Source organism: Plecotus auritus (genome assembly GCF_963455305.1).
Source record: "Plecotus auritus genome assembly, chromosome: 8".
Lineage (NCBI taxonomy): Eukaryota > Metazoa > Chordata > Mammalia > Chiroptera > Vespertilionidae > Plecotus > Plecotus auritus.
In genome coordinates, this window is record NC_137782.1 from 125,490,318 (window position 1) to 125,562,406 (window position 72,089).

Here is a 72,089-nt window from a genome sequence, read left to right on the forward strand (position 1 = left end):
ATTCTTAGACTATAAGGTTATTAAATCAGAAATAAATCCTGGCCAGCATGACTCAGTGTTTGAACATCGACCTCTGAACCAGGAGGTCACGGTTTGATTCCCTGTCAGGGCACATGCCGGGTTGAGGGCTCGGCCCCAAGAAGGGGGAGGTGGTGCAGGAGACAGCTGATCAATGATTCTCTCTCATTATTGATGTTTCTATCTGTCTCTCCCACTTCCTTACTCTCTGAAATCAATAAAAATCCATTTAACAACAACAACAACAAAGAAATAATCATGAAAAAGATATGTAGAAATACCAATATAATTAGAAATAATCAAATCACTTCCAAATAACCTCCGTATCAAAAAGGGATCACAAAATAAATTTTAAATTAAAAACAAATATAAACATAATATCAAAAATGTATAGAATGTAGCTAAAGCAGTGTTTAGAAGTAAATTTATAATGTTAAATGCTTGTGTTAGAAAACAATAAAGGTCTCAAATTAGTAAACTCAGCATCTATTTTAAGAACTTACAAAAATAAAATGAAATAAAATTAAAGAGCAAAATAAATCCAAACAAGCAGAAGGTGGGGAATAGCAATAAATGTAGTTCAGTCAGACCCATTCTGGCCTTCGGATATCCAGAACTGAAATGAAAGAAATGTTTGCCGAAACCGGTTTGGCTCAGTGGATAGAGCGTCGGCTTGCGGACTGAAGGGTCCCGGGTTCGATTCCGGTCAAGGGCATGTACCTTGGTTGCGGGCACATCCCCGGTGGGAGGTGTGCAGGAGGCAGCTGATCGATGTTTCTCTTTCATCGATGTTTCTAGCTCTCTATCCCTCTCCCTTCCTCTCTGTAAAATATCAATAAAATATATTTAAAAAAAAAAAGAAAAAAAAGAAAGAAATGTTTGATGTTTTAAGTCACAAAGTTTGTCAGCCAACTTAGGAAATAGTTGTGGTTAATGGGAGGTGGAGGTCAGAAGCAGCAGAGTGAGATGTTTTAAATTTCGGCTGTCAGCTCCTTATTCTGTTTTTCTTTGAAGAGTATTCCTTTGTATGATTAGTATTAAGCCCCTAATATTAAAAGATTTGTGAATCCATGCCTTTGAATGTCTGAATATGTGATGTGAGCACCAAATCTGAAATGTGGAGAGAGCATGAGTATCAATGATTAAACTCTGAGCTGTAGTCTGAGCTCCGGCATTTACTGTGTTTGTCAACTTTGTAAATCATTTAAGCCTTACACGGTTTACCATTTCCAAAATATTTTTGTTACAAATGATTCAGCTCTTTTAGAGAGCTATGGTATGTGAAAGCACTTTGTAAAATATGCTATTTGATGCAAATGTGTTATTTTTAAAGTAATTAATTCATTTTGCCCAGCTGCCTTTCTGTTTTTTTAAGAACTCTTCTTGGTCTGACTTTATGCCACATGATATAGGGGAGATGATCAGTGACTGTAGTCAGCTTCCATGGCACCATAGGTGGGAATGTTTCCTCCCTGACTTCCAGATTAATGCAATGACTTCCCTGAGAATTTTAAAATTAAAACTAAAGAAAGCAAGTCCTTCTATTGGATGGTGAGGCTGTGAAGATGTGGGCTAGAAGGAACAAATAAAACCAGCATGCAGAGTCAGACTGATATTTAGATAGGGAGAATCCTGGCATTGTTCCCCTTAGTCTCTGTCCTTAGGGTCCAAGTAAACTCTTGCTCTTCAGATGGTTTTACTTCCTGGGCCAAACAATTCTTCTTCTGGCCTAAATTAAATCAGAGTGAGTTTTTGTCACCCACAAGCAAAAATGATCTCACAGAATTATGAGAAGAGACTCAACCATCTTTGACTGGCTGCTGGTGGTTCAGCCCCTGCTGCCAAGAATACTATTGCCTGGAGATGGCAAACTTAAAAAAAAAAATTAAAAAATAAATGTAATAAGTATTAGGCAATAGGATAGAAATATATTGGTTCACACAAACACCTTTTTTCCCCACAATAAAAAGCAGAAGATAATAGAGACAAAGCAGAGCTGTATTTTCAAAGATAGCGTCCTAAAAGGAAATTTGGTTGTGCCAAAATCATGCCCTTTAATTCTCTGTCAGACACTGTATACATCCCTGAGGCCATTAGAGCTAACCCAGTGTAGTATTGAATTTTCATTGGTTTATTTGTTACCAAGCGGGGTGAAAGACCAGAAAAAAATGCTATGATCTTTTGGAGGGTAAGTGGATATAACATATATTTACATAGTTTTTCTTAAGTCTAGTTCATGGGAGATGCTTTATAAATATGTGTACTGTAATGACATTGTGTTTTGTTATGTGTTAGTATCTTTCAACTTATTCATTATTTCTAATTGTTTTTGATGCATTCAAAGTTTAAATTTTGGCTTACTTAGTTTTTGCATTTTTTCCTTTTTAAAAATAGCTTTCTTATGAGTACTTCAATTTTATTAAAAAGTGAAAAAATCACTAAGATGTCTAACACATTTTTAAAGAGTAAATCAATTGGGTGCCCATATTATTAAACTTAATTGCATTATGAATTGCTTTAATAAAAACCTAGAATATTTTAAAGAGAAAGTCTAAAAGAAATTGAATAATACTTAATTTCATTTTAAGTGACAAATAAAACCTTAGCATGGATTTAAGAACATGTTATAATGAATGTAATCATGATAATTTATTTCTGCTAGGTAGACATTTCTGGTATAAATATCAACCATATATCTAATAAATGATGTGAATGTGTTAGAAACACTCTACTTTGGGGAAAGGGGGAAACATCTCACTACAAATCAACATTTAATGAGAAATATGCTTCTAATTTAGAGGATAACTAAAGTTCCAATTGTCTACTTATGAAAATAATCAAACGATGTCCTCTGATCCTTCCAATATGTAATTTAAGAAACGAATCAGGGTGGCAATAAATACATTGTTCACAATGAAAGTAGCAACTGTTTTAAGAATGGAAGTGTTATCATTGTAATTAGCTAGTTATTAATAATAGGAAGAAAGCAAAGGAAAGACCAAACACCCATGGTCATCTAGGCACCTGCACCAGGATGCTGCCACTTAACACTCCCCACAGGGAACCACTGGTCCATTCCCTGCAGATAACTGGGGGAAGGGACTGGACATACACAGTGAGTGGGGGTGGTGTAGGAAGGTGCTTTTCTGTCAGTCTAACCTGGGAACAAAGATAATTTGCCAGAGAGGTGGAGCCAATGCAAGAGGGAGAACATTTGTGAATACATAATCCCCAAAGGAATCTTCTCTCTCTTGATCCTCTTGCTTCTTGCTTCGCTCTTGCTCCTTTCACTCGCCTGTGTTCCCTCCATTGCCATGTGGCCCCCCAAATGTACTGCAGCTGGAAACACAAATTAAGATAACCTGAGGCTGGACTGGACTGTGCAAATATGCAGTGGAAACTCTAGGCATTGGTTTTAACCCTTGCTCTGCTGAAGACATAGCTGGACTTTTCCTTGGTGGGACAGAGGGAAGATGGGACCTTGAAACTCAGTGGTTTACCTAGTAATTCCATGCCAATAAATTTCATTCATTCTCCCATGTGAGTCTCAGAAAATACATATACACAGTTTTTGGTACATTGCTTTTATATTCAACTAGAGGCCCCATGCACAAAATTCATGCAAGGGGCTCAGCCCTTGCCGCCTCGGCTGGCCCTTGCAGCCCCAGCTTCATCTAGGATGTCTGGAAAGTCGTTCAGCTGTTTGGTCTAATTAGCATATTAGCTCTTTATTATATAGGATAGTATAACTTAGAAGTCAACTTATGTGCATATGTAATTTTATTTATTTCTATGTAAAATATTCCACCAAATACATGTATCTTTGTCTATTCAACTAGTCTCCTAAGTACTAGTATTCTTAAATTACAAATATGACAGTAAGTAAAATTTTGCATGTTGTTTTACATATGTGAAATTTAAATTTACAGACTTAAATTTCTGGGACAAAAATAAATGCATGCATAGTTTAGTTAGAAATTGTTCTGCCCTGACCAGTGTCACTCAATGGTTAGAGCATCAGCCCTTGAACAGAAGGGAAGTGAGTTCGATCCATGGTCAAGGGCATGTACATCAATTGCAGGTTGGAATGTGTGTGGGAGGCAACCAATCAATGCATCTCTCTCATATCTCTTTCTTTCTCTCTCTGTCTTCCTCCCTCTCTTCCTCTCTTCCACTCTCTCTAAAAATCAATGGAAAAAATATCCTTGGGTGAGGATTAACAACAAAATGATTGTCTAGTTCCCCTAATGATTGAGAGTGCCTGTTTTCTCACAGCCTTGACATTGAAGTGTGTTGATCTGACAGATAAGAAATACTGTTTAAAAGTTATTGATGTTTTCTAATGAAACCTCACTTGATTTGTTAGTTCTAACAGTTATCTTTAGGGAGTCTCTTGAAATTTACAAGTAAACACCATATGAATTACGCAGGCTATAAGGTTTTACTAAAAGGTATGTATACTTTACCTTGGTTAATACAAGATGATTACAATTATGCACAAAAATGCAAGGAAAAACAAGTATTATTGATTTCTTGTTAGTAAGATTTTGGGAGATAAATTATTTAAGCTGACAGCCAGTTGCTATTTTACTTTGAAATAGTAATTACTTTATGAATTGAAGACAGAAAACCCATGAAATATATTTTTACTAGAAAATTTCTTATTATGACCTATTAATTTCTAAATCATAGGCCATAAAATGTGCAAAATAATTTAATTGTATTTGTAATATGAGAAATAGATGAGTGCCAATCAAGTGGTGGTGCACTAACACAGATTCTGTTACCTTTAGAATGATCAGTTCACTGCTTTTGTCATCCACTAAGAGGTTGTATATGAACTATCAGAGTCTCCAGTTGGATTCACTACACCTTACTAAAGTTGTTAAGCTCAGGGCTAGGATTTAACTTCTACATTTTGGATAAGAGCTTCCTACTATCCTTCTCATAGGTAGACAGAACTAAAAGTTTTGGTTTTTCTATTTCTAGCATAAAGAAAAGAAAAAAAAAAACACTAAAAGGTAAACAAAGATCATAAAAATCAGCTTTGAACTCCTTTGTATGCTCCTGAAATATTTCCAAATGAAATTCACACACTGAAAATTATTCCCAGTTTTATGGTAGAGCATTGGAGATAATTTCCTAATAAAATTATATGTTACACTTTAAGTGATAAAATTAAAGTGAAATTAAACATTAGCATTTCCCTAAACTTAGATTTTACTTTTACATGTTGGAAAACGTTCCATTACCAAGAAATGATGCCAATATTGTCAATAGCTATAAAATGGAAGTGAAGTTTTATGCCTCACAACCAAATTCAAGATTGTAATCTCTGTTCATGAGATATTAAGACGTAGGAGTGAGAATAGCATGATTTATATATATGGAAGAAATGTGCTTGTATTTGCTCTCAAAAACCTGACTGTTGCCCAAAGCTTCATGTTCATATTGATCTTACTAATTTACAAACATCCTTTCCATCTGAAAAATCTTAAATGTGTTCTCCTCTGCTTTTCAGCGCACCAATGTGATGTGTGCTTAAAGCATTAACCTGTTTTCTTTTTTTCCCCAGCTTTTCTTACCCTTTATTCAACCATTAAAAGAGAGTAGTCACCCTTGTTTATCACCTTCAAAAAGGAAAATGACACTGTAGATGGGATATTTACATAGAATAAAAATACATGTTAAAATGGTTTACATTAAGAGGTTGAAATTTGTGACTCCTTTGAAAGAAAAAAACAAACAAACAAAAAACTACTTCCTTGTCTCATGGATGAACTCCCCCATTCTCAGTCACCGAAGTTGCTCCTGGGAAATCCGGAAGTCCAAGGTATCTTAAATGTGCCTAAAATTTAGTCTAAGGATCATTGAAATCCTAGGGTAAATGTAGTTTTCAATATGATAGAGTTTAAAAGTGCTGTGAGATAAAGAATCCCTCATTCAATTTTGAGGTGGATAATGCTTTGTTTTGAAATTATATTTAATGGATAGCCCCTGACTTTTCATTCAATAATGGCTCCATGAGGCTTCAGAGACCCGCCCACCCCGCCCCAGGGCTCCCTACAGCTGCTTTCAACACTTTTGGTAGAGTTCAACTCACTTTCCAATTGAGAAACTGATGTAAGCAAGGACAATCAACAACTCCAAAGTCACCATTTAATCTGGAACAGAACTGTAAGTACAATTTAGCATCTTTTAACGTGGCTTGTTTTTTTTCTCTCTAAAAATGAGACTGGTCTACAAGTATAACATCATTCAGGAGCCAAAAGTCCTGATGTGCTTAGCATTTCTTTTCTGTTTGCCAGTCAGACTTTTATTTTTCCCTATTCTTTTCTGATAAGACATTTTAAAAGGGCAAAAGTGAAAGGGAGAGAAGGGGATAGTAAAAGGGAGGGGTGGAAGATAAAAAGATGAATGGATGATGCGGTGGCCAATGTTACACATTTCAAAATTGTGTTCAGGGTTTGGCCTTGTGTTCAGTGATGCTGTGAAAACAGTCTTTGTCTCTTGCTTCCAGGCTATGCAGGGTGACTTTCCTTGCTTGGTTATTCTCAGAAGATGTGATCTGTCCTGTGATGATACTCCAAATCAATTACTAAGTTAGATAGGCCAACACGAAATATGTGGAAAGCCACAGAGAGCTGAGAGAGACAGAAAACAGGATCAATTGTGTTCACTGACTATGACAGCATTATCCTCTAGGAGACACCATCACTATCAAATCTGTCAGCTACTCAATGACCATACCAAGACAATTAAGGAGAGATTCAGATGAACGTATTTTATTCGTAACATGTAATGTCAATATCTTTATTAAAAGTGATCCCAAAACAAAGGCATCAGGATCACACACAGTTTTTTTTTAACAACACATGTATTTTATCTAATGGCATATGTGTCTACAAATATAGATGTCTACGTATATAGGGTGTCCCAAAAAATGTATACATGCTGTAACAACTGATAGCTCAATTTTGAAAATGAAATGTATGTTAATAAACACTGCCTTTATAATTATTCAAAGTGTGTATGTACATTTTTGGGACACCTTATATATGGATTTATGCTCTGTAGAATAGTGCAGTGTTGTTGAATAGACAGTCTAGATTTGAATACTTCTTATTTCATTACTTTTGTTTTATCATCATGTTATGTGTCTAATCAAAGTCCTAATTTTAGGAACTGCATGCACAGGCAATAGAATTTCAAATAAAATGAATCTTTGTTACCTTAATTGAATGCAAACAAATAATAGCTTGTATTCAAGTTGCATAGCTTCCTAAGTTAGTTCCTGAATAGTTTGAACTTTTGACTCAAAGCAATAATTAACTTTATAAAATTTGCTATCAATTTTTCAACATGTTATATTTAATGTCATTCAGTATTCACAAGAAATATTAGTGTTGCAAATGACCTGGTGTCAGGATCCAAATCCACATTTTTCTTATTTTTACCTCTGTGTTTTTAGCCATTCTAGCTCTTTAACAATGATTACTTACTTGGATGAGCATCAAGTAGCCTCCTGGTCTGAGAACTGTTCTTGGATGATTAACTGTACTATAAAAGTAAGCATTTTATGGTGAGAAAATGACATACAGAAACTGGAAAAAGATATAGAGATTCAATAGTTTGTGTTTTACATTATATAGAACAGCTGATTGTAGAAAAAAAGGATATATCTACTCTGAATAGGAAACAATGGCATAGTGAATGCATATTGATGTAGCCACTGTGGAAAGCAGTATGGAGTTACCTCAAAAAAATTAAAAGTGGAACTGCCTATGACCCAGTGCTTTACTGATGGGAATATATATGAAGAAGCCCCAAACACTAATTCAAAAAAAAAAAATATGCACCCCTATGTTCATTGCAGCGTTATTTACAATAGCCAAAATTTGGAAGCAGCCCAAGTGTCCATTGGTAGATGAGTGGATAAAAATGCAGTGGTACACTTACACAATGGAATACTACTCGGCCATAAAAAGAAATCTTACCTTTTGTGACAGCATGGATGAACCTGGAGAGTATTATGCTAAGTAAAAGAAGCCAGTCAGAAAAAGACAAATACCATATGATTTTACCTATATATGAAATCTAATGAACACAATAAACAAACAAAATAGAAACAAACTCATAAAGAGAGGGAACAGACTGACAGCTCTCAGAGAGGAGGGGGTTGCAGGGCTGGGGGAAAAGCTGGAGGGATTTAGCAAACAAAACAAAACACAAAACTCATGGACATATACAATAGTATGGTAATTACCAGAGGACTAGGGGGTGGTGGATGTAGGAGAGGTAAAGGGGGGATAAATGCTGATGGAAGGAGACTTAACAGGGGTGGTGAATACACAATACAATATACAGATGATGTATTATACAATTGTACACCTGAAACTTATATAATTTTATTAACCAATATCACCCCAATAAATTAAAAAAATAAATAAAAACTAAAAATTCAAATACACATTTTTCCTTTGTAGAAGTCAAGACCACTCCACCTATACCAAAGATATTCCTAAAAAGTAAGGATTGCCTGTACTTTTTGAGCAGTATGTATGTGTTCCTACCTCTTAATTTATTCAAAATGGCTTTATCTTTCAGTGATTTTTACGTTTTTGGACTTTACAAGATAATTTAGCAAACATCATTCAAAGATATTTTATATGCATTAATAATCTCAAAATATTTGGACAAAATTACTAGTATAATAAGCACAATAATGTACATTTATAAACAAAAATCCAAACAGGCATTTTTTGCTCATCTTGGTGTGTGTGTATGTGTGTATATTTGTTGTTTTACGTGTGTGTGTGTGTGCGTGTTTTAACACCTCACTTGAGGATATTTTTTTTTAATTGATTTTCAGAGAGAGTGGAAGAGAGAGGGAAAGGCAGAGGTAAATATTGATGTGAGAGAAACATATCAATTGGTTACCTCCTGCATGGACCCCGACCATGGCCCAGGTGGGGAGGAGCCTGCAACTGAGGTATGTGCCCTCTAACTAGAATCAAACCCAGGACCCTTTGGTCAGCAGTCTGATGCTCTAGCCACTGAGGCAAACCAACTAGGGCTATTATTTCTGAGTCTAAATCTTTGTTAACATACCTTTACATGAGAAAATGTTTTCCTCTGTGTACCAGTTTTATGCAGTATATTTACAATTCTATACGATTCTGTTTCACTTATCACCAGGAACATAGACTGCTCTATCTCTACTTTATTCTTCTTAGCATGTTGTTTTTATTCTTAAATTTTCTTGTGCTTTAATGGCTACTGAACTCAGCCATTACAATTGTACTCATGTAGCAGGAAGAAGGATGTGCCGAAGGTAAATAAATCATATACCTGGTTGAGTTAGTGCCTTCAAAACCGACTTCTCAGGAGTCTCATACAACACATCTATTTACATCTTACTGACCAAAATTCAGTCACAAGTTTCCAATGGAACCTGGGAAATATAATCTTTTAGCTAGGTGCATCACAATTCTCCACAAAATACCAAGCAAGGATACTGCCTGGCAACTGATCTCTCAGCCACAAGATAGAGAAAATGGCCCTGGCTGGTTTGGCTCAGTGGATAGAGCATTGGCCTGTGGACTGAAGGGTCCTGGGTTCGATTCTGCTCATGGGCACATGCCTGGGTTGCAGGCTCAATCCTCATTAGGGGGTGTGCAGGAGGCAGATATTCAATTATTCTCTCTCATCATTGATGTTTCAATCTGAATCTCCCTCTCCCTTCCTCTCTGAAATAAATAAAAATATGTTTAAAAAAAAGAGAGAAAATGAATCAGATAACCAATTAATTTCATTATATTTTTATCCTGTATGCTTTCTCTAAAGAAATAATTAAAGATAAACTGTATTAGTTTCCTAGGGCAGACTAGGTGACTTAGAAGAATTTTATTTTCTCACAGTTCTGAAGTCCAGATGCTCAAGATCAAGGTGTGGGCATATTTGATTTGCTCTGAGGACTCTCTGCTTGTCTGCCTTCTTGCTGTATCCTCACATGCTCTTTTCTGAGTGTGTTGTACCCCTGGTTTCTCTGTGAATGCAATTTTTCTCTTTTTATAAGGGCAACACTCAGATTGGATAGGGGCCTCCCTAAGCACTTGTTTTTAAGTTAATCACCTTGTTAAAGGCCTTATTTCCCAAAACAGTGACATTTTGAGGTACTGAAGGTCAGAGATTTAACATATGAACTTTGGGGAGACACACTTCAACCTATAAAATTATCCCTCTAAGAATGTAATGGAAATGAAAAGATAAATTCAAAATTAAATAAATATTATTATAATGATAGTGCATTCAGAGAAATGGACCTTTGGCTCTTTACTATTTATATTTATTTCATTACTGCTAGCAATTTTTCTCATTTCATGTTTTTTTAAAAGAGTTAAGTATATGCCCCATTTTACTCTTTTTAGTTCAAAAGCTAATAATCTCTCTGCTAACAATAAATATTACATAATTATATACTTCAGTGATTCACCAATGAAGGTTTAGCTGCCTTCCAGGAATATTTATATTTTATCTACAAAATAAATTTTACTTCAGTCATTTAAGTTAATGTCATTTGTACATTTTGAATAATTCACAAGTAGCCAAAGCAAATCCCTAATGTTTGCTTTCTTTCAACATACTTTTAACATTGGTTTGTATTCTTTTATATTCTTTTTTGAAATGAACATAAACACACCTTCACATACTTCTACTTTGCAAAGATTTGATCATGTAATATAAATGATTTTGTTATTTTCCTTATTTTTGTAATATGCATAATAAACAACTTTCCAATCAACATTTACACTTCTTTCTTGCAAGTGGTGCCATAAAATTTCATAATAATTTAAATTTACTTACATAATCTTTCCTTTGGGCAATTCATTTGGGTATTTTTCAATAGAAAATGGCTGTAATATTTACATTTCACAGGGAGAATATTTTGACCAAAACAAATTTTTAAAACCAAGGAATTACCCTATCTTGATGACATTTTGTATTAGGGCAAACAGCTTTGCCCATTTCCCGCATAAATAATTTCAGGAACGTTAAAGTTTAGATAAGTACAAGATAAATATGAGCTAATGGCCTTGTTTAAAAATTAATAACCATGATTATCTTTTGCACGTTTTCTGATAAGAATCCCTGGGAGATGCAATCTGAATGTGAAAACTGAGTATCTCAGGAACTACACTTGTCATAAGGAGTCTGACTTTTCTTAAAAAAAGCTGTCAGTTGGCTATTTGATCAGCTATCCACAGGCAAACTAATGTTTATGCAGTTTTGACAGTGCCACAATTATAGTCCCGAAAGCAGTTAAATCTCAAGAACACTTTTGGAACTTTGCACTTATAGAATTAGTATCAGTTATTATTCAATGTGGAAAAGGGAAAAATACTGATAGACTCAGAATTATAAGGACCTCTAAAAATAGGGCTTTAATTTATGTGGCATATTTTATTTATTTATTTTTTCTAGTTTTTTTTTTTTTTTTATTATTGTCTAAAGTTTTACATATGTCTCCTTTTTCCGCAACTGACCCCCCCCCCCCATGTGGCACATTTTAAGTTATGACTTTCAGACTGCATATTTGCCCTGCCGGTTCGGCTCAGTGGATAGTGTCGGCCCACAGACTGAAGGATTCTGGGTTCCAATCAATGTGTTTCTCTCTCTCTCTGTCTCTCCCGCTCCCTTCCACTCTCCCTAAAAAATCAGGGGGAAATATCCTCTGATTGACAAACAACAACAAAAAAAGACTGCATACTTGTTACTGGCTTCCCACTTTGGTTTTGTAGCTTCATCAAAGAGGAAAAAAAAAATTTTCAATGCCAGTTAGACTGAATGATGTGCTGATATTTTATTTCAGTCTTGTTTGAAATTCACACATCCATGTTCACCCCCAAGACTGCTTTGTTTGTTGTTGGAAAATTGGAAAGGGGTTTTGTTTTTTGTTGTCCAATTTTCACACATATAAACAGTGATTTATTAGCTATTGTAATCTTTATGAAGTTTTGTTTTTTATTTTTCAAATTTGTGCTAATTTCACAACAATAACATACTCTTTTCTTTAGTAAACAATTTTCAGCTGATAGCATATATATAGCATATGAACAAATCATAAGTATTCAACTCAATTAATTTTTACAAGTCGTATGTATTCAACTCAATGAATTTGCAAAGAGCACATGCTCATGTAACCAACACTCGCATCAATAAATGGCACCTGGGCAGCATTCCAGAGTCTCCAAGTAGCAGAGATGCCCTCTGCAACTCTCCCCTTCACAAGTAATTATAATCTTGTGTTTTCTCAAACAGATATATCTTGAACTCAGAAGAATGAGATCATACCATAAGTGCTCTATTCTATCTGAACTCTTTTTCTCACACATTTGAGAGATTCATTTCTGTTTTTACATGTAGCAATGGTTTTCTCATTCTCAGTGTTGGATGTTCTTTTTGATGTGTATATTATTATTTCTTTATTCACTAGAGGCCTGGTGCACAAAATTTGTGCACAGGGGGTGGGGGTGTTCCTCAGCCCAGCCTGCACCCTCTCCAATCTGGGACCCCTCAAGGGATGTTCCACTGCCTGTTTACAGGGATCAGGCCATGGGGGTGTGGCCAGCCTGGGTGAGGGGCTGATGGCTGTTTACAGGCTGGCCACACCCCCTGGTAACCCAAGCTCCCAGACCCTCCTTTTATTTTTCTTTTCTTTTTTTTTTTTTTAGCACCTCCTTGAGCGGAGGCCAGGGCTGGCTAGAAGCAGGTATCTGGGATTGATTTATTTCTATAATTGAAATTTTGTAGCCTTAAGCGGAGGCCAGGGCCGGCCAGGGCAGGCAGGAAGCTTGGCTACCTCCATCACTGGGGGCAACCCAAGCCTCCTGCTCATTCCAGCTCCATGGCCACTGCCATCTTTGTTGGGTTAATGTGCATACTCACTCCTGATTGACTGTAGTGGAGAGATGGTCAATTTGCATGTTTCTCTTTTATTAGTGTAGATTTTTGCAGATAGGCATTTGAGTACTATTTCAGTCTACTGAGAATGAAGCTCCTGTGAAGATAATTCTTTTGTATGTGTTTGATGAACATGTATACATGTTTGTGTTGAGCATATAGCTAGAAGTGGAATTTCAGGGTAACAGGGTACATGTGTTTTTCAGCTTTAGTATATGTGGCCAAGTAATTGTTCCATTTTACAGTCTCAACAACTATACATGAGAGTACACACATATTTTTTATGTAGAATATATATGTTTTTGAAGATGAGAAACAATTTCGGTTGATTTTAAAAGAGATGATAAAATTAGAATTTAGTAATAAATAAGGATTTTCATATACTATACAAAAGAACTTGAACTAAATGACTCTGCATAGATATAAAAAACATTATTTTTACAAAATAGTGTATATTTGAAGATTACAATGTTATATTAGTCACCAGATAATAAATACTAAAATGTTGACTATTTGTATTATCTTTAGTTCTAAATCACCATAAATTATATCTGATGATTTGTATGCTTAAAATTATACCATATTTGCAGAAAAATTTCTTAAAGAGATGAGTATGTTTTTTTTAAATTAAAAATATTGATATTTACAAAGATACCAGTTCTAGCATTCCATAGTGAAATTATTATATTTGGTTGAGATTTGAAATGAAAATTTTATATGTTACAATCTTAAATACACATTTCATTAAGCAGAAAACACATAAAAATGTATTTTTATATGTATTATATTCAGAAAACAAACAGATGTATATCTTGTAAAGCTATAGCTTTAAAAAGTTAACAATGACATGGGGACATGAATATAACCTTTTCGCAGGCATATCTTCAATAGAAAAATCATTTATTTAGTTTCTTAATCAGTAATAATTTATCCTATTTAGCCATAGTCACTCAATGGGGATCTGTTTTCTCCTTAGTGGGATTTCACATTTGCCCCAGAAGAGTGTCACAGACTATAATGTTTGGATAAAGCACTCCCTTACACACAAACCTACTCCCCGCCATGTTCTATTCAACAAATCAAACTAAGACCTATGCTCATTTTGAAAGCATCCAACTTAGTTGGCTAATGTCTTGTCTCTATGATCATTCACATAGACATACCTGAGCTGTCTGGCTCCAGGCCAAAACTCTATGTCTGATTTTTCAGGTCCAAACATAGGCAATTACAGGGCCTTTACCTGACAAGCCTCACAGGGGAGACTGCCCTGCCCACACCAGACTTGATGCATAGCCAGTAACATTGCAGTCTCTTAAAGGAGTTGAGTATAAGGACTCAGGGCCCTTTAAATATATTTGAATCCTTAACCCAGGTTCTCCAGTTAGAGGCCTCTTTATCAGGGGCCAATTGAAGAGATTTGTCAGGAAATGCTGCCCAGATCACCTTATCAGGGATCCTTAAAAACATTTTTCTCCACTATTCCTAGTCCTTCTCATTTGCCTCCTCTCAGCCCCCAAGGTCCAAAGTTGACAGGAGTCTTTTGTTTGAGGGATCCCTGAACAGTAACACAAAAATCAGCACTGATATACTGGCCCATTACCCAATGATATTTCATGGGGGAAAGTGAACCACTGGGTGAGCTGGCACTTTCTCTTGTGTAGCTTCTTACTATACTATCTCAATCAATGATTAAAGGTTTGGCCATTACATTCATTTGGCTTTGCTCTCTTACTCAACTACTTCAACTTCTGATAGCTCATCTCTCTTCAATCAGCTCATCTCTTGACAAGACCCAGAGGAGGTACACAGCTGAAAATGGTGAGGCAGACCTGGGCCCTAGGGTTAATACCTTAGGAAACGCCATGTCCTTTGGGGGCACAGTTCTGTCTTTCAGTTATGCCTTCTTTTGCCTTAACATATGTTGGAACACTCTACTTCTAAAATTTGAATATTAATAACAAAAGTTGTTCTCACAGTTGTCCCCTCAACTCTAGAGAAGCCACAATCCCTAGGGACCAAATGCTTATCTGACTTGGAGGATGAGGATAGCAGATGCTTCTCATTCTTTGGAGTTTAGAATACAATTGCAAAAATAAAACAAAAATTATGATCCATTAAATAATCCTATCAAATATGTGATAGTAAAACCTACTTCCGGTGTATTAATATGCTCATGGGCCTTTAATTTCTCCTACAGCTTAAGCCAATTAATTCTCTCTCTTGAGTCTTACCTGCTACCTGCCTTTGCTTCCTAAATAATTAATGTTTTTTTCCTAAGTAATTAATGTTTATGGCAACAGGTTTTGGCAGCATTCTCCCTTGTAATCTTTTTCTTCCCTTCCCTTCCCTTCCCTTCCCTTCCCTTCCCTTCCCTTCCCTTCCCTTCCCTTCCCTTCCCTTCCCTTCCCTTCCCTTCCCTTCCCTTCCTTTTCCTTCCCTTTCCTTCCCTTTCCTTCTTTTATTCTCTTCTTTTTCATTCCTTTTTCTTTTCTTTCCTTTTTAAACATTAATTTAAGAGGTTTGTGTTTTATGCTCTTTTGCTGGAAAGTGTTTGCTAACTCACAGCCAGACTGCTCTGTTACATAATGTGAAATGGCAATAAGACAGAAATAGAGAACACACACACACACACACACACACACAATCAGAAAAGTGGATCCTTCTCTGGCCTGTTTGACTCAGTGGATAGAGCGTTGGTCTGTAGACTGATGGGTCCCAGGTTCGATTCCGGTCAAGGGCATGTACCTTAGTTGCAGGCACATCCCCAGTAAGGGGGTGTGTAGGAGGCAGCTAATCGATGTTTCTCTCTCATCGATGTTTCTAACTTTCTATCCCTCTCCCTTCCTCTCTGTAAAAAAACAATAAAATATATTTTTAAAAGAAAAGAAAAGTGGATCCTAAGTCACTATTGCTCTCATGTTTTACTCTTCTTGAAACTATCCATTTTGGGTGAATTTGTCATGCAACTGTGTCTCTTAAAGATTGAGTGGCTAGGAAAAGGGGAGAGAAGGAGAAAAAGAGATGACATCAGTTTACACCAGTGGTCGGCAAACTCATTAGTCAACAGAGCTAAATATTAACAGTACAACAATTGAAATTTCTTTGAGAGCCAATTTTTTTAAATTTAAACTTCTTCTAACGCCACTTCTTCAAAATAGACTCGCCCAGGCCGAAAACCGACTTCTGCGCATGGGCCACGAAGTTTCAATCGCACTGTACGTGCGCACCTGGTATTTTGTGGAAGAGCCACACTCAAGGGGCCAAAGAGCAGCATGTGGCTCGCGAGCCGTCGTTTGCTGACCTCTGGTTTATACAAATAGGAAGTTTGTAAAAAAATGTATTTTCCCCCAAGGGAAAAACTGGATTTGAAAGGGATAAAGTCAGAATATTGTATGTAATATGGAAAAATGTGATTGGCTGCTACAGGATTTTAAAACTAGAAAGACAGAGAAGATGATATTATAACAAATGCATTGTTATTTCTCTAAAATTCTGAGTTTCTTAATTTATTCGTTATATTTATAATCCTCAAGTTTGCAATGGAGAATAAAAATAGTCTTTTATAATATTAATTCTCAAATAGTTTTTAGTATTTTAAAAAAGAAAAACATTTTGGTTTGTTCCTCCAATTAAACTTACAATAATTAATATTTTTATTTTTTAAAAATAGCTTCCATAAACACCTGAAATTTTATACACTTCCAGACTTATGTTATTAGGATCTGACAGATAGCATATAATATCAATAAATGGGAAAGTATATCTGCAATTCTATTTGCCTTCCCTTATGAATATGTAAACGAGGTAGTGGCAAATTCCGCTTTTCAATTATTTTAGGCAGATCAGAATTCCACTGTTAGTTGCTCAAATTTTTGACATTTTTTAGGTTGTGATTTTTGACTTGTATTAGCTCACAATTTTAGCTGATTCAAAAAGAGCATCCTTAAAAAATGTGTCTAAATTTTTATTCACTATAACAATTTCAAACCTAATAAATTAAACTGATTTATTTTTCTCAATAAATGGAAGCCCTCCGAGGACTTCTTGTCTCTTGGGGAATTATTGAGGAATAATGCTGATGAAAGCTAAATGCTTGCTGCTTAGAAGAAATCTACGGGAATCAGAATTGTAAGAGAATGACAAAACACATTATACTGCTGCATTATTTAGTAATCTTTTGTTTAAAAGTGATATTGATTCAAACTATATTGTCACAAAAGAGTATTTATTGGTCCACATACTATTAGCCATGCCTATTTCAGATGAGAATGAATAACAGAGTTCAAGTATGTCACTAGCAACCTGGGCCATTTTCCGCATGTCTTGGTTCTGATTTATTTCCTAAACATCTTCTCTTCATTATTATGAATGTGGCCCATAGAGCTCCAGTTGAACAAAGAGCTTGTTTTTCAGGATCTTAAATACAGAGAAACCCTCTTTCCTAGTTTTCCTTTCAATGCCTCTTCTTTTACCCTGACAAAAATATACATCAAATCAAATCAATCAAGCAAGCAAAGAAGCAATCACAGTTCTGACCAGCTAAGCATAAACCATGTGATCAGCCTGAAACCCATTATAATGTCTAAGTGGAGAAAGTATCTTAATTGAAAAGTTGGTCTATGTGTATTGCAGTGACTGTTTTATAACAAATTACCCCAAACTTACATGTGAAAAGTAATCATTCATTTTGCTTATGGATTCTGTAAGTCAATAATTGAGACAAAATATGGTAAGAAAGACTTGTCTGCTTCCCTTGGTGTCTGTTAAGACATCTGAGAAGGAGGTGGAACATCTGAAGTCTCCCTCACTCATATGCCTGAAGGTTGATGCTAGATGAAGTCAAACAGAATAGGTATCTGTCCCTCTTACTCTGTGTGGTATCAGCAACTGAACTCCCAGTATGAAAATTTTAGAGTAGTCAGACTTTTGACTGTCAGCTCACATCTCCAGACTGAGAGAGCCAGGTGGAAATTGTATTGCCTTTTTTTTTTTTTTTTTTTTTTTTTTAACTTAGAGTCAGAAGTTTCTCAATGCCACGTGTATTCATTAGAAGTGAGTTAATAAGTCAGTCCATATTCCAAGGACTCACATATTTTGTGAAAGGAGACAAAGAACACGAGGGCATGTTTAGAAAAAATAAAAGCAAACACACACAAAAAAAAACAAACCCAAATGTGCATAACTGTGAAGGGCAAATGACACAGTTTGATAGAAATATCTACCAGCTAGTAGAAAGATAAGTAACAACAACCAAAAAAAGGTGTGTTTGTGATTATTAAAAGCACATAAGAAAGGAATATATAGCTAGTGATTACAACCTAATTTAGTTTGGGAGGTCCAACATATTATAGGTGTTGTTTTATTATAATTTGATGATACAGTTCTAATGAAATTAATAATTATTTATATCAGCTCTGAATTATCACTAAGGCTTACTATTATATAATTTTTACAAGCAGTTTAAATTATAAACTCTGATAAATTAGTTTTTAGTAAATACTCAAATGAACACATTCTAAAATTTATATACATGAGCATAAATCCAAAATAGTTCAAACATTTTTTTTGTTGTTGTTAATCCTCACACAAGGATATTTTTTTCCCATTTATTTTGAGAGAGAGTGAAACAGAGGAAGGGAGAAAGAGAGAAACATTTATGTGAGAGGGACATATCTATCGGTTGCTTCCTGTGTGTGCCTTGACTGGGGCTGGGAATCAAACCTGCAACCTGGGTACATGCCCTTGACTTGAATAGAACCTGCCACCCTTCAGTGTATGGGCTGATGCTCTACCACTGAGCCACACTGGACAGGGCAGTTCAATCATTTTAAAAATAGAATTTGGAAGACTTTTCTACATGAGAGCATGGCATATATTCCAAAGAAGCAATATTAATTAAATAATGAACAAACAAGTCAGATTGTTCAAAAGATGGAATTCTTAAAAATAGAAATAAATCACATGTGGATGAATCTGTTTAATAATAAAAGTATCACAAAAGTTGGGCAACCTGATGAATTGTTTAGGAGATGGTCTTGGGAAAACTGGCTCATGGAATATAACTTTGGATCTCCACTTACCATTGTATGTAAAGATCTATGTGGGAACAATAAAACTGTAAAATTAATAAAATAAAACTAATGTGAGCATATTTTTATCCCTGGGTTGTATAAGGAATTTTAATAAAACACCTAAAAGCACACATTATAAAAATTACAAAAATAAAAATTCTGGCTCTGTATATCAAAATTAGTATTGTTTAATCAAGGACAACTACAAATAATACTGGAATAATAGGAAAATGGATTACTATTGTGTTGTAGTTGTTCGATACCATTTATGCATCAATACAACACAAATGTACTAGAAAAAATACTACATGTTTAAAATGACATATATATCCTATCTAATAAAAACGTAATATGCAAATTAACCATCATTCCGTCACAAAGATAATGGAACCAATAGCCACAAGGTGGCGGCGCCCAGTCCTCTCAGCCCCACCAGAGTCCCCCAGTCCTGGGGGGGCGGCCGCTGGGAGCAGGCAGCAAGAGTGGCCTGGCAGAATGCTTCCTTTGTTGCCGTGGGGATGAGGCAAGCGTTCCACCCCCGCTGCGTGGGTCTTTGGTCAGTGGGCACGAAGAGGCTGCAGGGGAAGGGCGGGGAACGCTTGCGTTGTCACCCTGGCAATGAGGCAAGCATTCCACACCTGGCTGCAGATGGGCCTCTGGGCCACAAAGAGCCTCTGGGCAGTGGGTGCGGAGCAGCCAGGCCCCACAGAGAGCTACTGGCCCACGCAGGTCAACTGATATATATAAAATAAAGAAGTAATATGCAAATTGACTATCATGCCCTCACAAAATGGCTGCCTACAACCAGGCTGGCAGGGGGGTTAATGAGGGATGACCAAATGACAGAACAGCAGGCTGTGTGGGGCAACCAGGCTGGCAGGGGGGTTAGTGAGGGACGACCAAATGACAGAACAGCAGGCTGTGTGGGGCGATCAGGTCGGCGTGGGGGGGGGCGCTGTGAGTTTGACCAGGCTGGCAGGGGGGGCAGTTGGGGGTGACCAGGCATGCAGAGGGGGGCAGTTGGGGCAATCAGGCCAGTAGGAGGGCAGTAAGGGGTGACCAGACCACCAGGGGGGCAGTTAGGGGCGATCAGGTAGGCAGGCAGGTGAGCCGTTAGGAGTCCACAATCCAGGATTGTGAGAGGGATGTCCGACTGCCAGTTTAGGCCCAATCCCCAGATTGGAGAGGGTGCAGGCTGGGCTGAGGAGACCCTCCCCGATACATGAATTTCGTGCACTGGGACTTTAGTATATATATAATTTATTTTCAATTATTTATTCCTAATACATTACAATGGAGTCGAGAGTAGAATGGGGAAAGATATGTCTGGAACTAATACCAGGGACCCTTAAGAGTGCTGTGCATTCCCTCTGGAGCCTTTTTTTTTCTTCTCATATAAGACGGTCTCAGCATATGTGGCTTCATCTTTGTTTCCTCATGTATTTAAAGATTTTCCTAATGCTTAAATGCCTGCTCATTTATATGATACCAGGTAAGTCTTTATATTTTTATATATATGAACATTAATGAACTGAAAAGATATATTGTATCAATATGAACATTTTGATCTGTTGATTTCTCTTAAATTATATAGAAAAAAATGAACTGTCATTGATCATAGTACTGTAGGATATATAATTATTGCTATTAATACAATTCATTAAGAGGAAAAAATAACAAATTACTTTTAATGAGTCTTCCACACATAAATTTGTTTTAATCTACAAAATCATTTATAACTTTGTAGTGTTTCCAAGTTAAATTAGCATTCTCTGATATTCTCAGAAGAGCTGGTTCTTTGTAAAGTAATAAACACAACACATAGATCAAAACAATTTTTTTAGAGTTGAGTTTTATTGCACTTACAGGACATCATTAATAGTTCCAGGAAACTTTCTAGTTTTACATATTACCATTCTTTTCTGTTCAAAGGGGTAAACTCAGGCATCCCTATATGATGACGAGAAGAGAACTATGAAAACCCACTCATTACAGAATCAATCTGCTATATGTAAAATATTCCAGAATTGTTTTTATACTAGAGGCCGGGTGCACAAAATTCGTGCACAGGGGCGGGGGGGCGTGACCCCTCAGCCCAGCCTGCACCCTCTCCAATCTGAGACATCCCTCTCACAATCCAGGACTGCTGGCTCCCAACTGCTTGCCTGCCTGCCTTCCTGATTGCCCCTAAGTGTTTCTGCCTGCCAGCCTGGTCATCCCCTAACCACTCCCCTGCCAGCCTGATTAATGCCTAACTGCTCCCCTGCCAGCCTGGTCACCCCTAACTGCCCTCCCCTGCAGGCCTGGTCACCCCTAACTGCCCTCCCCTGCAGGCTCGATCGCCCCCAACTGCCCTCCTTTGCAGGCCTAGTCCCTCCCAACTGCCCTTCCCTGCTGGCCATCTTTTGTTGGCCATCTTGTGTCCACATGGGGGCAGGATCTTTGACCACATGGGGGCAGCTATCTTGTGTGTGTGTTGGAGTGATGGTCAATTTGCATATTACTCTTTTATTAGATAGGATAAGATATTGCAATTACGACTACATTGATGTTGATACAATGTTAGAAAATGTGAACTCTAGACTCAAACTGCTTGAATTGGAATTCTGGCTCAAGCAGTTTAGTGATATTAAATAACTTAAAGCTTTTATGTCTCAGTTTCCTCATTTGTAAAAGTAATCATCATCATCATCATCATCATCATCATCATACCTTCCAAATGAGTGATGATAGCAATAAAATATTGTAATATAGGTAAAATACTCATGAAAGTCATACTATTTAAATTATTAAATAAAGACTTGTGCTTATCAACCAGTCACCATTTGCTATTATGTGCACTGACCACCAGGTGGGAGATGCTCAATGCAGGAGCTTCCCCCTGGTGGTCAGTGTGCTTCCACAGCCAAACTCCCACGGCCAGCCAACCTCACCCCATCACTACCCCCAACCGGCAGGCCCTGTCTGGCAGGCCCCTTCTGGCAGGCCCTCTCCAGCAGCCGGCAGGCCCCATCTGGCAGCCGACAGGCCTTGTCTGGTAGCAGGCAGGCCCTGCCCTCCTCCCACCCCCAGCCCTGATCAGGACTGGGCAAAATGGCCCCTATAGGCCCTGATTGCCAGCCAGGCCTAGGGACTCCATCCATGCACGAATTTCTAGTATATTTATATTTATCCAAGATCCTGCCCCCAAGATAGGACAAATATAAATATACTAGAAATTTGTGCACGGATGGAGTCCCTAGGCCTGGCTGGCAATCAGGGCCTATAGGGGCCATTTTGCCCAGTCCTGATCAGGGCTGGGGGTGGGAGGAGGGCAGGGCCTGCCTGCTACCAGACAAGGCCTGTCGGCTGCCAGATGGGGCCTGCCGGCTGCTGGAGAGGGCCTGCCAGAAGGGGCCTGCCAGACAGGGCCTGCCGGTCGGGGGTAGTGATGGGGTGAGGTTGGCTGGCCGTGGGAGTTTGGCTGTGGGAGCACACTGACCACCAGGGGGAAGCTCCTGCATTGAGCATCTCCCACCTGGTGGTCAGTGCACGTAATAGCAACTGGTGACTGGTTGTTCTGGTGGTTCCGGTCGTTCAGTCATAATGCTCACTTAGGCTTTTATATATATAGATTTGCTGTCTGCCCCAATACCTGACACAGAGCTTCTAAGAACATTATAATTTCCTGAGTGAGAGGGTTGCTAGGAGCATCTTTTATTCTAATAGTTGGTCATTAATTCCTGTTCCTGATGCAGAGCTCCTAAATCCCTTGGAATTTCTAGGTGATAGGAATGTCCTTTGTTATAATGAGGCAACTCTTGGTGGGATCCTGGATGGAGTGTGGTCAATGAAAAGGCCAAGCCATGAATACAAGCTTGGAAATTTCATCTTCAACCCCCATCATCCAAGGATGAGAGAGTGGTCAGAAATTGAGTTACTCATCTATCATGCCTATGTAATGAAGCCTCCATCAAAGTCCCTAAACTAGAGTATTCAGCAACTTCTGGGTTGGTGTACCTGGGAGGGTGGTGCACCCCGATTCCGTGGGGACACTTCTAAATCTTGTCCTATGTATCTTTTCATTTGACTCTTCATCTGTATCCTTTATCATGTCTTTTATAATTAACTGGTAAACATAAGTAAATGTTTCCCTGAGTTCTGTGAGTTGTTACAGCAAATATTGAACCTGACAAGAAGGTTGTGAGAATCTCTAATTTATACCTTGTTGTGCAAAAGTACAGATGGCAGACTGGGACTTATTGGTTTCTAAGGTGGGAGGTGGGCAGTGTTGCAGGACTAAATTATTAACCTGTGGGATCCCGGCTAACTGCAGGGAGTTAGCACAATACTTGGATTACAGAACATCAGTTTGTATCTGGAGAATTGGAGTATTGGTTAATGTAGGGAAAAACCAACACAGTTCTTTTCAAAAGCATTCTGAGTTGTAGTGAAACAAGTTTTTCTTTTAACATTTACAGGCCAAGTTTATCCTTCCACAAGATGATAGTTATATTTTGCTGGTCATTTTTATTAGTAGTTTTTATGTTTTTCCTTTAAAATTCATTTGAATTTCTGTATTTTCTCATGCCTACTTGCTTTTTAATCTCTTTTTATTTTTATTTTTCATGTACATTTATTCTTCTTGTATCCTCTTCTTCATCTAGTTTTGTCTTGGTAATTAATGTTCAGTTTATTAGGATTCAATATATTTTTCATAATACCCAAACTAAGAAAGGCATATGTTCTAAAAGGAAAAATATGGGATTAAGTAGAACAGCAAATGCAAAGCATGTGTATAATTTATTTGTGATTGAAAATATGAAGGACTAATTGTATATGGGAGAAGAGCATATTTTACTAATCAAGCCACTATTTTGGAGTGTTGATAACTGTGTAGGTATACTGATAATCTAATCAGATGGTTACATGATTTTGGAATAGTGTGTAATTATAATAACATATTCAATCAGAGATTAAGATGTTGTACACAATTACCATTAAACATTTTGTTTCATAATGTGTGACATCCCTGCTAATTTCATGTTTTTGTTTCTTTGGAGTATTTTATTTTTCTCAAAAAGGGTAAAACAACTTTAAATTTTTCTAATTTTCATCTTTTTTGTTGTTGTAATCCTTGCTGGAGGATTTTTTTCCATTGACTTTTAGAGAGAGTGGAAGGTGGGAGGGATGAGGGAGAAAGAGAGAGAAATGCATTGATGTGAGAGAGACAAATAGATTGGTTGCCTCCTGCAATCATCATGACCAGGGCTGAGGATCGAACCTGAAGCCCTGGTACGTGCCTTTGACTGGGAATCAAACTGGTGACTTTTTGGTGTGTGGCTGATACTCTAACCACTTAGTCACAGCAGCTTTTGGATAAGAACTTATTTTTGAGAATGTTCTGAAGGATCTGACATTTTACTTATGGGCATACTAATGATTTAGGCTGCCACAGTTTCATAGGTACTAGCAGAAGTCATAAGATTCTGGGGTCACTCAGGTAATGTGGTAGAGCCTATATTGGATGCTGAACACTCAGTGCTTTTTGTCACAGCTGAAGAACCTTAAGCTTTTAAAGGGGGTTGGTAGCTAACATGTCCAACTTTAGCCTCATGAGAAGAACACATTATATTTAATGTTATGGACAGCAGTAAGAACAGCAACAGAACTTTCCTCTTCCTTGGAGGGACACAAATGTCTACCTTTAAGGATACTTATTATTAAAAACATTCTTGAAAAGATAGTCAGGAAAAGGCTATCAGTATATTTGCTAGAGGATATATGGTATAGAAATAGGAGAAAAACCACAGAGAATTATGTGCCAATTCTTAAATCTGTTATTATATCAAGGAATGTTAAATGTAGATATTTATAAGTAAATAGTACAATGACAAATAAGCCAATAGAAAATTTGCATGACTCTTGAACTGGCATTTCAAAGAAAAATAAACACAAATGTCTAATTAGCATGTCAAAAATTGCTAAAATTCAATAGTGATCAGGAAGTATACAAAAAAACAAGTGTGTAACAATATTTTAGATATATTTGGTGCAACTAAATGGAAAAAAATACTTTTAAATATATGTAGTCATAGGTCTTATATATATGCTTGTAAAATAGGACTTTTTATAACCAGACTTAAAAACTATTTGCATTACACAAATAAAATTAACATGTAAATCAATAAATTGGTACATAAAACAATGTAGAAATCTTACTCCTGAATACATACTCTAATTCCCAGAAGTGGAATCACTGGGTCATAAGGCAAATAAGCCAATCAGAGAAAGACAAGTACCACATGATTTCAGTTGTGATCTGTGAGGATAATTTTCTTTAGTAAGCCAACTCCATCTTAGATGGCACAGGAAAATAAGTGGTGCATTTGTGAAAATTAGAAAAAAATCCGATGCTGCAAGACAATATACTATCTACAAAGATATAGTTATAATAAATATAACAATATATGGTGAGTGTAGATATGAATGGCAGTCATGAAAGCTGTGAAATACACAGTGTGCATAAGCTCACAAGAAAATGCTTCCTGTTTGCTGATGCTGGTTCTTCTATTTCTATTCTGTACATATCATCTCTATCCTTTTATATTTTTATCCCATTTTTCTTCCTACCTATTTTTTAAAAGATTGTTTATTGATTTTTTAATGAAGGAAGAGGGAGAGAGAGAGAAACATTGATGGGAGAGTGAAACATTGATCAGCTGTCTCCTGCACATCCCTTTTTGGGAATGAAACCTGCAACCTGGGCATGTGCCCTGACTGGGAATCCAACTGGCAACCTTTCAGTGCATGGGATGACACCCAACCAACTGAGCCACCCGGCCAGGGCTAGAAACTTATTTTGGATGTCTCCCTCTGCATTGGAATTGTTCGTATTATTTCAATGCCCTACAATGGATAGTTTTCCAGATTGTTGTACTTTCTTTTTTTTTAATTTTTTTTAAATAAATCTTTATTGTTCAGATTATTATAGGTGTTCCTCTTTTTTTCCCCCCATAGCTCCCCTCCACCTAATTCCCCACCCCACTCCATGCCCCTACCCCCCGCCACTGTCTTCATCCATAGGTGTAAGATTTTTGTCCAGTCTCTTCCCGCACCCCTCACACCCCCTTCCCCCTGAGAATTGTCATTCACCAGTCCATTCTGTACTTCAGATTTTTTATTCACTTGATTTTTAGATTCACTCTTTGGTAGGTATGTATTTGATGTCATTTTGTTGTTCATAATTTTAATCTTTACCTTTTTCTTTTTCCTCTTCTTAAAGAATACCCTTCAGCATTTCATGTAATCCTGGTTTGGTGGTGATGAACTCCTTTAACTTTTTCTTGTCTGTGAAGCTCTTTCTCTGACCTTCAACTCTGAATGATAGCTTTGCTGGGTAGAGTAATCTTGGTTGTAGGTTCTTGCTGTTCATCACTGAATATTTCTTGCCACTCCCTTCTGGCCTGCATAGTTTCTGCCGAGAAATCAGCTGACAGTCGTATGGGTGCTCCCTTGTAGGTAACTAACCGTTTTTCTCTTGCTGCTTTTAATATTCTCTCTTTGTCTTTTGCCCTTGGCATTTTAATTATGATGTGTCTTGGTGTGGTCCTCTTTGGATTCCTCTTGTATGGGGTTCTGTGTGCTTCCTGAACTTATAAGTCTATTTCTTTCACCAGGTAGGAAAAATTTTCTGTCATTATTTCTTCTAATAGGTTTTCAATATTTTGCTCTCTCTCTTCTTCTGGCACCCCAAAAATTTGGATGTTGGTACGCTTAAAGTTGTCCCAGAGGCTCCTTACACTATCTTCATATTTTTGGATTCTTTTTTCTTTTTGTTTTTCTGGTTGGGTGTTTTTTGTTTCCTCATGTTTCAGATCTTTGGTTTGATTCTTGGGGTATGTTGATCTACAGTTGAGTTTCTGTATATTCTTTATTTCAGACAGTGTATGCTTAACTTCTGACTGGTCCCCTTCCATTTTTTTGGCATTCTCATTAAGATCCTTAAAGGTCTCACTAAGTTCCTCAGCGGTTTTTAGAAGATTCTTGAGTAACCTTATAAATGTGGTTCTGAACACTATGTCGTCCAGTAGTTTGCTTTCCTCCATTTCTTTCATTCGTGACATGTTTCTTTGTCTCCGCATTTTGCTGCTTCCCTGTGTTGATGGAGTGGCTTTGTGTGGTAGGTGACCTATAGGGGCCAGTAGCTCAGCCTCCCCAATCACCTGAGGTGGATGCTCTTGGTACACCCCTTTGTGGGCTGAATGCAAAGTCTTGTTGTAGTTAAGCCTTGATTGCTGTTGGTACACTGGGAGGAATTGACCTCCAGGCCAATTGGCTGTGAGGACCCGCTGTGTCTATAATGGAAGAACTGCTGCGCTGGAGACATGCTTATGGTGCAGGACTTGTTTCAGTGGGGCTTTGGTGCTCACTGAGTCTGCCTCTTGAATGTGTCACTTATGGATGTGAGGAGTTGAAATCTGGTGTCGTCTCACACTGACCACTAGGTACACTGGCTTCTGGATCTCCAATGGGGTGCAGGTCAGCTACTGTCTGAGGCCACCCAGCAGGCGCTACAGCGAGAACTACAGTTTTCTCCTCTTTGCTTGGGGTTTGGAGGTTTTGGAACTGTCTGACCCGGGCTGCAAGTTTGCTAGGTTAAGCTGTGATAGGGCAGGTCATTCATATGCTAAAGCCGCACTTGGAGCTTGGGTGGGTTTGTAGGTTGTGTGGGGCGGGGTCTCAGGGCGTGACTAGGCTAGGGCGTGGCAAACAGCGATGGCTGCCAGTAAGCTGGCTCTGCGTCTCTGACCACGTCTCCGCGTCCCGGGCCCCAGCGCAGTAAATAATTATTCCTGTGCGCAGCTCTGCAAGCAAGCCTCCCTCACTTTCCGACCCTATGGCAGACAGTCCAGCTTCTCCCCATAGGAGTTTGGGTCCCCCACGTCTCCCCAGAAACTGGATTCTGGAGTAATCTGGAGCTTGTCTCCCTTCGGGTTGAAAAGAGCAGTGCTCCCAGTTGCCCGTCACCAGCCCGATTCGTGCGCCTCCGTACCTCAGCTTTTCAGCACTTGTGCATGTCTCAATGCTGTTTTCTCTTTCCTTCTAGTTGTAGAACTTTTACTCATGCAGCTTTCCTGTGGTTCTGGGTGATAGACGTTTTGTCTTTTAGTTGTAGTTTTGAAATTGTTGTGCGAGGCAGCAGTTTAGGTGTTTACCTACGCCGCCATCTTGGATCCTCTGATTGTTGTACTTTCTTGTTTTCAGATAATTTTCAGATTGTTTTTATCAGTAAATGTTTTAGAAATCATTCCATCCTGATTATTTAAAGTCTAAAATGTATTACTTTATATGGAAAAGGTATCAAATTATTATTGAAAGTAATTCAAATGAATAAAAAGTTCCTATTCTTCACTATATACATATTTATAAAGGCAGCCTGAGATAGAAAGCTCTAGGAAAGAAAGAAAATGTGAACAAGTGATCTGATGCTTATTTCACAGTATGTATCTTCATTATTATGCAAATGATATATTCCATTAATGAAATGTTCAGAGTACGACAAGTGCAGAATAATAGATAAGCTAGGTAGTTATAATCTTTTATTAAACAATGCTGATTTGAGGGTAACATACTCACAGCATACCTTACATTTCTTTAACATATCTTAATAATATGTTATATTATAATAATGCTATAAATAAGTATATGCTTTCAATAAGGTAGAAGCTATAATAAACTCAAGTATAAGATAGTATTACATATAATATGATCCTAAATGTTTAACGGGATTGGTAAATGCAATTTTCTATTAATTATATACTTTAGTTTAACAATGGATATTCATTTAAAACCTACTCTACATGTGTGCAGAATATATCTATAATAATAAAAGCGTAATATGCTAATTAGACCAGACATCCTTCCAGATGAAGCCAGGCTGCAAGGGAACCCAGGTCCCAGGTGCCTGCCGGCGACCAAAGGGAAGCCTGGGTCCCGGGTGCTGGAGGGAAGCCGGTGCTGGCAGCTGGGGGAAAGAAGGCCTACTCTTACACGCATTTCATGCATCAGGCCTCTGGTGATAAAAATAAAAGGCTCAGTACTTACTAAATACTTAAGAATTTAAAGTGCATTTGAATAGACAATGCATTCTTTCCTGAAAACAACAGAGGAATATACAATGCATGTTATAAGTTGGAGAATAAAAAGTAAGTATAAAAAGTGTTATAATTTAGGTACTGTAACCCAGATAAAAGGTTTTAAATATAAACAAAATATAAATGTCATCAGAAAACTTTAATCTTAAGTCTTTAAGTCATTACAATATACATATTATTAATTGGAAAATTTATTGGTTCCTAAGATTTATGATTATAGTCTGATAAATTACTTCAGTTTGAATATAGTCAAATATTTTTACTAAGTGTAATATAGCTGCAATCACTAGTTACCAATCTCTGATTGCTAACTACATACACACAAACATACACATGCATACACACATATCTGTATCTATCTATATTAGATGTATTATGAATATCAATATACTGATAAATTAAATATTATTTGAAAATGAGTTTTATGGAAATATTCATAACAAAAAAATTCATACGATTTCACAAAGAAATGTTCATGTAGTTGAAACAGAACAGAGTGCCAAATAAAATAGAATCTCAAATTACCAAGCTGTGTAAGAAAATTGCTTGGTCTTATAGGTGCAAGTTCAAGAAAGTCATAACTTAAAATTGGATGGGATTTTCAAAGGACATCAAATGAAGTGGAAAACAGTTCTTAACTGTAAGAAACAAGATGAGTATAACAAGATGAGAAAACATAATCTTTGCTATCCAGGGAGACAAAACTTAGAAATTCAGTGACACAAATAATCAACAATTAACATGACTTTGTTTAATGTCTACTTGTAGTAAAAAAATCAGAAACAAAGTGGACTGTCTTCTCTAATATTTCCCCCACTCTAACATGGATGTAAATATCCAGCTGTCAGTGATATTTTATAATGTTCCTAACTTTTCATTGTAATGTGTAATGGGAAAATGAACATCTCCACTTCCAAGGCTGTTCACTTACATTGGTTTATTACTTTGGGATCACTTCCCAGAAATGGTATCATTTTTTCAAATAATATGAATATGTTTATGGCTGTTGATACTTATTGGTGAATAGTTTTATTAAAGAGATATGCATAAATGTAAAGTTCCTTTAAAATGTAAGAATTGGACTGATTTTATTGCATATGTACTGTAACTGGGATATTAGGCAGAGAGAAAACCCATAGCAAAGTAAAATATAGCACCATGAAAAACAATTTGAAAAACTATAATATAGATGATATCTACAAAAATGTACAATAGCAATATTATCTCAAAAGCAAGAAAAATGTGACCATATTGAAAAACTAAGAAGATATTGGATTTTCTATCAAGATTAAGCCCAGCATATTTTAAGGAGAATAATTTGAAATAATTTTAAACAAATAATTCTTGTTATAAATCTGATACTTATCATATGATTTTTAAAATAAAATAAGTGATGACACTAAAATTAAAACTATTGCTGCTAGAAATAATTAGTATGCATTTATTTCTAACATCGATAACCACAAAATCAGAGTAAAATTCCACTCACAATAATAACATAGAATATAAATTATTATGACATTTATTTTTATACAAAGAACCAGTTGGAATTTATGGTAGAAGAGTAGACAATTCAGTTAGCATAGCCTATTTAGGGATAGCCAATAAAAATAACATTTTTTGGTCAATATTGGGGAATGCTCATAATTCAACAGAAAAAGACCTTGCAAAAGCGGGAAGAAAGTACTAAACAGATCTACGTGGGTTAAATTGTCTTATCGGCTATTAAAAGTTACAAAAAAATGGTATTGGCACATAAATAGAAAGACCAATATGAATAATAGAGAAATTCAGAAACATGAATTAATGTAGGAGGATGAGCTGTCTCAATTCTGTGATGAAAAAATACAAGTTTTAATAAACAGGGTTGGAATTCTTTTGTTTAATAAACAGGGTTGGAATAACTTTGAAATGGAACTTTACCTTATATATTAGTATAAACTCCAAATGAATCAAAGATTTACATGTGTAAAAACATTTTACAAAAAGCATAAAATATTTAAAAATATTTGAATACTACTTTTATATGATACATGATTTATGTTAAAGAAATAATTTAAGAAAATAAATTTTAAAATGCATGCTATAAAAACAAAAAGCATAACTGCATAGCTTTAAAATATAATTAAATAGAAATAAAAACTAGGGAAAATTTTGCAATTTTTATCAGAGATAAACTCTATAAAATATAAATCTTAATAACATGTAAAGATTTTTTTATGAAAATCAATAGAAAAAGAAAGCAAGTATTATTAAAAAATAGATCAGCACTCACAGTATACAGATATAAAATTTAAAATGACATTTAAACATGTGAAAATATAGTCTACCTTATTGTTATACAAGAAAACACAAAGTAAATTTGTAATGATAACATTTTCATTAACAGCATTGCCAAAAATACTTCATAACACTTTCTTGGCAAAATGTTAGAAAACAGGCAGAGAAAGCATTGGTTATAGCAACATACCTGAGCCCCTTGTGATTTTAATTCCCGCAATATTTTTGGCAGCTGGAATTAAATAATTTACTCTTTATTAGAATACTAGAGGCCTGATGCATGAAGATTCATGCAAGAATGGGCCTTCCTTCCCCTGGCTGCCAGCACTGCCTTCGCTGTGGCCTGGAGCCACCTTTCTGCCTTTGCTCCAGCCTGGAGCCACCATTCTACCTTCCCATGCTGCCTAGAGGCATCCTGCACCGCCCCTGGCTGCTCGGCACTTGCATATGCAAATTAACCTGCCATCTTTGTTGGGTTAATTTGCATGCTCACTCCTGATTGGCTGGTGGGCGTCACGAAGGTACAGTCAATTTGCATCTTTCTCTTTTATTAGTGTAGATAGGTATATACGCTTTAACTAAATATTTCAATTCCTTTGGTTGTGACACTGTTTATAGTCAAAAATTAAGAAAGCATGTTAGTCGTTTTCTGAAGAACTGCCTGTATAGCAAGTTCCAGAAGAAATATTTAAAAGTACATTCTGCTTGACACGATAGAAATATATAGCTAGTTAAGCACAAAACAATGCTAGTTTTATTTTTTTTTTCAAATTTTTATTAAGGTATTATATGTGTACATATCTTACCATTGCCCCCCCACCCCACTCCCATACATGCCCTCACCCCCCAATGTTTTGCATCCGTTGGTTACTCTTATATGCATGCATACAAGTCCTTCAGTTGATCTCTTATTTCCCCCACCTCTCCCTAACCTTACCGCTGTAATTAGACAGTCTGTTTGATGCTTTACTGCCTTTGTAACTATCTTTTTGTTCATCAGTTTATAATGTTTTTCATTAAACAATGCTAGTTTTAAACAGTGGCAATAGTCACAAGATATTTAATTTCTGCATTTTGCTTTAAAAGATAACATCAACAACGCATGATTCTGAGATAGTTTGCAGAATCTTGGTCCTTCAACCCAGCACCCCTTGCTCTCATATAATTTTGTGTTGCTGATGTACTACTTCTTTGTCAGGCAGAAGATAACTTCAGAGTCTTGAGGAGAGTTTATGAGTTGGTTTTACAGAAGGAAAGAATGTTTCCAAGTTAGCTGAGACCAGCTGCTACCTCCCAGGAGTCTGACTGCACAAAACATTATGACTAATGAAACACAGACTTTCTCCTTGGTTTGCTGAAACTCCCTCTCCTTTAGTCCCTAGCTACATAAAATCTTCCACCTGTCCTCTCTCCTTGGCCTAATCAAATAAAACTTTATCTCCAAGGACTGGTCTCTCAATGTTTTGGCCTATTAGTGAATCATGTCCATGAACCTGAATTTTGGGAGGTGATTCTGCAACAGCATTAGAATCTGTACAAAATTCCAAATATGTTCAGATATTGACCTAATAATCTAATTTTTATAGTTTAAACTTCTGAAATATTTGAAAATTACAAGCTTATTTGTAATTGATAAGGGCTTTAAATGTTTCAGTAATAGAGGATAAAAAAATCATGATACAGCCATACAATAGAATACAAACTAAATAAATGTCCAAAAATATGTTTTTCAGTCTAAAATATGATTTCACTCACATGTGGGATATAAAACTGAAAGTAACAAATGAACAAACATGAGAAACAAATAAAAACCTCATACACACAGACATCAGTATGGTGGTTACCAGAGTGTAAGGGGAGTGGTGGGTGGTTAGGGATAAAGGGGGTCAAATATATGAAGACAGAAGCTAATTTGGCTTTGGGTGGTGGGCATGCAATGCAATTTACAAATCATGTATCATAGAAATGTACACTTGAAAACAATATATTCTTATTAAACAATGTCACACTAAAAAATTTAATTAAAACATAAAGTCCAAGTAAAAAAAAGTCTAAATTTTTGAAATATTTGAAAATTATAAAGGAAAGTAAATAAATGATAAGTGGGAATAAAACTGGGTGGCAGGATATAATATTGCAAATAGATGCATAATTCATAAGTAAATAAATTTTTGAAACTTTGTTTAACCAATATATATATATATAGATTTGCACAGATATGAAATATACATTAAAACTATAAATATTAGAACATAATGACACAAAACCAAAATAGATTAAAAGATCCTGAAGTAATTCTAAAATGTGTTAAGAAATGCTTATTGGGAAAATTTTAGTGTCTTTCCAAATTTGGTATTAAAGACAAATTATTTCAGTAAATGAACAGGAGATATTTAATCAATTAATAATTATATTTTTATCTCATACTCCAAATAAATTTCAAGTGACTTAGGTTTCTATGAAAATACTTAAAGTTTTGATATAAACATATGAGTTAATTTTTAGACATGAGATTTATGAGAGAATGTCACCAAAAGCAACTCAGTAACATTTTGTATAGTAGTAATCTATACATATAAAAGCCCAGTGACTATTATGGCAGAATGACCGTAACGACCATAATGACCAGTCGCTATGATGTGCACTGACCACCAGGGAGCAGACGCTCAATGCAGGAGCTGCCCCCTGATGGTCAGTGCGCTCCCACAGGGGGTGTGCTGCTCAGCCAGAAGCTGGCCTCATGGCTGGTGAGTTCAGTAGCAGTGGCGGGAGCCTCTCCTGCCTCTGCAGCAGTGCTAAGGAGTGGTAAGCCAAGCAATAAGGAGCGAGCAGGTGGGTGGTAAGGAGCAGTGAGCCAAGTGGAAAGGAGTAAGCAAGCGGGTGGTAAGGATCGAGCAGGAGATGGTTAACAGCAAGCAGGAGAGTTCTAAGGAAAGAGGGGTCCCGGATTATGAGAGGGATATCCAATCAGGCCTAAACCAGCAGTCCAACATCCCCCAAGGGGTCCCGGATTGCGAGAAGGCACAGGCCATGCCAAGGGACACCCCCCCCCCCCGCCCGTGCATGAATTTCATGCATTGGGCCTCTAGTTTTATTATAAAGCTGGCACCCACGTTAGCTGGCCTGGCACTGCCCGCTCACCAGCCCCGCACCCCCCCGCCACCGCTAGTCGCCTCCCTCTGTGGGGCGACCAGCGGCGTGATTGGAGGGCCCCCACTCACACCCACCTTAGCTGGCCTGAGGCCTGCAGGCTGGGGGGGGCTTCTGCATTTAGCGTCTACCCCTTGGAGGTCTGTGCACATCATAGTGACCGGTTGTTTTGCTGTTCAGTCGATTTGCATATTAGGCTTTTATTATATAGGATATTTATGCTTAAGATAAAAGTCATAAATGTAAGCAGAGTTTTTTGAACAGTAGTCTACACTGATCTGTTTTTTTTATTTTTAACTAGTGGCCTGGTGCACGAAATTCGTGCACATTAAAAGGGGATTAATTAGAGGAAATAATTTAATATTGCTATTTGCTCTTTCTCTGTAATAGAAGTGTCAGAGATGAAAGAAAATTAGTAAAATGTATATGAAAACCTTCCTCCTGTCACAGTCTGGAGCACACCACGGGACCCAGAGTCAAGTCCCTGCCCACCCACATGCACCTCAAAATCGCGTCAGACCCAGACCTGGCCTCCACCCCCCTCATTGGGATAGATCCAGATCTGGTTAGTCCCACCCTTGTCAAGCCCCGCCGGGCAGGGAACATAGCCTCAGGTCCCCTGGCCCAGCGCTAGGACCGGGGGCATGGCCTGAGGTCCCCCAGCCCAGACCGGGGTGGGTGGGCATGCCTTGAGGTCCCCTGCCAGGTGTGGGACATGGCCTGAGATCCCCTGTCAAGCCCTACTGGGTTGGGGGCATGACCTGAGGTCCCCCATCAAGCCCTGCCAGGCGGGGGGGTGCAGCCTCAGGTCCCCCGGCCTGGCACCAGGAGGGGGGAACAGCCTCAGGTCTCCTGTCAAGCCCCATCAGTATGGGGATGCAGCCTCAGGTCCCCCCTGGGTGGGGTGCACAGCCTGAGTTCCCCCGACCCAGCACTGGGGGTGCACCTTGAGGTCCCCTGTCAAGCCCCGCCAGGCAGCGGGGTGCAGCCTCAGGTCCCCTGGCTCGGTGCTGGGGCGGGGGGTGTGGCCTGAAGTCCCCTGTCAAGCCCCACCTGGTGGGGGACGTGGCCTGAAGTCCCCTGGCCTGGTGCTGGGGCTGGGGGAGCAGCCTGAGGTCCCCTAGTCCAGCACCAGGATGGGAAGCGCACCTTGAGGTCCCCCGTCAAGCCCCGCCGGGTGGGGGGTACAGCCTGAGATCCCCTGTCAAGCCTTGCCTTCCTGAGGTACCTTTGTTAAGTCCCACGGGGGTGGGGGAGGGTGTAGCCTCAGGTCCCTGCTGATTGCTTGTTAAGGCTCCTTATGGGAACTTGGCCTCAGCTGTGGGTGCAGCCATCTTTGTGATGGAGTGATGGTTAATTAGCATATTCCTTTTTACTAGATAGGATATTTTAAACAAAATATCCCTATTTAATTTATGATGTGATATGGAAAGCAAAAACATTAAAAGTTGTGTCTTTGGGAAATTATTATAAACATAGGAAATGTCCATAATGTACTAAGTAAAAATATAGATTTCCATATAAAACTAAATGATAATAAAAATCAAACTTACTATCTTATCACCCAGAATATAAACCCTGTTAACTGTGAGAGAAGGGGTGGTATGGTGACTTATGTGTAGAGCGCATTTATGTATGCAGGCCTTATGTGTGAGGACCTGTATTTTTTAAAATATTTTTATTGATTTCAGAGAGGAAGGGAGGGGGCTAGACAGATAGAAACATCAATGATGACAGAGAATCATTGATTGGCTGCCTCCTGCACACCTCACACTGGGGATCAAGCCTGTAACCTGGGCATATGCCCTGACCAGGATGTGTGTGTTGTGTTGTGTGTGAATATGTATTTAAATCTCAGTTGGTGTATTCATTTAGAACTAGCAAGTAGAAATTGTCATCATATATATTAAATAAAATATAAAATTTCAGATTAAAAGACTAGTATCCATTCATTCTGTATATTTAATTTTGTATCACACAGAAATTCATGATAAGTTCGCCTCTATGGTTGTATTGTTGTAAAGAGTTTTCATAGTAATGTTTTGTGCTTATGTTATGGACAAAACAGTCTATTGGATGATCATATTAAAAGAGAGAGCATTTGTCTGGTTTAAAAAATTAGGATATATCTATCACTGGCAAGAAGAATACTACTCTAGTAATGTACTCTTTCCTATTATAATAACAGTTTGAACTAAATCTTACAAATTAGTTCAGTCCATTAATTCTTTAAGCTTTACTTTAAATAATTTTGAATTAAATTATAAAATTCCAGTAATTTCCCTTTAGTATGAAGTATAATAAAAGTATTATATATTGAACTGGACATGGATGACTATAATTTATTTTTATTTTTTATTTTTGTGCCAAGCTTAGGCAAGCCACCAGATTTATATTGATTTCAGGGGGTTATAATATTCTTATTCATCATCTTATTTCTCACTGTCCCTGAGTTATCAATGGATAAAATGTTAAAATCAGAACATTTCTTTGAATTCTTCATCTGAAACCATGGGCAGAATGGAAATAAACTGAGATGTATAACTAGTTATTTTTTAAAAATTGCTAAAGGTAGGATTTGGATACAAATGGTTGAAGTTGATTAAAGGAGTTATCACTATATTAGTGGAGAAGAAAAAAATGACTAGTAGATAAAAACTTCAAGAAATGAGATGGAAAAAAACCCAAAGTCCTGAAAAGACTAAATTGAAACAAAGGAATTTGAGCTTTGAATGAGCTTGAGGTTTAGGATATAAAATTAATAAATGTGGAAAAGCTGCAATAAAGCGTAGGGAGAGTATCTACCCCACATCGACGTCTATGGAATCTTGAAAATATTAGAAAACAAACTATTAGAAATATTGGCAAACAAAAAACAAACAAAAAACAAACAAACAAAAAACAAATTCTACTATAGAGTAATTACCGAGAAGCACTTTGACAATACAAGAGATTGTACTGGTGACTGAATATGCATACCAGCAGAACACTGAGAGTTCTAGGGTTGGAGAGGATGGGGAATTGAGCTAGAGTAGAAGATTATAGACCTGAATGGCGATGAGAGTTCATAAATAAGAGTGTCAAACATATCACATGGTATGTAATCAAGAAGTGTGCTCTTTAAATTAAGACACACATATCTAAAGCATCTATGAGCAGCAAAAGAAAAGGAAAGTCAAGATAGAGAATGAAAATAACTGCAATAACAGCTAATGCTTCTACATTCATTTTAAATAAAATATATGTCAATCAGGAATAACTTTTACTTATATTTCATTACTTTACAAAGCCATTTACTTAATTCTTTCTACTTGATCCTTACAACTCAGAGTTACAATTGGGAAAATAATCTTCACAATTATCCAAATTTGTCTAGTTAATGAGAAACAGCTGAATATTTGAATCCAAATTTTCTTGTTATTAATTTTTTTTCTTCTTCTCAGATTTTGCTGTTGTGTATAAGCCAAGATACATAGCTCATGAAATAGGACCACTGCAGTTAAAAATAAAGTAATTTACTTTTAAAATATTATGTAACAGTAATATTAGCATAACATAATTATGTTACAAACAAGGGTACTTATTAATTATTCCATATTTGAATATGCTTTGCTAATATGCACATTTATTACATATTAAAATAAGGACTAGCAGATACTACTTGTTAATAACTAAATTTAAAAACAAAGTTTATATTAATAAAAATATAAATCATTATGTAATGGCTAGAAAAATACTGGTGTGTCCTGATTAAAAACATTTTCTGACCATTAAAATTACAAATATAAAGACTGTAGAAACATGGAAGTGGTCATGATGTCTTGCTTATTAAAATGTAGAACATTTACATAAATATTTCATATAATTAATATTATGAAAAAGGGAAGGAAAATTACAAATTACTCAAGATTACAAATTATTGAAAATATTATTTCCTATTTTCCTATTTTCTAAGGAGATAGAAAATGTGAAACAATAAATTTATTTTTAGGATGACTAATTTGTAATTTTCTTTACCTTTCAAAAAGTTTCATAACATTTTTGTCATATTTAAATTATATGAGAAATAAAATAAAATATTTTGAAACTACAGTTTTATCCAGTGGAGTTTCTCTTTGCATGGCTGTATCTACTGGATAACTCTCATCTGTTTTGCCATTACCCATTCTCTAAACTTTATTTAAGGCCATGATCACCATCATAAACACAAATCTGGTGTCTGTAGAGACCTTTAACTCCACTCTCCCAATCCAAAATTCTGTCTTCCTTATTATTTGCTGGGTTAGTCAGGCCAGTGATCCCTCTCCTGTCTGTTGAACAGGGTGGCTCCAAAAGAATATGAGTATTTATCCTCAACTCGAATACATGATTGTTGAGATTAGGGAATGTTTAAGATATTGCAGCTGACTACAGCCATACATTTATTGTAGTAGAACAAGGATGGCAACTCTCATCTTTTAAGTTTTATCATAGCTCAAGCTGTGTCCTTTGTGACACTAGGTTTTTTGTTTTGTTTTTTGTTTTTGTTTTGCTTGTGTTTTAGGATAGTTCAGTTTCTTATTTAGCAGAGAGCTTTATAAACAATTTTACCATACATTTTATTTCATTTTTTTTCTTTATTAAGGTATTACATATGTGTTCTTATCCCCCCATTGCCTCCCACCCCCCACTCATGCCCTCACTGCCCTGGTGTGGGTGTCCATTGGTTAGGCTTATATGCATGCATACAAGTCCTTTGGTTAATCTCTCCCCCTTAACCCTACCCTCCCCTACCTTCCCTCTGAGGTTTGATGGTCTGATTGATGCTAATCTGTCTCTGGATCTGTTTTTGTTCATCAGTTTATGTTGTTCATTATATTCCACAAATGAGTGAGATCATGTGGTATTTTTCTTTCATTGACTGGCTTATTTCACTTAGCATAATGCTCTCCAGTTCCATCCAGGTTGCTGCAAATGGTAAGAATTCCTTCTTTTTCATGGCAGCATAGTATTCCATTCTGATCCAGTCGTCTGCTGATGGGCATTTAGGCTGTTTCCAAATCTTAGCTATGGTGAATTGTGCCACTATGAAAATAGGGGTGTATATATCCTTTCTGATTGGTGTTTCTAGTTTCTTGAGATATATTCCTAGAAGTGGGATCACTGGGTCATATGGGAGTTCCATTTTTAGGTTTTTTGAGGAAATTCCATACTGTTCTCCACAGTGGCTGCACCAGTCTGCATTCCCACCAGCAGTGCACAGTGGTTCCTTTTTCTCCGCATCCTAGCCAGCACTTGTCATTTGTTGATTTGTTGATGATAGCCATTCTGACAGGTGTGAGATGGTACCGCATTGTTGTTTTGATTTCATCTCTCAGATGATTAGTGATGTTGAGCATGTTTTCATTTGTCTCTTGGCCTTCCTTATGTTCTTTTTCAAAAAGTATCTATTTAGGTCCGCTGCTATATTCATGGAAAGTAGGTAAAATATGCAAAAACTAAGATTTCACACTCTTAATTTCACATTCCTTAGCAATTTAGAGTAAATTATTAATATAGAGAATGATTTAATAAGACATTTGCAAAATTCTAAATATGTGAGCTGTAATCATCACAAACTATAATCTAAATAAAAAATAAATAGAAAAGTAATAAACTATGCAACTTCAAATGTACACATAGCTGAGCAACTTAAAATCTCTAGGGGACAACATACTAGTTTTTATTACAAGTTGCAAAATATACCTTCTAAGACCTTATTAACAAAACCCAATCATGTTCAATAATCAGGCATTAATTTTTTTATTTTTGTAATAGTTTATTTTCAGCTATTTGAAAATCACTTACTTACCAAGAGTAAGATAAAGCATTCTGTAGTATTAGCAAAAGCAGAAGGACTCATACCTCTTGTGTAATGTTAGGGTTTTTTCAGGCAATTTTCTTACTTTTAAGTAGCAAAAAAAGTCACTAAAATGGCTTTACAGAAGTGATGTGAGTGAGGGAAGAAGGAATAATTCATGAATTATATTGAGCTCAAAGGATTATTTGGGAAATACATTCAGACATATTGTGACATGAAAGCTCCAGAACACATGGCTTCCATCTGCTTGTGTTTACTCTTGTTGATCCTAAGGAAGAATCACTGTCCCAGTGTGAGACTCTCCTGAGTAAAGTGCCTGACTTATCAATCATGAGCATTGATGTTTCTGGACAGGACAGGTGTCATATGCTGGGAAACTGAAAATCTGGTGAGTTTAGTAATTGGATTATGTTAAATATTATATTAATTCTAAATTCAAAAGGAAATAAAAAATGTACTTAGATATAAAACACATTCCCAGACATTTATGAATAATTTTAAAAAGTCATTAAATTACAAGAGACACCAATATTTAGAATTAATATCTATTACAGATATGAAAAATATTTTTAAATGATCTCTATTAAGAAACATATGTAAGCTTACTCAGTAAAAAAGTTTTATATTTTTGTAATAATTTTAAGTGGGAGTAATAATACCTCCAACTAAAAATAACTTTTTTAAAATAAAAAGAGACATTATAATTTTTGTCTGTAATGGTATTTGATTTAAAAATATATATATAGCTATCATGAAGCATAGAAACATTTTTGTTAACTTCTTTGAGCTTCCTGGATTTGCATGTCTATCTCCACCACGTTAGGAAAGTTTTCTGTCATTATTTTTTCAAATAGGTTTTCAATTTCTTGCTTTCTCTTTTCTATTTTTGGCACCCCCATGAAGCAAATGTTGGTATGTTTGAAGTTGTCCCAGAAGTCCTCATTTTCTTTTTTTTTTTTTTTTTTGCTGTTCCTATTGAGTGTTTTTGCTTCCTAATATTCCAAATCACTGACTTGATTCTTGATTCTTGGATTCATCGGCTCTACTATTAACAATTCCCTGTAAATTCTTCTTCATTTCAGTTAGTGCATCCTTAGTTTTTGACTGGTTCTTTTTTTATGCTGTTTAGGTTCCCACTAAGTTCATTGAGCATCTTTATAACCAGTGTTTTGAATTCTGCACCTAGTAGATTGCTGGTCTCCATTTTGTTTAGTTCTTTTTCTGGAGTTTTGTTCTATTTTTTTCATTTGGGCCATGTTACTTTGTCTCTTCATTTTGGCTTCCTTCCCTGTTTATTTCTATGCATAAGTAGAGCTGCTATATCTCCCAGGGTTGGTAGCATTGCTAATGTAGTAGATGTCCTATAGTGTCCAGAGGCACAGTGTCCCTGGTGACCAAGCTTGGCTCTCAAGGTGCACCCCCACGATGCACACTGTGTACACCCTCCTCTTATAATTGAGCCTTGATTGCTGTTGGCACATCAATGGGAGGAATTTACCTGTAACCACTGACCACTGACTCTAACCACGGTGGAGGATCAGCTGTGCAGGGGCTCTCCCCACAGAGCAGGAATTACTTCAGCAGGGCTCTGTTGCCCCCTGAGTCCAGACTTTGAGTGTGTCACTTGTGGAGGTGGTTGGGTGGTGATTCTTCAAGTGGTCTGAATATGACGACTTGGTGTGCTGGCTCTGGGGCCTCTGGGAGGTGCAGGCCAAAGTCAGCTGCCACCTACGTTCTTCCTGGGGTGACCCTGCATGAGTTACAAAGTGATCTGCAGGTGGGTGCTATTTTTGCTGGGCTTGGAGGTGCCCAGGTGAGATCAAGCTGTGAATGAAGGCCAGCTGCTGCTTGTTTCAGACCTGGGGCCACTTAGTGAGAGGTTAGGGCCATGGTCGGCAAACTGAGGCTCTCGAGCCACATGCGGCTCTTTGGCCCCTTGAGTGTGGCTCTTCCACAAAATACCATGGCCTGGGTGAGTCTATTTTGAAGAAGTGGCATTAGAAGAAGTTTAAGTTTAAAAAATTTGGCTCTCAAAAGAAATTTTAATTGTACTGTTGATATTTGGCTCTGTTGACTAATGAGTTTGCCGACCACTGGGTTAGGGCATGCTCAGGTGAGATGCTGCTTGTTTGAGAGATTTCAGGATATTTAGAAGCATCAGCTAAGACAGGACATTTATATGGAAAAGCTATTGAAAACAGCTTGGGTGGGTCAAAAAGTTGGGGAGGCAGGATTTCAGGGAATAACCAGAGTGGGGCAAATAGTGTGAGCTAGGTTGATTGGAGTCTCAGATATGGTGCTTATCTGCCCACTCTGTGGGGGAAGGGCTCATCAAAGGAACAATGGTCTCTGAAAGCACTTCTATCTAGGAGAAAGCTGCCCCTGATGCTCTTGTTCTGATGCTGGAAAACTCAGTTCCTCCCCATATGTTTCTGGTGCCTTTCAAGATGCTTCCTTCATGCTGGAGATCAGAAGGACTGAGACCTAGTAAGTTTGTGAATGAGCCCTTTAAAAGGAACTGCCTGGGACTCCAGCAGCTCCTGTCTCCCTCAGCTTCAATCCTCACTGATTTTTACGGCCAGAAGTTATGGTATCTTATCTTTTTGGCACCGGAGCCCTGAACAGGGGAGGCGGGTGTTGTGGGGCTGGGACCACTTGCTCTTCAGGAACAACATCCACATCTGAGATATCCCTCCTGATTTTTATCCTATACAATTAGTGTGAAACCAGCCTATTCTGTCTTCGCTCCTTCTACCAGTCTCAATGTAATTCCCTAGTTGTAGGACTTCCATTCAGCTGGTTCTGAATGATGGTTGTTCTTTGGTTTAGTTGTAATATTGATGTGGTAGTGGGAGGAGGTGAGTACTCTTTTTAACTACACCACTATTTTGGCTGAAATACCAACATTACGTTTAAAGACATATATGGATTGTGATATGTATTCATCCAAAATCTTCTGATGAATTCAGTAAGAGGTATAAATGGAACATTTGTTTCCTTTTAAAAGTCTGAATTTGAATTAATATAGAGTAAAGCAGGAAGGCCATTACACTTTACTGACAGTTTTAAATATAAACCAAGTATTAATTCTATAGGTGGTATGTCTATATATTTCTATTGTCTCTAAGTTGTTGGCCAGTTTGTTATTTGAATGTTTGCTTTCCCATATTATTATTATTATTATTATTATTATTATTGCAGAGTAAGAAACATATATCAATCCCACATGTGTTTATAAGAGAAATGGAGATGTAAAACCAATTTGAATTTTCTTTGTTCATTTTTTACTTGCAAGTTGTCATGGAGAATCCTCTCCTCCCAAAATTCATACCATGTGCAGTTCTAAATTGCTCTTTGCTTTTGACAGGCTGCTGTTCCAAGAATATGGCTATTTGTTTCAACAGGGAATTTTTCCAGGCCACTGAACTTCCTAGTCTTGAAATAAAGTTTTTGTTACATACCTGACCTTTCAACTATCTAAACCTTAAATATATAAATAATTTCCCTTCTATTTCTCAAAATTATACTTACTGTGACATTAAATTTCTTCTAACTGTATATGCATTTTCCAAAAATATGGCAAGGGTTAATGGGGAGGAAGAAGTTACATGTTTGAATTCATGATCCATAAAAAAAAAAATATTTCAAAATGATTATATTTCTCCTGGCCTAGTGAGTAAGGATATCATCCCAATTTCCACTGTCCCTTTTTTTTCTCACTTCCTGTTTATCTCCTAACTATACACATATGTAGATTTGCTAAATGCTGAGACAATAATTTATAGTGTTGGTAAAAGTAAATATGATACAAAACTAAACTCTGTAACAAGAGAGTAAAATTTTCTTAGCTCTTCGCTAGTTGGGGAGGAAAGTAAAAATCCGAAAAAAAGAAAACAGCTAGTTGGAAGCCTTTATCTTTCTGAATCTGAACTCAGCTTATTAGAAAATATTTAGGAGCAAATTACAACACAATATAACAGAGTGGATAATACTGCTCATGTTTTTTATGAGACTCCACTAAAAGTGTAAGTAATAGTCAACTATTTAAATTTAAAACCTATAATTGGAAATCTAGAAGGCTGGGAAAAGAAGGAGTAAAGAAAGAGAGGAAACAGCTAAATCAATCCTGTTTCAAGCAGTTAAGAAATGGAGAAATAAGTATTTAGTAATGTAAAATAATGAAAACATTTTGGTGGTGACTAATTTAATTTCGAATAGAGTATATAGACAATTGGAAATAAACAAGACAAAGAAAAACATATATTTTTCCTTTGGTGTCTTTTTGATTACACCAAAATAATTAAATCTAAAAACAAAATTGTATACAGTTTTTATAATAAAAAAGCCTAAAAATAATAAACAGTATTAGAAAAAGATATGCAGATCAAATATTAGATACAGAGAAGATAAAGCAAAAATTATGTAAATTTAATATACTCTCATTTTTAAGATTTAATAAAAATAATGATTATTGGTGTAACTTTCCATGTGTACTATTAATGACCAATATTTATTGAAGTAGAAAACTTAATTAAACCAACATCCTGTTTTATAGAATTATAATAAAATATTTTCAAACAATATATTTTCAATTGCTTATAATCAAAATCTATAAGCGAAATATGTCATAATATTTAAAATTTCCTAGAGCACAAAAAATATAAATTGGGGGCAGGAGACATACTCATTTACAACTAGTCTAAAGTTACACCTAACAAAATAACAAAACTAAAGAAATAAGAAGACAATCCTCACTTAAGACCAAGTAAATAGTTATTATTATAAATCATGAGAAAGTGGTAGAGATTGTTGAAAATATATTTTATTGTCTATGTAATTTTATGAAAGTGTGTAAACAGACTGATTCTTATCTCAGTAGATAAAATAACATTTTAGCATGCACTTACAAATTTTATAAAAGATTTGACAATGTGATAATAAAAATATGTCATAACAATTTTCAAAAGACAATCTGTAGCCAATGTTGTATGCAATGTTACGACAATCTCTTCAAATTTATACATGTGATCCAATTCTCTTTATTAATAAATAGATTCCTCACATGATCCTGAGAAAGAAGTATGTTCCTGAGGAGGGTATCCTTTACAAATGAAAAAGGCAAATTATCAAAAAGAAATTTTTATTAAATATCTCCATTTTTCTTTTATTGTTTCCTACTGAGATTTCAATGTGACATCTAGAAATTCAGGAATCATCTTGCAACTATGAGGACAAAAGTCTCAAAGAAGGATATAGAGCATAATGAGGGAAGAATTTCTGCTTTTGATGACTTCACTGAGAAGCTTCGGGAGCTTGCACTCCTATTTCTAGAATCCCTCTAGTCCAGTTTTGATTATGGGCAGCAGATTTAAACTCAAATGATTTTAACATAAAATTTATGAGTGGTGTAATTGGGACTATCCAATGGTGAAAATAAAGGAAATAAAGAAACAGAAGGGAAATAAGTATTGGAAAAGAGAAGCCAACATTATCATTTATTACATGAGTGTTCACCAAGCAAAAGACATTATTCATTGAAAAACAACTTACATTGGCAAATATTTAAAAATTAAAAACATAAATCTTATCAGATATGACTTCTTGAAAAATATTGCATGGATACAACTTTCCAATCCCCTTTTCTAAATGTCTACTAAATTTTCTAAGAGAATAAGAATGGATAAAAGCAAACATAAAAAGTAAAAAAATAAAATAAAATAAACTATAACAACACACTTTATAATCACTGAAAATACTAAGAAGAGCAAGCAAAAACCCATAGAGACTAATAAATATGGGCTAGATATATTTAACCCACATTTTGCAAATATTACAGCTGTATTACAGGTCCCATTTAACAAGTGTGGCATAAGATCAAAGGTCTAAGTGTGTAGGAAAAATGCACAGAGAGAGCTAATATATTCTTAGGGTGGTTAAATTCTAGGTGCTCAATGGACATTAATGAAATGTTTAGCAATTTTGTAGAAGGTTTATATCTGCTGACATTATGGGGAACCAATGACTCATTTTATGATTACTTAAAAGTGGAGAAAATGAAGTGGCAGCAGAAGCTAAATGATCAACTAACTAGGGCAGTGGTCGGCAAACTGCACCTCGCAAGCTACATGCGGCTCTTTGGCCCCTTGAGTGTGGCTCTTCCATAAAATACCATGGCCTGGGCGAGTCTATTTTGAAGAAGTGGCGTTAGAAGAAGTTTAAGTTTAAAAAATTTGGCTCTCAAAAGAAATTTCGATCGATGTACTGTTGATATTTGGCTCTGTTGACTAATGAGTTTGCCGACCACTGAACTAGGGAAATGATCTGCTTGAAATATTTCCTAATTTTGATAGACAATAAAATGTAATCCTAGAACTAGGTTAAATATAATTAAAATTATTGACTTTGGTGAGGTCACCAAAGGTGGTTCATGTAGAAGCCATTTGTGGCTGAGGGGAGAACAATGGTTATGCAATATCAGAAAAGCACTAATTTAAAAACTAGACAAAAATAATTTTATGATTTAAATGGTGTAAACAGATGCTATTTAAAAGTGAATAAAATATGAGATATAAGATCTACACTAATAAAAGAGAAATATGCAAACTGACCATACTGCCACAACACTCACCAGCCAATCAGGAGTGAGTATGCAAATTAACCCAAGAAAGATGGAGGGTTAATTTGCATACGCAGGCACAGAGCAGCTGGGGGCGGGGTGGCTGCTTGCACACGTTCCGGGACCAAGCGGCCTGTGTCCTGGGGACAGGTGTCCTCAGAACCCAGGCCGCTCTGAGCCTATAGGCCCACGTGCAGGCCTGGAGCAGCCGGGGTCCCGGAATAACCCCTGGTCACTCCGGGCCTATGCACATAGGCGCGGAGCAGCTGGGGGCGGGGTGGGAACATCCCTGGGACCCAGGCGCTCTGAGCCAGTGCAAGCGCAAGCAGCCAGGGACAGGGTGGGAACGTCCCCGCAGTGAGCAAGCAGATAGCAGGGCCCTGCTTGCCCCTGGCCGTGGCAGCAAGGGGCAAGCAGTCCCCTGAAGTGAGAAAGCAGACAGCAGGGCCCTGCTTGCCCCTGTGGTGGTGAGCCAGAGAGCAGACAGCAGGGCCCTGCTTGCCCCTGTCCCCAGTGGCTAAGGGCAAGCAGGCCCCCACAGAGAGCAGACAGCAGGGCCTGCGGTGGCGTCAAGCATGCAGGTCTGCAGAGAGCAGAGAACCATGGGGAGCAGGCCTAAGCCACCAGTAAGACATCCCCTGAAGGCTCCCAGATTGGAGAGGGTGCAGGTTGAGCTGAAGGACCCACCCCCCCCATGTACGAATTTCATGCACTGGGCCCCTAGTATATTTATATTTCTATATTCTTCATGACTATGAAGAATTTATCAGTTTTGACATATATGAGCATATATCCTTTTTCTTAAATAAAAGTTAACTACAAAATTTAAACATCTGTTTAAGTAATAATGCTACATTGGAGTCAAGGCAAAAAAATTCCCGGGGAAAATGTCAAAATCTTAAAAAATGCTCTTTAAAATGTAGTGTGTTTAAACAGAAATAATTATACTGTCTGCAAAGGCTGCTCCTGCTTCTGTATTTTCTATTTCTGTTAGTTACCATGATCTCCCCATTCAGAAATATGGCCATTGTCTTGCTCACACATTCCAAACTATAAGTCACTATATTCTGCCAACCCTTTCCCTTTTAACATCTCTTCAATTTATTTTGTTATTTCCATTTCTATTGCCTTTCCCTTAGTTCAAATCACCATATCTCACCTCAAATACAACAACTGACAAATAAAACTTTTCTCTAGTATGACTCTAACCTTTCTTTTCTCTGCTGATGCAGTTAACTTTCTAAGATTCAAAATTGCTCATGTCATTCCCCATCTAGATTGATAGTTATGATAGTTTATGTTTTTAAAATGTAAGTGTTTACATTTATACTCTATGTCAGCTGCAATCCCAGTTGACATCTTAACTGACAATATATTAAATAGTTGTGGATGAAAATTTCCAAGTATCTCCAATATGATTGATAGAAGATGCAGTATTCTCTGTAGCTAAGGCAGGATGCATTTAAAAGAAAAAAATAAGATGATCAACTAAAACCATTGACAGCTAACTTTTTTTTACTAAATTAAAAAATAACAGCAAAATTCATGTTCACACCAATTTACGGTAATATACATATTGTGTTCTCCAAATGTCCAAAGAGAAAAAATGATACTGCCATCACAATGAAAAATTCTAGGAGATTCAGCAATTTGATAAATGATTTATTTCTTAGATATATTCCATCTATCTAAGTAACACACAGTTTCTTTTCTACTCTATTCTTTAGCACTTCTCTTCAGTTTTATAACCATTAATGTAGAATCCAAATTGAATTCCAAGACAATGAAAAATTGTAATATCCTTATAGTCCTTCTTCTCTATGCATTTTCTTTATCAATCCTTACATTTTCATATGAAATATCTGAAATGTTGAGGTATTGCATATCATCCTTCTCATGCCGTATCTAAAAAAATAGCAGAATAGTGTTATTTAAAATAAAACCTTGATGAGTGTGTCAGAGCATATTAAGTGTCAAAAGAGGAATACAACGTGAGCCTCCGAATGATAGCCACAATCTAAGGCTCTACTGCCTTTCTAGAAATCAGGACACATTATTGAAAATGTTTGAGTTTCAAATGTTTGCATTTTCAGTAAAACTTTAGATTTATCAATATTCATTTTGTTTTCATTATTTCATATAAATACTATTCAGAAGTCTTCATCAGATAGCATTAGATTCAAAATATGTTTGTATTTGTGGTGGATTATGTAAATTGAATAAGCTCTGATGAGTGTTATGGGTATATTAGAATATTGATTTTAAAGTAATGGACTTTTACACCTGGATGAAAGGATAATGCATTCCATCAAATGTCCACAATAGTTTGTAAGTGTCTATGGACAGTTTTTGGATGTACCAGATCCTATATAATAAAAGCCTAATATGCTAAGTGTTCGGTCGTCCGTTCAACCAATCAAAGCGTAATATGCTAATAATATGCTAAGGCTGCTCAACCGCTCGCTATGACGTGCACTGACCACCAGGGGGCAGATGCTCCGACCAGCAGGTTAGCTTGTTGCTGGGATCTGGCTGATCAGGACTGAGTGAGACGGGCAGGACACGCCCTGGAGCCCTCCCACAACCCCTCCCCCAGGCTGGCTTCACCCCTGATAGGCCCCTATCGGGGCAGGCCGGCCAGATCCCACCCATGCACCAGGCCTCTAGTTCGACATAAAGAGATAAAGTTAAAAGATAATAAAAAAGATAATAAATAATGGAAATCATTCAATAGTTTATTGTAGAAGAAAAAGAATGGGACTGAACATTAATATACATAAATGATATTCATTTGGTATGTTGCTGAAATAAGTGATTTCTGCTTGGGTTGTAGGCAAAGTGCTTATTGGGCTAAATTTATATGCATAGCTGTACAAATCCCCACATATTTATAAAGGTGCATGTCCCAGTCCATCGTTACTCATGGAAAAAAAAAAAAAAAAAAAAAAAAAAAAAAAAAAAAAGAGAGAGAGAGAGAAAGAGAAGCCTTCAGCATGGCCATTGTGGCTCAGTGGTTGAACATTGACCTATGAACCAGGAGGTCATTGTTCAGTTCCTGGTCAGGGCATATGCCTGTGCTGTGGGCTTGATCCTGAGTAGGGGGTGTGCAGGAGGCAGGCCATCAATGATTCTCTCTCATCATTGATATTTCTATCTTTCTCCCCCTCTGCCTTCCTCTCTGAAATCAATACAAATATATTAAAAAAAAAAAAAAACCTTCCAAGGGATATGTTTACATAGACAATTACTCCTTCTACTTCTTCACTATTTTGAGTTTAAATAAGGAATTATATTAACAACAAGTGTTTTAATCATGAAATATACCTCTAGTCCTAAGTTTTTTAAGAAAAAAAGAATAAGTTGATATTAAAAATGAGAAATGCTTTAATACAAATAATTTAATTGCATGAAGCCACAATTGCCACCATAAAAAGTATGAAAATGTTTTACATGTATCTGCCAATATATTAATTTTTATTTTTGTTGAATATTTTAAAATATACTTCTACGTTTTCACTGTAATCTATTATTACAAAGAAATAAAAAACTGCTATAATAAAATAGAAAATTTGTGTAGTTATTGAATACTTTTTCATACAATGAAAAAAGTTTATGCTCCTGTAAATCATGTTTTCTCTCCATGATATTAGAGAAAATGAAGAGTCAAATAAAGAGTCCAGAAATAGGTACTATAATTTTTATAAGTTATAAATATTTAGCATATGTTTTATTTTTATAAATATATACATTGAGATGTATATACATATATATTTTATGAAAATATAGCATAAATATAGCATTCAAATATGGCCAGAATAGTCACTTATGTCCAAAATAAAAAGATAGAAACATAATTATATACATAAAATTTAAGGAAGCATCAACACTAACATATTAATGCTAATATTACTGAATATATGATATTCAGTATATAGAAATAATGAAAGAATAATAAAAGCAAAAATAATTTTAATTTCATAAATATATTGTAGCCTATAAGTGCTTTTTAAGCAAAAATAAGAAACAAGTGAGAACTGCAAAATCATCTTTATAGGAAATATGAAAACCAAATGTGTTAGAAACATAAATAAAAAATAAGTATTTCATATATTACATTTTATAGAAAGCCTACTAATGAATACATTCAAAAAGTAGATTTACAGATGAATAAATGCATATAGACATCAGCATGTTTACCAAACATGTTAGTCACAGGAAATACAGTTCATTTGTATATGTTTTATTTTATTTTATGTTTTTCTTCCTCCCTCTGTGGTGGTTCCATTATGTATGTAAATATATCTATCTATCTATATCTATCCATCCATCTATCTATCATCTATCTATATATCTACCTACCTATCTACATCTATTTATCATCTATCTAACTAAAACATTAACTTGCCCTCAAACGTCAGCGCTGTGCAGAAAGACAAACTCCGGGAAATGTCACCTTTGCCCATCCCTTCTATTATGGCTCATTGTCACCCTCGCCATCCCATTACTACACACCTTTGCAGGAAAATATCCCATTAATCTTTCATCTATCCTTTTTATACTCCTTTTTCACAAATGATCACATACTGGTATATATCCTTATTTCCCCTGATACATAGTGTTTAGGGCTGAATCGTAGACCCCCAAAATTCATGGTTTGAAAGCCTTAATGCCAATGTACTTTAGAAACAGATCTTTAAAGAGGTAATCCAGGTTAAATGAGGTCATTTGGTGGATCCTAATTCAGTCTAACTGATGTCCTTATAAAAAGAGGAAATTTAGACACTCACGGAGACACCTGGAATGTGCACACATAGAGGACACAGCGAGAAGGTGGCATCTGCAAGCTAAGGAGAGAGGCCTCAGAGCAACTGAGCCATCTACACCTGGATCTTGGACTACAAACCTCCTTAGAACTGTGACAAAGTGCACTGCTGTTGTCTATGCCACACAGTCTATTATACTTTGTGACCTGCTTAGTAAGTGAGTTCATATGGTTATAAAGCATTTATTATATACTAGAGGCCCGGTGCACGAAATTCGTGCACGGGGGAAGGGGTGTCCCTCAGCCCAGCCTGCACCCTCTCCAATCTGGGACCCCTTGAGGGATGTCCGACTGCCCGTTTAAGCCCAATCCTGGTGGGATCGGGCCTAAATGGGTAGTCAGCCATCCCTCTCACAATCCAGGACTGCTGGCTCCCAACTGCTTGCCTGACTGCCTTCCTGATTGCCCCTAACTGCTTCTGCCTGCCAGCCTGATCACCCCCTAACCACTCCCCTGCCAGCCTGTTTGCCCCTAACTGCCCTCCCCTGCAGGCCTGGTCCCCCCCAACTGCTCTCTTTTGCAGGCCTGGTCACCCCCAACTTCCCTCCTCTGCTGGCTTGGTCACCCCTAACTGCCCTCCCCTGCAGGCTTGATCGCCCCCAACTTCCCTCCCTTGCAGGCCTGGTCCCTCCCAACTGCCCTCCCTTGCTGGCCATCTTGTGGTGGCCATCTTGTGTTCACATGGGGGCAGCCATCTTGTGTGTTGGAGTGATGGTCAATCTGCATATTATTCTTTTCTTAGATAGGATAGAGGCCTGATGCATGGGTGGGGGCCAGCTGGTTTGCCCTGAAGGGTGTCCCAGATCAGGCTGGGGGTTCCCTTGGGGCGTGGGGCGGCCTGGGCGAGGGGCCTGTGATGGTTTGCAGGCGGGCCACGCCCCCTGGTGACCCAAGCGGAGGCCCTGGTATCTGGGGTTTATTTATCTTCTACAATTGAAACTTTGTAGCCTGGAGCGGAGCCAAGCCTTCTGCTTGCTCTGTGGCGGCAGCCATTTTTTTTGGGGATTCATTTTTTTGGGGATTCAGCCATTTTTGGGGGGATTCATAATTGAAATTTTGTAGCCTTAAGCGGAGGCCTGGGCCCGCCAGGGTGTGCGGAAAGCTTGGCTTCCTCCATCACCACGGGCAACCCTAGCCTCCTGTTCTTTCCAGCTCCGTGGGTGCTGCCATTTCTGTTTGGACTTATGTATCTTCTATCATTGAAACTTTGTAGCCTTGAGTGGAGGCCTAGGCCGGCAAGGGCAGGCAGAAAGCTTGGCTTCCTCCATTGCCAGGGAAAACCAAGCCTCCCTCCTGCTCTCTGTGGCCTTAGCCATCTTGGTTGGGTTTATTTGCCTATTCGCTCCTGATTGGCTAGTGGGCGTGGCTTGTGGGCGTGGTTTGTGGGTGTAGCGGAGTGATGGTTAATTTGCATATTACTGTTTTATTATATAGGACTAGAGGCTTGGTGCTTGAGATTTGTGCACTCAGGGGGGTCCCTCAGCCCCGCCTGTGCTCTCTCCCAGTCCAGGAGCCTTCGGGGAATGTACAACTGCCTTAGCGCTGCCGCGGAGGCTGGAGAGGCTCCCACCACCGCCACTGTGCTGGCCAGCCATCAACCTGGCTTCTGGCGGAGCAGCACTCCCCCTGTGGGAGCACACTGACCACCAGGGGGCAGCTCGTGCATTGAGCATCTGCCTTCTGGTGGTCAGTGCGCGTCATAGCAACTGATCATTCTGTGGTTCAGTCGATTTGCATAGTAGCCTTTTAGTATACAAGATTTGAATTCAAAGATTAACATTTAAATTTTACAAATAAAAATTATCAGGGATCATTTAATTGTTAATCTCTAGAAGCAATCTAAATATATGAAACAAGAATAGTTGCTGTGAAATTATATTACTGCTAGTAGATAAAAATTTATGTAAGTGTTATTAAAATGGGTTTAGATAAATAATCACAAAATTCTTATGACCCTCAATGCTAATTGGTTCAAAACACTTTATTTGGAAAAAGAAGAAGCACATGGAAAGACTGCATCTGTTGTAGCTTTAATGTATGTTAACAACTTTAACCTAAACTCTATAGGAAATTCACAAATTATTGTTTCTGACTTTTTATGTAAAAGTCTTTGAAAATTATATCATTGACTGTCCAGCTACTAAGGCAAGATGGCAGCTGGGTCACAGGGAAGGAATGCTGGGAGAAGTGAGCTGAGCAGCAAGTAGGAGTGGAGAAGATTGCTCTGATCTTTGAAAAAGGCTCAGATGCAGTGCTAGCTCCACCAATTCTGTCAAACAAGGCAAGAAGCAATACATCACCCTGGCCAGTGTGGTTCAGTTGGTTGGGCATCATCCTATGCACCAAGAGGTCCCCAGTTCTGTTCCAGGTCAGGGCACATGCTAGGGTTTCCAGCTCAATCTGCAGTAGGAGGCCTGCAGGAGGCAGTCAATCAATGTTTCTCACTCATCGAAGTTTCTCTCTCTCCCCCTCTCTCTCTAAAGTCAATCAAAACATTTTTTAAAAAGAAGCAATATATGAGGATGGGAACAATTGTTTCACATACTCATAACTGTAAATTCACTTTTGCCCACCCCTTATTTACTATTTAAAAGAGTAAAGTGATGGCTCTGGGGGGAACAAAAAGTGAGTAAAGGACCATATTTCCACTGCAATTGTATAAATAACACCAACTGCTGAGTCTTCTTTTTTCTTCCAACAGAGCCAGGTATGATTGAAACAGTTTGATAGTGAAGATTCTTTTCTATTTTCCGTACTATTATTCAGCTCAAGTTCAGTATTCGTTGTACTTCCCAATATCAATCTTGTTTCATGGTTTTAACAGTCAGTGGAGAATTGAGAAATGATATCCTTGAAAACAAGCAGTTTCAAAGGTAAAATTGGAAATTATTTTGAACAGTTGAAAGCTCCATGTGAAAAGGAAATTCTTTAAAAGTGGAAGAAACATGGATAGCTTTGCTACAAGAGATTCAAGTATCCACAGGAGCAGTCGACAAATTCCCAGCCCCATGGTCCATTTGTCTGTTCAGTTGTGGAAGGGAAAAAAAAATGGCATGATCAATTTGAGTAATTTGAGGAGAGTTTAATAAATGGGTTATTTTCAAAGATATGAGAAGAATTCAGGTAAATCATAAAGGGCAGTATGTTATCACCATACTAATAAAAGGTGGGAGGGAGAGTCTGTTACCACTTCACTGTGGGAATGAGCAGAGGAAAGGAGATAATTAGTGAATGTGAAAAGACAGTCTCCGTGGCAGGAAGTGTGAAGTCTATGATAAAACATCCAGTAGGAAACCAAGTGGCTAATTCCCGGACCTCATGCCTTCTCCCTCAGATCTTCCGCTGGAGTTCATCATTGAATAATCCAAACTTGACGTCAAACAGAATAATCGTTAATTTTATGCAACAACTAGGCTATAATATAGTAGCCAATTTTGGGCCAAATTCTAGTCAAGATGTTCCTGTGAAAGTATTTTTTTATGTGATCAGCATTTAAATCAGTAGATTTTGAATAAAGCAGGTTACCCTCCACAAGGTGGGTGGGCTCCATCCAGTCAAAGACCTTAAAAAACAAAGCAAAACACTGAGGGCCCCCTGGGAGGAAACAAGTCTGCCTCCAGACGACCTTCAGCTCATGACTTCACCATCAGCTCTTGCCTAATGTCTAGCCTGCTGCCAGATTTTGAACTTGACAGCCCCCCCAAAATCATGTGAAACAATTCCTTAAAATCTCTCCCCTCCCTCCCCTCTCTCTCTGCCCACCCCCTTCTCTTTCTCCCTCATCCTCTCACTCTGCATATAAGGAGCTCCTAGCAGCTGAATGCTTAAAGGAAGGATTTGTGTGCAGGTTTTCGCATGTAGCTATATCATACTGACTATCGTAAAGACAGTTTGAAATCATCCAGGGAATACTAAGAGGATAATCAAAAGTCTTGAAAGTTCCCTGGCTGGCAGTAAGTAAGCCATGGCCTCCGATGAAACTGCCTTTGTGTTATGCTAAAGTAAGTACCCAAGGCAAACCTCATTATTTTATAGCAACAATACAGCAGCAGCAGCAGCCCAGTCTGGGAACTTGTTAGAAACGCAAGTTCCCTGGCACCACCCCAGGTGTACAGAGTCAGCCACTCTGGTGTTAGGACTTAGGAACATGCATTTGAACAAGTCATCCGTGTAATGAAAATGCATACTAAAGTTTAAGAACCATGATTACAAAGTAAAATTGGGAACCCCATATATTTGAACATGGTGCCAGCTTATATTTGTCATCATGTAACTTAACTTGTGACCATAATAAGAAATAAAGATCATTATGCCATTCAAGTATAGTCTAGCAGTGATGTAGATTTTTAATAAATGACAAGCAACAAACTAAAATTGGGGCTGCTAGTGGTCTTTTGTCCCAAGCCCATCACTGGAGATGCCACAAAAGCCACAGGGAAGTATAGGAAAGGTACACATTCATAACAATTTTTGAAGGTGGTCAAAAGGTACAATCGTCTAGTAATAAAATAAATGCCATAGGAATGTAACCTAGAGCATGATGACTAGTTAAGAATACTGTATTTTATATTTGAAAGTTGCTCAGAAGATCGTAAAAGTTCTTATCACAAGAAAAAAATGTAACTATGTAAGGCGATAGGTGTTAATTACACTTATTGTGGTGATCATTTCATAAAAAGCAAATATTGAACCGTTATGTTATGTATCTGAACTAATATGATGTCACATGGCAAATCTATCTCCATAAAAACAAACATAATTTTTAAGATAAGGTTATACTTGGGAAGAAATAAAAAAGGCAACTCTGACTTACTATAAGAGGGAAATGGCAGTAAAGAGAGCCATGTGTCAAAATTGAGGGATGGACATATCTATAAACATGAGTATTTATCTGATCAGAATCTCCTGCCCAGTACCAGCCAGAGATGGTGAAAGAAAAAACGCTGTTGGAAAAAACAGTGCCTAGGCTGAAGGTACAAGGCAGGGTGTGGCTTGCTGTCAGGGGAGGTGGGCAGTCCCAGAATGTGGCGCTGAGGCTGTCTGCTTTAAGCCACACATCAACTGAAATTCACCAAAAGGGCATAAGGAGAGACCTGGACTTCTGCCACTCTTTTCAGGTTCATATTAACCGCCAAAGTAGCTAATCTCATCAAGGGACATGCACATGGAAAAATAATTAGGTAATTGGGAAGTACAACCACTATTACAAAGAAGGTGACAAGCCTACAGGCTGATAATAGGCAAAAGGAAGCTACGGAGGGCATTGAGTTCATTTTTGCAATTATGAAGACTCAAGTGGAAACAAAGTATTGAAAACACGTTATAAAAAAAAGTGCTCAAAAATACGGAAAAAAAACCAACCACCTAAATAAATTATTAAGCTGGAAGTGAAAGAATAAAACATTTTTTCTTTTTCAAGTCCCGAGTAAAGAGCAGACAGAGCAAATAGTGCTCTGACAATGGGAAAGAGACCCTTAAAGCTGTCCCAGGAAACAGCCCCAGACAGAGCAAATAGTGCTCTGACAGATAAGATATGAGATTACCAGATGGGACTGTTGACTGAAAACTTAAGCCCTGTCATTAAACATGTTATTAACGAGCCCTGTTGGAATTTCCCGGCGGCTTTGTCCTCTCTTCCTCCCTCACATGTGTGACCCCTCCCAATGTGTGATTTTTGCCTTTATAAGCCTGTAAAATTTTCTGCTCGGGGCTCGTCTTCGCTGCTCTAGTGTGAGTTACAAGTCGAGCCCCAGCGCGCTGGAATAAATCCTCTTGCTGTTTGCATCAAGTGACGCCTCCTGCGGTTGATTGGGGTCGCCATCGATCCGTGGGACAGAGTGAGGGTCTCCCTCCGGGGGTCTTTCATTAGATCTTCTTGAGAAACTTTTTTCTTAACAGACCCTCCAGCATGCCAAACACCAAAAATTATGAACGATGCCCTCCAAGATCACCCTGCCCCAAGCTGGCCTAAACCAGAGCTGTCTATCTCCTGTGGCTATATTTGAAAGTTGCTAACAAAGTGAATCCTAAAAGTTCTCATCACAAAGGAAAAATAAAACATTTTTTTTCTTTTTTTTTTTCCTGGTAACTATATGTGGTGATGGAGGTTAACTAAAGTTATTATGGTAATCACTTTTCAATGTATGAAAGTCAAATCATTATGCTTTATACCTTAAACATATACAGTGAAATATGCCAATTATATATCATTAAAACTGAAAGAAAAAAATTAATCCTTAGTGTGATCAAAGAAATGTGCTTATTCTGGCGGGGGGGGGGGGGGGGGTGGGGGAACTTCACCGAATCTAAAGTGACTACTATTCCAGAAGTCAGACCTCTATATGCTTGGCTTGTTTATAGAAAAGGAGCCCAGCAATATCTAACCAAATATGTAATGATGGATGTTTGTTGACTGAGAAGGTTGACTTAAATGTGTTTACTGAAGAGAGTTGTCAGGGCAATTCCCTTCAATCACAGAACAGACTGATGACTGATACAGGGGAGCAGGGGAGGCTAGGTGAGAATGGTGAAGGGATTAAGCAAAGGAAAAGAAAAGACTGACTCATGGACTCATGGATACAGAAAACAGTACCATGATTGCCAGAGAGAAGGGATGGAAGATAGAAGAAGGTAAAGAGGGAGATGATGATGGAAGGGTGATAAATATACAATACAATACACAGATGATGTATGGTAGAATTGTATTCCTAAAATCTATATAATTTTATTAACCAATGTCAACCCAATAAATTCAATAAAAAACACAGGAAACAAAATACATAAGTGAGAAATTAAATCCAAATAATATTGTTACAAATCACTGTTTTGTGGTGGTTTGTGATGCAGTAAATATTTATACCCAAATGAAATCACAGGTAGCCTCATATTACATGAAAGTTCCAGTGCCTACACATCTTTGACAGCAATTGTATGGTCAATCTTTATTTTTTTTTTAATCCTCCCCAGAAGATATTTTTCCATTGATTTTTTTTTTTTTTTTTTTTTTTTTGTGGTGGGGGGGAGTGAAAGAGAGAGGGAAATACAGAGAGAAATAATCGATGTGAGAGAAACACATCAATTGGTTGCCTTCTGCAGGAACCCCGACCAAAAGAGGCCTGGCCAAGGAGAAGCCTGCCACCAAAGTACGTGCCCTTGACCGGAATTGAACCCGGGACCCTTTGGGTCTGCAGGCTGATGTTCTATCCACTGAGTCAAACCAGCTAGGGCTATAGTCACTCTTTTCAATTTTAGTCATTCTTATAAGTATATAATAGTATTTCATTGAGGCTTAACTTATATTTCCCTAATACTATTGATATGAAGCATGGTTTCATGTCCTTATTTACCATCAATATATCTTTTTTTTTTGTAAAGTGTTTGTTTAAATCCTTCTTGCCTATTTTTTTAATTACTGAGTTTTGCGAGTTCTTTATATGCTGTTTATGCGACATATTATTTGTAAATATTTTCATCCAATCTGTGATCTGTTTTATCATTCTCTTTTTTATTTGAAGTATGGTAGCAACCATACTTGGGTAAAAATTGCTGTTTAATATTTTAACCTTGCTGTTTTGGGTTCTGTACTCATTTAAAAGTTATTTTGATTTTCTGAACTTATGTGTGATTGAATACTCCCTTGATGGCAGTTTGAATATTCCATTGATTGTGATCTCACTGGTCATCGAAGCACATTCCTCTGGGACCCAGGACAGATAGTGATCCTAAATTGTCTCAGTAGCTACAGATAACTGAATTTCGTTTGACTCAGTGGTCCCGGAATCTGGACAGCCAATTATTCTAAATTGTCCAGGTGGTCCCAGATAATGCGTTTCTGTTGATTCAGTGATTCGTAGATACTTTAGATAACTAAGTTGCTCAAATTCTGCTTCTGTAAAAATGCTTTTTCGCGAAACAGGTTCCTCTTTCCAGACCCAAAGATGTAATTGATACTTTTGTGATATTCTGCATATAAGCCAGAAGTGGCAAGCTGTTCGGGGCTGTGAGATCTGGAGTGCTTTTGCTCCCTCGTATGCCGCCGGCTTTTAATAAATGACTCCATAATTTGACCTTTTTTTTGAGGCGTCCTTTGTAAGATGGGGGTTACACTACAACATATTGATTGGTTGATTTTGGGTAGAAGGTAGAGAGAGAAAGGGAGAGGGATAGATTTTCCCCCACTTATTTTGCATTTATTGGTTGATTCTTGTATGTGCCCTGCCTGATTGGAGATCAAACCCTATGCTCTCACCAACTGAGCTACCAGGCCAGGACCTTCATTCTCTTAACTGTCTCATTTAAAGTGCAGAAGATTTGAATTTGATGAAGTCCAATGCATCAATATGTCATTTTTATGGATTGTACTGCTGTCAGTATGTCTAAGAAATTTTAGCCTAAGCCAGGATCACAGAGGGTTTTCCTATTTAGGGCCTGGATCAGTGTGAGGTGATCAAGTCACCTAACTAAGGCGCACAGTGTACATAGACACACCCTCAGCGTCAGGCAGATGTACATGCACCTCTCCCCTTCGCTCCAACACTGAACTATAATCTCTCTGAGGGCAAATATTTTAGTCTATTTTGCTCTGGTCTACATTCCCAGTCATTATAACAGTTCCTGGCATATACTAGGAACTCCATGAAGTATTAGTTAAATGAAATAATAAAATAAAGAACAATATTTTCAACTTTAGGGAGTCTGCCAAAGGTAAACATAGGCTATAAAACATTTATTGTACTCCCACATGTGAGAATTTAACCATGTTGAGAAAGTAGATAGATAGGTAAATCAATCCCAGAAAAAAATGTATCTTTTATTTGTAATAATCATGGGATTAGAAGTCAAAGTAATTTTTTATCCTCTTCTTTTTGAAAATTTTAAAATAACCATCCATTATGTTTTAATTGAGAAAAGAGGAGAAATGGAGGTTTATTAGTTCCATTTCACTAGTATATCAAGGCACACTCCCACATCCTTTTAAATGGAAAATGTAACTTTTTATATTCTTAAAAGTTCCAGATTCATGTACTGCCTGAGGTATATTAGAACTAGATAAAGATAAAAAGGACAATGGTTCATTATTCAGTTTCAATAAAGAAAGCCTTGTATTCTCCCATATTTTAATAGCCACATGAATACCATGAACAAATCCTTAACTATTTAACAAGGAATGATAAAATTATCTGTGTTTAGATCAGGAGAGTTGTCTACAGAAAATGCACAAAGTTTTACATTCCTTAAAAAAAAAAATCTCTAGACTCTAACAAAGCACATTGCTTCAGTAGGTGCTATTATTTTTATCTAGATGTACTCTAAAATTTTTAATGTGCATTCAATGATTAGAGCTTCAATAAAGAAAGCAGTTTCTTTCTTTATGTCATTCTTTTTTCCCCTAATAATTCGACCAATGAAATATACTTCTGATGTAATGGCTACGGAGGGATGTGGTCTCATGCCTCTATCAATTTTTTCAACATTCTTTGGGAATGACACCGTTAGCTATAATGCTACCAAAGTTTACATTTGGTTTATTTGTTGCTGCTATTATTATAGTTTGTTTTGGTTATTTTAATTTATTTCTTCATTGATAGTCTTTTAATAAGAACATTTTACCCAAGTCTTGAGTTTTATTCAAGAACTTAAAATAATAGTAATTGCAAAAAAAATGTGAATGTTTGACTTTAGTCAAATAGAAAAGAATGTTTGTATTAGTGAAGCGGGAATTTTAAGAGGATATAGGCAGGCTTAGGGATTTCCTAGAATTGGGGTCCATGGGAAGCATAGGGTCACAGGCTGGGAGAAGGTACATTTCCATAACACAAGGAAGCCAGGTGCAGTTACATTTCCATAAGACAAGGAGGCAGCAACAGGTATATTTCCATAAGACAAGGGAACTGGAAGTAGCCAAGAAAGGTCACATTTACAAAATAAAGAGAAGGAAGCCCAAAGGGAATATTGACCAATCAGAGAGGATATCAAGGCACCAGGATTTGCAGCCTTTATAAGTTGTAGGGAAGAGGATTTCTGTGGGACTCTCCCTACATGGGAGTCTGTACTTGTTCTGCAATAAATCTCCACCTTTGCTATACCACTTTCTGTCCGTGGATTCATTCTTCGATTCCGACTGACAAAGAATCCGGGGTCCAGTCCAAAAATTCGGTATCACTAGTATATGTGTGTGCCTGAGCATATGCAGTTATAAGAGCAAAGCCTATAATTTTAAATTATTTTCTTTATAAGTCTAAAACTAGTTAGTTATTATTGTTTAATAATTAATTATGACTTATAGAATACCTAAATATTGATTGTGGAAGAAAAAATGGCATATCTTTGGTTTTTATTATTATTTTATAGAGCATGTTGAAGTATGGTAGCAATCATCTCAGGAAGAAACTGCTGTTTGGGTTCTGTACTTATTTGTTTGCTAAAACAATAGAAAGTTATTTTGATTTTCTGAACTTATGTATGTTATCCCAATACTCCATTGATGATGGTTTGAATATCCCATTGATTGTGATCTCACTGGTTACTGAAGCACATTCTTCTGGGAACCAGGACAGCTCAATTATCCCAAATTGTCCTAGTAGCTACAGATAACTGAGTTTCGGTTGACTCAGTGGTCCCAGAATCAGAACAGACCCTAAAATGCCTCAGTAGCTATAGATAGTGCATTCCTGTTGACTCAGTGATCCCAGAATCTGGACAGCACAATTATTCTAAATTGTCCTGGTGGTCCCAGATAATGTGTTTCTGTTGATTCAGTGATTCGTAAATACTTTAGAAACTAACTTGCTCAATTTTTGCTTCTGTAAAGAATGCTTTTCTACCTTTGTGATATTCTGCATATAAGCCAGATGTGGCGAGCTTTTTGGGGCTGTGAGGTCTGGAGTGCTTTAGCCCCTCGTATGCCTCCGGCCTTTAATAAATGACTCCATAATTCGACTTCTTGAGGCATTCTTTGTAAGATGGGGGTACACTACAACAATGTAACCTAAATAACAAAGTTTCTGGAATACTATTTATATTATTTTATATTATTAAACTGATAATTTTAATTTATATAAAATGAGTATATTACTCAAATCTATCTTGTAATTAAACAATAACTCTTTTTTATTGATTTTAAAGGTTCTATTTATATGTGGTAACTAAAAAATAAAATAATAATTAGCTATCCTTTTCTTTTTTAATGAATATGTGGCCTAGAGTTTAGAGAGTTTAAGTCCACTATTAAAGAACATAGTTAGCTTTCTACCAAAAGAAAATATGAAAATACATTTACCTTTACATCTGTATAATTTATTCCTGGTTGTTGGTGCATGTATGACAGATAAAACCTTTATAAGATCTCTGTTTGGAGGAATGTTGGCTTGTTTACCCAGAACAAATTTCTAGCTAAACACAATTTTTAAATCCTATAATTATTTTTTTTCTAATTTCTTAAGAATGTTAAAGATCTGAGGAGAGAGCAGATAGATGATTGCCAACTAAATCTGAGATGATCTGAGAATCTATAGAGATAAGAAAAATACCTCTCAATTAACTTTTTGCCCTGAGGAAATTTTAAGGATAGAGAAAACTGAGGCTTTAAGCCAGTGGCCTTTAGAGGGAAGAAGGTGTAAGTCTAGGTTCAAGATCTACCCATTTTAGGAAACCCATCTCTTATAAGCTGTGAAGGCAAAGGGACATAAAATTAAGATAAAATTAAAGAAACCACTTCTTTCCCATGATTACCCCACTTCTAGGAAACTGGAATAGTGGGGTTGATTTAAAAAAAGAAAGAAAAGAAGGAAGGAAGAAATGAAGAAAGGAAAGGAGGGAGGGAGGGAGGAAGGTAAAAAAAATAAAGTTCTTGAGAAATTGTGGCTACAGATCATCTCTCTTAAGGATTTATTTGGGGCTGGGTGGGGAGAGGGAAGGAGAAGGTGAGAATTTTTAATGCCATAATGTATGGTCATTTAAGATAATTTCTGACTTCAAAGACTTGAGTGTCTTGCAGAAGCAAATGATAATTCTTTATGAAAGGAACTAGAGGCCCGGTGCACAAAATTTGTGCACAGGGGGAGTGGGGAGGGTGTCCCTCAGCCCAGCCTGCACCCTCTCCAATCTGGGAGCCCATGAGGGATGTCCGACTGCCCGTTTAGGCCCGATCCTGGTGGGATCGGGCCTAAACGGACAGTCGGACATCCCTCTCACAATCCAGGACTGCTGGCTCCCAACTGCTCGCCTGCCTGCCTTCCTGATTGCCCCTAACCGCTTCTGCCTGCCAGCCTGATCACCCACAAACCACTCCCCTGCCAGCTTGATTGATGCCTAACTGCTCTCCTGCCAGCCTGCTTGCCCCTAACTGCCCTCCCCTGCAGGCCTGGTCACCACTAACTGCCCTCCCCTGCAGGCATGGTACCCTCCAACTGCTCTCCCCTGCAGGCCTGGGTCCCCCCTAACTTCCCTTCCCTGCAGGCCCGGTCACCCCCAACTTCCCTCCTCTGCCAGCCTGGTCACCCTTAACTGCCCTCCCCTGCAGGCTTGATCGCCCCCAACTGCCCTCCCTTGCAGGCCTGGTCCCTCCCAACTGCCCTCCCCTGCAGGCTTGATCGCCCCAACTGCCCTCCCTTGCAGGCCTGGCCCTCTCAACTTCCCTCCCCTGCTGGCCATTTTGTGGTGGCCATCTTGTGTCCACATGGGGGCAGCCATCTTGTGTGTTGGAGTGATGGTCAATCTGCATATTACTCTTTTATTAGATAGGATAGAGGCCTGGTGCATGGGTGGGGGCCACCAGGTTTGCCCTGAAGGGTGTCCAGGATCAGGGTGGGGGTTCCCTTGGGGCGTGGGGCGGCCTAGGCGAGAGGCCTGTGGTGGTTTGCAGGCCGGCCATGCCCCCCAGCAACCCAAGTGGAGGCCCTGGTATCTGGAATTTATTTATCTTCTACAATTGAAATTTTGTTGCCTGGAGCAGAGCCAAGCCTCCTGCTAGCTCTGTGGCGGCAGCCATTTCTGTTGGGATTTATTTATCTTCTATAATTGAAACTTTGTAGCAGAGGCCAAGGCAGGCCAGGGCTTCTGAAGCTTGGCTCCTCCATCGCCGGGGGCAACCCTAGCCTCCTGCTCTCTCCAGCTCCGTGGCTGTCGCCATTTTTGTTTGAATTTATTTATCTTCTATAATTAAAACTTTGTAGACTGGAGTGGGCCAGCCAGGGTGTGTGGAAAGCTTGGCTTCCTCCATCGCTGGGGAAACCCAAGCCTCCCTCCTGCTCTCTCCGTGGCCACAGCCATCTTGGTTGGGTTAATTTGCATACTCGCTCCTGAGTGGCTGGTGGGTGTCGCGGAGTGATGGTTAATTTGCATATTACTCTTTTATTAGATAGGATGATCTTCCTTCAAGGTCTCAAGAAAACCACAAAATTATATAAGCATCATTCCATTAAAAAAAATTGGGCCCAAAAGATCGCATATATGAAAATACCTCAGATCAGGAATTATTAGACATAGAATATAAAACAATAAAGTATCACATTTTAAAAGAAATAAAGCACAAATTTTAATTATAAAATTAAGAAAATTATAAAACATACCACATAGTTAAGAAAGGAAAGTTAAATATACAAAATAGGAATTCAGTGGTCAGTTGGCAACAAATATGATGCAAAAAAAAGGTGGTAATCAGTGAACTGGAAGATAAAAGAGAAGAAATTGAAGATTCTGGTCAAGATTGTGTTGTTGGTAAATGAAGTACCAGTATCTCCCATAACCACATCAAAATTACTAAATTATAGAACAACCATCAATTTCAAAATGCCTGAAATCTGGTTGAACAGAAGTCATACAACTAAGGATAGAAAGATTGAGACAGGTAGGAGGGGCAGAGAAGGGGAATGGGCTGGTCACACACACACTTGGCAGTTTTAAACCAGGAGAGGTATCTCAGCTTTGGATGCTCCTCCTGAGGAGCAAGGGGTCCAATGCCCCACATCAGGGCCCCCAGCCCAGGATTCCAGTGCCAGGAAGACAATATTCCATAAAATCTGGCTGCAAAAACCACCAGGGATGCCCTGGCCAGTGTGACTTGCTTGGTTGGAGTGACATTCTGTGCACCAAAGTGTTGATCTTTGGTCAGGGTGCATGCAGGAGGTAACCTATCAATGTTTCTCTCTCATCTTTCTCTCTCTCTCCTTCCCTTTCTCTCTCTAAAATCAATAAAGCCATGTCCTCAGGTGAGGATTAAAACAAACAAACAAAAACCAGTAGGGATTGTGGCTGAGTGAGATGAGGGCTACTAGAGTGTCAGGCTTTCCTCTTAAAGGGCCTGTGCATGGGCTTACTCAGACTCACTCACTCAGAGCTCCAATGCTGGGGCAGCAGCTCAAAAGGTGCCAGGGACATATGGGAAGCACATGAATTGTCTGGCTTAATGATGAGGGCTGGAAGGGTAGCTTTATCCCAGATAGGAGTGCTGGTAGCGGCCATTGTACCCTTTCTGAGCCCTGCCACCACAGAGCCATATCTGAGTTTTCATTAACCGGGCAATCACTTTTAGCCTCACTTGGTGATTCCCTGAGACCCACCCCACCCAACTTTCAGGCCCACCCAAATCATTTCCAGTGGCTTTCTACACAAAAGGCCTGTCTTGGCTCATGCTATAGACCTTCCTAAAATCTCTCAAACAAGCAGCATCTGGCCTCCACTTAATGGCCCCGTCATGGCTCTAATAGCAGCCAGCCTGGGTTTGCAGCTTGGCCTCTCCTGGGCACCTCTCAACTAGCAACCATCTGCAGAATGCTCTGTAGTTTATGCCAGGTGGCCCTGGAAGAGATTAAGACGTACAAATTGGTAGTTACAGAATAGTCATGGGGATATAAAGTACAGCATAGGGAAATAGTAAAAAAATATTATAATAACTATGTGTGGTGCCAAATGGGTACTAGATTTATCAGGGTGATTATTTCATAAGTTATATAAATGTATAATCACAAGGTTGTACATCTAATCTTCTATTATTTTGTATGTCAACTGTAATTTAAGAATAAAAAAATAATAAAATATAATAAGAATTATCCAGAATACAGCTCAGAGACAAAAATTTTAATGTAAGAAAAAAGATTTAAAGGATAGTGTAAGAAAAAGTAAGATATATTTATGTGGAATATTAAAAAAAGAGGAAAGATTAAAACAGGGGCAATTATTCAAAGAAATAATAACATAGAATTATCTGGTGCTAAAAAAAAAAAAAAGACCAGGTTCCAAATGCAATTTCACAATGAATCTGTGTTAAATAAAAATATTTTCACACAAATAAAAGAAAGAAAAGAAACAAACAAAAGGTAAGAACTGACTGTAAAAGTAGCCTAAGAAAAAAGATAGATTACTTTAAAACACTGAGGACATTTTATAATTTAATGGAAACCTGAATGTGCTAGGGTTATTTTTCAAGTGAGCTGATAAAAATATCCACCTGGACTCCTAAGATTAGTAAGAATTTATTACAAAAATGAGGATAAAATAAAAACATATTTCTAAAATACAAACACACACATGCACACACACACTTATGAGTTAATTACAGTAAAGCCTCAATAAGTAAAAATCTAAAGAATATATAAAAATAACTCAGGCAGATGGAGAATGCTTACTGCTGGAATAAGAAAATAAGTGTAAAGGTAAAGTGTTAAAATATGAGGGTAAATAATAATAATGCTTTGTGAGGTTTGATTTAAAATAGGATAGAATTAAAAGTTATGAGGAAAAAATGACATGTAAGTTGTAAAGTGTGCAAATAATATAAAGTGTTTTAAATGTATTATTGGGAGAAAATTTATTTTTATTTATTTATTTTATTAATTTTTTAAATAATTATTTATTGTTGAAAGTATTACATATGTCCCCCTTTTCCCCCCTAATCCTTTCCATTATTTATTTTTAATTGAATTTACCTTCTATGAAATATTTTACTCATGATTTTGTTTTTTGGCTTTCATATTGATATGTAAGCTTTCATGATAACAGCATCTATAATAATAAAAGAATAATATGATATTTAGACCAGACATCTTCTGGACATCATTCCATACATCCTTCCTGATGAAGCCAGGGCCAGAGGGAAGCCAGCCTGGATCCCGGGTGCCTGTGGGTGGCCTGAGGGAAGCCAGCCAGGGTCCCGGGTGCCTGCACACAGCCCTAAAGAAGCCAGCCTGGGTCCCAGGTGCCTGTGGGCTGCCGGAGCAGGCAAGCCCAGGTCCCGGGTGCCAGAGGGAAGCCAGTGCTGGCAGCCGGGGGAAGGAAGTCCTGCTCTTGCACAAATTTTTGTGCATCAGGCCTCTAGTCTATAATAATAAAAGGGTAATATGCTAATTAGATTGGACATCTTTCCAGACTACCTTCCAGACCAAGTCACGGCAGCGGGGGCCAAGGCAGAGGTCCCCGGTCACCGTGGCAGGTGGGGCCCAAGGCAGAGAGGCCCTCAGCTGCCATGGTGGCAGGGCCAAGCTGCCTTGCACGAATTTTCTGCATCGGGCCTCTAGTATGTCATAAATTTGTGTGTCAAATATTGCAGTGAAATATACATATTGTCAATACTGTCTACCACTTTATAACTTATTTTTTTATTCTTTCATGTGGCTAGACTTGGTATTAAAATTACATCTATCAATAAATCTTTGGACTATTTCTTTCCTCTAGTGTTCAAGTATTTTCTTTATAGTTTTGTTAACATTTCAGATGAATATTTAGCTCACTAATATCATTTGCATTCTTTATGTTTTTACAACAATTAATCCATTCATTTTTTGAAGCTAAAAAATGGAAAAATATGAAGCTTCTAGTGAAGGGGACAAAAAGAAAAAATCATCCTAACAGAAAAACTAAAGAGGTAAGAAATGTAGATAGGAAAAAAATGCACAAATGAAATACTGCACTTAACTGAAATGTCAGTTATTACTTTAATTCTATATGGACCAAATGATCCATTAGGACAAAATTAGAAGTTTGGAATAGATTTATTTTAAAAAACTATTCAAACTATTTATGAATATCAATTAAAATCTAAATCAAAAGAATAAAGTACAAATGGCTTGTTTTAAAAATATGAAGAATGCAAATGACATTAATGAGCTAAATATTCATCTGAAATGTTAGCAAAAATATAAAGAAAACACTAGAACACTAGAAGGAAGAAATAATTCAAATATTTTTTTGATAGATGTGATTTTTAAAACCAAGTCCAGCCACATAAAAGAATAAAAAAATAAGCCATAAAGTAGTAGACAGTGTTGGCGATATGTATATTTCACCACAATATTTGACACACAAGTTTATGACAGTATGCTGTTCTCACAAAAACTTATAAAACAGTATAAAAGCCAAAAAATAGAAGCATGATTAAAGTACTTCATAGAAGGTAAATTCAATTAAAATTAAATAATGGAAATATTTTAAAACCTATTGGAATCAAATAAATGCAAATTAAAATTCAATCTCCATTAAATTGGAAAAAAATTTTAAGTCTGTGAATGTGAAGTGTTAGTAAGGATGTGTAGTGATGGGTAACTTCATATCTTGCCTTTGGAATATAATACATTGGTAATATCATTTCAGGAAAAATATATAGACATTATGTACTAAAGTTGAAGTACTCATATCCAGTGAAGTAGCAGTTTTACTGCTAGGCATAAAACACAGATCAGACATTGTTAGGATTTACATGCATGGACCCTGCAGCAATCTGATAATGCCTGTGGACCACTTCTCAGGATAAAATTTTAAATGAATCAATTAAAATATATAAATTTTCAAAAAAACAATTAGCAAAATATTAATAGAAAAATATGTGCAAAAAGGAAATGTCATAGAGTGAATTTGTTCATTTAGCTTACTTGGCATTTTAAAAAAATTATTTGGCTTTATACTTACTATATAAAACTAGATGTCAGGAAACAACAATAACAACACTTGCTGAGTATGATATGGTACAAAAACCCCCAAAACATCAAGTTCTTTGGGATGCTATTATGGGGAATATTGCTGACTCAGTGGAGTACACAGAGATTAGATTTGACTATCTCATATCTACTTATAACAAACTAGTGGCCAGATGCACAAAGATTCGTGCAAGTATAGGCCTTCCTTCCCTTGGCTGCTAGCACTGCCTTCACTCCAGCCGGAGCCACCTTTACGCCTCTCACCTTGTTGCGTCAATTTGCATATTCCCTCCTTACTGGCTGTGATCACCGCCATCTTTGTTGTGGAGTTACAGTCAATTTGCATATTCCATCTTTATTAGATAGGATATCTATCAAGGAGCTCTTATATGCCAGGTTTACTATACATTCTTAAAAAAAGTCGAGATTCTGTTCTCTTTTAACAGATAGTCTAGTGTTGACAGACTATGATATCAAGTAGTAATAAATGCTTTAAGAAACATAAGCCTGAAAAAGGGGATATGTAATACAGATGTGAAGGATTGAACCATGATTTATAAGAATATCTCAGGAGAAAACAAAGAAGGCGGCATAAGGTATACACCTGTACTGGCTGCCTCTCACAACCACACCAAAACTACAACTAAAAGACAAAACGTCTATCACCCAGAACCACGGGAAAGCTGCATGAGTAAAAGTTCTACAACTAGAAGGAAAGAGAAAAGAGCATTGAGTCATGCACAAGTGCAGAAAAGCTGAGGTACGGAGGTGCGCGAATCGGGCTGGTGGCTGGTGACTGGGTGTGCTGTTTTTTTCAACCCGAAGGCAGACACAAGCTCCCAATTACTCTGAACTCCAGTTTCCGGCGAGATTCTGGGGACCCAGACCCCTATGGGGAGAAGCTGACTGTCTGCCATCGGTTTGGAAAGTGAGGTTGGCTTTCTTGCAGAGGTGCACGCAAGAATCATTGTTTACTGAGCTGGGGCGGGGAACGCGGGGACGCAGAAACTCAGAGATACAGAGACGGCTAACTGGCAGCCATTGCTGTTTGTCACGCCCTAGCCTAGTGACTCCCTGAGACCCTGCCCCACACAATTTACAAACCCACCCAAGCTCTGCGACGAGGCTTCTGCATATAAATGACCTGCCCTATCGCAGCTTAACCTAACAAACTGCAGCTCTGGTCAGACAGCTCCAAAACCTCCAAACCCCAAGCAAAGAGGAGAAATCTGCAGATCTCGCTGTAGCTCCTGCAGGGTGGCCTCAGACAGTAGCTGACCTGCACTCCATTGGAGATCCAGAAGCCCGTGTACCTAGTGGTCAGTGTGAGACGACACCAGATTTCAACTCTTCACATCCATAAGTGACACATTCAAGAGGCAGACTCAGTGAGCACCAAAGCCCCACTGAAACAAGTCCTGCTCCATAAGGGTGTCTCCAGCACAGCAGTTCTTCCATTATAGACACAGCGGGTCCTCACAGCCAATTGGCCTGGAGGTCAATTCCTCCCATTGTACCAACAGCAATCAAGGCTTAACTACACCAAGACTTTGCACTCAGCCCACAAAGGGGTACACCAAGAGTGTCTACCTCAGGTGATAGGGGAGGCTGAACCACTGGGCCCTATAGGTCACCTACCACAGAAAACCACCCCATCAACACAGGGAAGCAGCCAAAATGCAGAGACAAAGAAACATGTCACAAATGAAAGAAACAGATTAAAGCAAACTACTGGAGTTCAAAACCACATTTATAAGGTTACTCAAGAATCTTCTAAAAACCTCTGAGGAGCTTAGTGAGACCTTTAAGGATCTTAATGAGAATGCCAAAAAAATGGAAAAGGACCAGTCAGAAATTAAGCATACACTGTCTGAAATAAAGAATATACAGAAATTCAACAATAGACCAAAGAACCCCAAGAATCAAACCAAAGATTTGAAATATGAGGAAACAAAAAACACCCAACCAGAAAAACAAAAAGAAAAAAGAATCCAAAAATATGAAGATAGTGTAAGGAGTCTCTGGGACAACTTTAAGTGTACCAACATCTGAATTATTGGGGTGCCAGAAGAAGAGAGAGAGCAAAATATTGAAAACCTATTAGAAGAAATAATGACAGAAAACTTTCCCTACCTGGTGAAAGAAATAGACTTACAAGTACAGGAAACGCAGAGAACCCCAAACAAGAGGAATCCAAAGAGGACCGCACCAAGACACATCATAATTAAAATGCCAAGGGCAAAAGACAAAGAGAGAATCTTGAAAGCAGCAAGAGAAAAACAGTTACC